Source organism: Juglans microcarpa x Juglans regia, chromosome 1D, assembly GCF_004785595.1.
Source record: "Juglans microcarpa x Juglans regia isolate MS1-56 chromosome 1D, Jm3101_v1.0, whole genome shotgun sequence".
NCBI lineage: Eukaryota > Viridiplantae > Streptophyta > Magnoliopsida > Fagales > Juglandaceae > Juglans > Juglans microcarpa x Juglans regia.
Genome location: NC_054594.1, coordinates 32,819,706 through 32,878,343, shown reverse-complemented (window position 1 = coordinate 32,878,343; position 58,638 = coordinate 32,819,706). Strand labels below are relative to the sequence as shown.

The 58,638-nt window shown below is 34.5% G+C and overlaps 3 protein-coding genes, 2 long non-coding RNA genes and 1 other non-coding gene across 13 annotated transcripts; 2 read left to right on the top strand and 4 right to left on the bottom strand.

Moving 5' to 3' along the window:
• Positions 1 to 3,801: 3,801 nt before the first annotated feature.
• On the top strand, positions 3,802 to 12,991 carry LOC121251596 (acyl-CoA-binding domain-containing protein 6). Of its 2 annotated transcripts, XM_041150885.1 has the most exons (18): positions 3,803 to 3,955; positions 4,143 to 4,195; positions 4,340 to 4,426; positions 4,840 to 4,918; positions 4,996 to 5,148; positions 5,264 to 5,341; positions 5,546 to 5,650; positions 6,421 to 6,487; positions 6,589 to 6,650; positions 7,300 to 7,439; positions 7,611 to 7,737; positions 7,857 to 7,971; positions 8,701 to 8,789; positions 9,885 to 9,968; positions 10,058 to 10,393; positions 11,363 to 11,884; positions 11,985 to 12,044; positions 12,564 to 12,991. In XM_041150885.1, exons 3-18 carry the CDS (start codon positions 4,389 to 4,391, stop codon positions 12,642 to 12,644), a joined length of 2,136 nt encoding a protein of 711 aa, XP_041006819.1. In that variant the 5' UTR covers positions 3,803 to 3,955; positions 4,143 to 4,195; positions 4,340 to 4,388; the 3' UTR covers positions 12,645 to 12,991. The 2 variants fall into 2 exon arrangements, with proteins under 2 accessions (XP_041006814.1, XP_041006819.1); XM_041150880.1 differs by having other exon boundaries at positions 3,802 to 4,195.
• Positions 12,992 to 13,700: 709 nt separating this feature from the next.
• On the bottom strand, positions 13,701 to 30,138 carry LOC121251614 (anaphase-promoting complex subunit 7). 3 transcript variants are annotated; one of them, XM_041150893.1, is made up of 18 exons: positions 29,956 to 30,138; positions 29,791 to 29,859; positions 29,640 to 29,690; positions 22,814 to 22,948; positions 22,636 to 22,698; positions 22,278 to 22,393; positions 20,977 to 21,061; positions 20,534 to 20,593; positions 18,217 to 18,262; positions 17,487 to 17,560; positions 16,328 to 16,378; positions 15,954 to 16,154; positions 15,827 to 15,871; positions 15,562 to 15,682; positions 15,306 to 15,451; positions 14,969 to 15,198; positions 14,528 to 14,588; positions 13,701 to 14,288 (listed from the first exon to the last, which is right to left on the bottom strand). In XM_041150893.1, the coding sequence occupies exons 1-18, from the start codon at positions 30,022 to 30,024 to the stop codon at positions 14,202 to 14,204; spliced, it is 1,710 nt and encodes a 569-aa protein (XP_041006827.1). In that variant the 5' UTR covers positions 30,025 to 30,138; the 3' UTR covers positions 13,701 to 14,201. The 3 variants fall into 3 exon arrangements, with proteins under 3 accessions (XP_041006827.1, XP_041006837.1, XP_041006844.1); XM_041150903.1 differs by having other exon boundaries at positions 15,589 to 15,682; XM_041150910.1 differs by lacking the exons at positions 13,701 to 14,288; positions 14,528 to 14,588 and having other exon boundaries at positions 15,035 to 15,198; positions 15,284 to 15,451.
• Positions 30,139 to 31,606: 1,468 nt separating this feature from the next.
• Positions 31,607 to 35,061, bottom strand: LOC121251309. The gene is made up of 2 exons (XR_005937981.1): positions 34,749 to 35,061; positions 31,607 to 31,816 (listed from the first exon to the last, which is right to left on the bottom strand). It is a non-coding gene; the product is annotated as an uncharacterized LOC121251309 (long non-coding RNA).
• On the bottom strand, positions 31,945 to 32,062 carry LOC121243517. The gene has a single exon (XR_005936167.1). It is a non-coding gene; the product is annotated as a small nucleolar RNA snoR104 (small nucleolar RNA).
• A 16,495-nt stretch (positions 35,062 to 51,556) lies between the features above and the next one.
• Positions 51,557 to 53,049, bottom strand: LOC121251320. Of its 2 annotated transcripts, none has more exons than XR_005937992.1 (2): positions 52,344 to 53,049; positions 51,557 to 52,205 (listed from the first exon to the last, which is right to left on the bottom strand). It is a non-coding gene; the product is annotated as an uncharacterized LOC121251320 (long non-coding RNA). The 2 variants fall into 2 exon arrangements; XR_005937997.1 differs by having other exon boundaries at positions 52,479 to 53,049.
• LOC121251264 (probable receptor-like protein kinase At5g38990) lies at positions 51,773 to 56,114 on the top strand. Of its 4 annotated transcripts, XM_041150626.1 has the most exons (9): positions 51,773 to 51,866; positions 53,315 to 53,422; positions 53,563 to 53,762; positions 53,847 to 54,073; positions 54,374 to 54,500; positions 54,578 to 54,649; positions 54,743 to 54,926; positions 55,018 to 55,150; positions 55,639 to 56,114. In XM_041150626.1, the coding sequence occupies exons 3-9, from the start codon at positions 53,609 to 53,611 to the stop codon at positions 55,888 to 55,890; spliced, it is 1,149 nt and encodes a 382-aa protein (XP_041006560.1). In that variant the 5' UTR covers positions 51,773 to 51,866; positions 53,315 to 53,422; positions 53,563 to 53,608; the 3' UTR covers positions 55,891 to 56,114. The 4 variants fall into 4 exon arrangements, with proteins under 4 accessions (XP_041006560.1, XP_041006563.1, XP_041006559.1 ...); XM_041150629.1 differs by lacking the exon at positions 53,315 to 53,422 and having other exon boundaries at positions 51,777 to 51,866; XM_041150625.1 differs by lacking the exon at positions 51,773 to 51,866 and having other exon boundaries at positions 53,099 to 53,422.
• Positions 56,115 to 58,638: the final 2,524 nt, after the last annotated feature.

Genomic DNA, 58,638 nt, shown 5'->3' with positions numbered 1-58,638 from the left:
CCATGATGATCCTTTTGTGGTTGGCTTGGCTGGATCATCCCCTCCCACGTTTGTGGTTGGCAATTCACATTTGATTTGTTGGTATTAAATTTTATTCCTAATTTGCAAGTTAGCCACAACATTTCAATAAACTCCATATAACAATAATACTTAATATTTGAATCACAAATGTACTCCATTCAACAAATAATATTCATAAAAACAATATAAATACAACTTGCTCCGATAAGCCAAGTACATCTTAATGTATCATTAAATGATTTACAGAGCATGAAGGCTCATTAAATTTCAAACTAAGAAATAACGTAATAAATACAACAAACTAAGAAATAATGTAATAAATACAATCCAAGATGCAATCGAGAAACATTTGTACTTCTTCTTCAATGATTGGAATTTCATGTCTTCAATTCTTGCACGTTTAGATACTATCATTTCATTTCTTCGATGTGCCAATTCCAAGGTTCGTTTACAACAATCCGGTAGTTCCATTTCAAGATCATCCCATTCGGAAAAGCTACACTATTTTTTATCCTTATAATTTGGACAATTGAAAAAACGCCGACCAAAACTTCTTGGGTTGCCCGACATCTTTTCGAGGGAATGCTGCAATAAAATAGCAGTCTTTGTCTCGAGATTCTTTCATCTCCTGTCTTGATAGACCGTAAGCTAGATATGGCGTCTCCTCCATTAATTTCCATATTGCTACAAATAAACAAATAATTCAATCCATTAATTTATAACCAACCAAATGGTAAAGTATATTATACTCTGCGATGTCTAGGTAATGACTTAAGTCCATTTATAATGAATGAAAATCCATAAGTCCATTTATAATGACTGAAAGATAGCTTTTGTGAAATGAGTATATGCATCTTGGCAAATTGCATATTTTCCAGCCTTTCTAGGCTATTAGTAACTTGAGTATATTTTTTTTTAGTAATCAAAAGCTTTCTCACAAACCACACTCCCATGAGTCATGACTAAAAAAACTAATTCAGTGTTTGTTCAAGTTCAAATGCTTTTTTACATGAGATCTTCTTGCCAAACCAGGAGAGGAAATTTCAATAATCCTAGAAACAAAATTCAGTATTCGAGAATAGTTCAAATGTTTTTTTACTTTCTCTTTTCCATCAACCTCAGCAAATCACATCCAAAATCTAAGTTATCAAATTCAAATACAATTACAGTCCCCAATGAGATCTTCTTGCCAAACCAGGATAAGTAAATATTCGCAACGAGTTTGTCATGCAACATTATCATAATCATGCGGCAAACTCAAATATTAATTATCAAATGATCATGGGCACCAAGTGTTTGCAAAAAGTTCCTAATTTATCATAACCAAGTGCTAATTAATAGCTGATGAACATAAATGGTCCTTGTCAAAGTCAAATTTGGTTAATTTATTGAAGTAGATCGCTCTCTCCTATATAGACCCTGTCAAAGCAATGAATATACACTGTCAAAGTTTACGAAAAATCAATGAAAAGCAGCACAAATACTCTGTATTGTCGACAATATTCCGAGTCCTCAACACTACAATACTTGAATGGATGAATGCCTCAGGAGAGGCGTATTTTGGAATGGAATAAAATAGAAGAACAAGCCCTGCGAAAATAAAGTAGAAGAACAGAGAAGGTTTTGAAGTGCGTCTCCCTTTTCAAAAAAATTTTTACCTTTCGTCTGTTGGCTTTTCGCATCGAGAGGGGTTTTCGTCTGCTTGAGAAAGGGAGAGGGAGAGAAGAGAGAGTCCGTTTGTCATCTGGGTTGGTCGGCTTGAGGAAGGGAGATGGAAAGAACAAAGAGGACGTTGGGTTTACTGATGGGAAGGTGTAGTGCAGCGAGATGGGGTCTTAAGTCGATTTGATGCAGGTGCAGTGCAGCGAGAATGGAAGAACGGAAGCTTTACATGTTTGAAAGAAATATATGAGAGGAAATTAAGTGTTTTGAGATGTAGGAAGTATTTTTTTGGATGGCATACGTGTCTAGATGTGATTGACCAATGTGAAAATATGTTTTAAACCCTTCTGACTGCAAGGTTTTCTCTTTTGTAAAATGCATAAGTCATATATATGATTGATAATATAAAGAAAAATAATTTATACAAATTTTAAATAGATAAATATCACATAATCATTTTATAAAACAATAAACCTCAGCTCAAAAAGTTATAAAAAAATCTATCTTTTATAATGGAAAACATTTAAAAAAAAACTGCGCGAATTATGATATACAATAATACAAGGCGCCTCCGACCATGCTATCCCAATTTTTTTTAAACTAGGTCCCAGTGCAACAACAGTAAAAAGGATCGCAGCTTGTATGACTTGGCGTTGACGGGTAGATTACGATTGAATACCAAACTTATCTCAACTCATTTTATCTAATCATTATAATTTTTTCAAATTTCAATATAAAATATAATAAACAATTCAATTTTTTTAAATTCTAAAATAATAATAATTTTAAAAAATAATATTCTAACAATATTTTATTCAATTTTTAATTTTTATCTCAACTCAACTCAACTCAGTTTAACATCCTAACGCAGTTAGATGTTGAGTTGAATTGAGTATTTTATTAATAGTAATGAGTTAAAATGATGGAATGAATTTTATGAGAACCACTTAAAACGAGTTTGAATAGTAATATGAATTAAGATGTATTTATAAGAAATTAAAAACGATTGTGAGTCCGTATGTAAAAAAAGAGAAAAGCTACTTTGCCTCCTTCATTTGACCGCTCAAGTTGACTGCTGGTCAATTTTTTTTTTACTTAGTGATTTTAAGTATATTGGTGTATTTTTTTATTTTTTAAAAATATTTAAATGTATTAAAAGATTGTGAAAAAAAAGGAAAAAAAAAAATTGGGCGGTACACCCAACGGTAAAAGTGGGGCAACATAGTAGCCCCACTCTTAAAAAAATATTGAGTTGAAAAAAATTATAGATAAATTTTGAATTGAGATAAATTTAATAATTTGAGAATTAAGGATTTAAAAATTATATTCAATTTAAAATTAGACAATTAATCTCAATTCAATCCATATTCAAATGGCGAGCAGATTTAAGGGGTGAGATGAGAATTTCGTATTTTATTTTAGAATTTAAAATATTGTGTTTTAATATTATTATTATTTTAGAATTTAAAAAAAGTAAATTGAGATTTGAAAAAGTTGAATTGTTTATTATATTTTGTATGAGGATTTGAAAAAAATGTAATGATGAAATGAGATGAGATGATATGAGAATTTTGTATCTCATCCCACCCCCAAACCTGCCCTCATATTGGCATTGACTTAATAAAAAATCAATACATCTTCAAAATTTGAAGAAATATAAATAAAATTATCTACATTAACTGACCTGATTTACTTTTAAGATTAAAACTCAAAATTTTAAAAATTTTAAAAATTTTTTATCTAATCATTATAATTTTTTCAAATTTTAATATAAAATAAAATAAATAATTCAATTCTTTTAAATTATAAAATAAAAATAATATTAAAAAATATATTTTAACAATATTTTATATAACTTTTAATTTTATTCTTAATTTATCTCATTTCCAAAAGCAAAGAGTCCCTATCAAAATGTGAAAAATAGGCAGGTGCACCTTCGGTTTGAACACGTGTGGGGACCCATCTAAAAGAGATTCTGAACCACAATTCCCGAGACAGACAAAAACCTCTTTGGCCCCACTCTGGCCGCGCGAAATAAATGCACAACTGCCTCCCCCTCTCCCTTTCTCTCTCCCTGCTCTCACTCTTCCTCGAGTTCCGTAAAACTCACCCAGCTCCGTCACTCAACGGTCATTCGCACTCAAAAAGTATATGCGCTCTCACTCCCCCTGCGTACTTTAGAATCTCTTCCCATCCAATCTACCTAGAAAACACCACAAACACACGCTGATGCTATCCTACGCGCCCCTTTCTCTTCTGCGTTACTAACTCAGTACTTACTGCCATTTAAAGGGCACTGTAACAGGCTAAACATCTACTTTTATCACTGCTAATTTCACCATTTCTTTGAATACGACATCGTCTAGAATCTCACGGAGATTTGTTGCTCTGTGTGGGGCTTTTCGCCGTATCGATCACTCTTTTTCTTACCGTGCCGTATTTTCTTTTGTTTTCATTAGCTTTCTTGGGAACCAAACGCAAGTTGATTGGTGCTGTCCCTTACTCTTCACGGGTAGGCTCCTAGTCAAATTTACAAAAGCTGTTCTTCTTTTTTAGATAACTTCGAAAAACTTCTCGACTTCTGTCTCTATCGCCGATTCAATATTTGGGCATTTCCATACCAATGATAATGTGGCTTCCTTCCATTGGTTTTTAGGGTTCGGTTTTGAGGGAGGCGCTTTCTATTGAAGAGTTGGTATCAGAAGATGTTCGGCTTCTCTCGTAGACGCTTGAAGCATGGAAGGTGAGCTTCTCTTTTTTTTTTTCGCTAGTTATTTTTTTGTTCGCCTTTCAATCTATTTTCCACGACTTTTTATTTTAGTAGGCTCAGATTAGATACGCCACCAAGCTCTAAAAATTTACTAGAATTTGTTGGTCATGGAGAAATTTGAGCTTGTGTTTGCAGCATATTGCTTATTTATTAAAAAGGGGAAAGAAGGAAATATAAAAAAAATTCCAACCATATATGCATTGTAAATTTCGAACCTCTTATTCAGTTACATTTAATTGGCATTTTGTATAACTGCATTCTTAATTGCAACCTCCAATCAGCGACTTTTAATTCACAGTATGTATTGACAAACCCCGGTGGTACGCAGTATAGTTATTTTGTAAGATATGCATTTTGATGCCATTTTGGTTAATGTGGTGCGGCAGATTGAAAGTCCATCTATCAGACTCTGCTCAGGGAACTCGAAGTCCCATAAGGAACCAGAAGCGGAGTAGCAGCTCTGGTGTAAGAATTTTAAGTTGTTTGCTGGTGGATTTGCATCGATGAGTCGGGGTGCGCTGAATTTTTTTGAATTTTTGCAGAGTGAATGTGCCGCACCTACAACTAGCCTTTCCGATGAACTCAATTGCCATTGTTCATCTGCTGCGCCTGAGATTAGTAATTGCTCATCGTGGAACTCTGAGAATTGGATGGTTTTGTCAATTGCTGGGGACAAACCTACGGGTCGTTTTAATGTAAAATGCTATTTATGAGTAACTCTAATCTTGCTTTATACAGCACAAGTGATTGTATTTATTTGACGTAAGTTATTTTTCCAAAGGTCACTAGTTTACTTTGTTTCATGAATAGCATGCAGCAGCTGTGATTGGGAACAAGATGATAGTGGTCGGTGGTGAATCTGGGAATGGGTTGTTGGATGATGTACAGGTAGGAAATTGTTTCTTTTTAATTTAATATATATTCCATGTGGCACGAATAGATTGAAGTTGTTTAAAAAGGAAATAAATAACATAAAGAGTAATTATGTTTAGCATCAGCGTGATTTGCTGGTTAAGTTATAGATGCAATTTGACATATGAAAACATTGAAGATCCTATGACAGAATATATATGTACTTTTTTGCATTTTCAGGTGCTTAATTTTGATAAATTTAGTTGGACAACAGCTTCATCAAAGGTTTACTTGTCACCAAGTAGTCTGCCACTAAAGATTCCTGCATGCAAGGGCCATAGTCTGGTAATATCTTGTGTCACATCTATATACCACTCACTTTATAGTTTTGCATTGTCTTGTAGCTGTAATGTGAATCATTGCTTATCTCTGTTGTTTGAATCTGTTTTGTTTTGCTTTTTTAAATATATGTGGGATATTGTTCGTCATGGACAATAAATTTTGGGTTCCTAGTCCTGAAGATATATCAACCCTACTTACCTCCAACAAAAGAAGAAAAATAAAAAAGATCTGTCAACTTTTTTTTTTATTGGCAACGGGTGTTTGAGAATAATATCTCGACTAATCCCGGGAGTGCACAGGTCCTCGGCAAGGAGTTTCCCACAAGTGCACCTCGGGTAATTTAAGGGGAAAAGGCCCTAGTCCGATGGCCTCTAGAGATTGTTTGCACCCAAGAGGATTTAAACCTTATATCTGGAGGGAGCATACCACCAAGACCAAGGCCTTTACCACTTGAGCCAACTCCTAGGGGTTATTTGTCAACTCCCTTACTCATCTAGAGAAGAGTCATTATTTTTTGGGTGTGAAGGGTGGTGAGCACCATGGATTTGCATTACTGTAGGACAAGTTTGTTAATGCCTCTGTCCTGTATTATGTCAGTCTGAGCTGTGTAAATACTATTTTTTTACTCCCTCGAAGCTATCACAAGTAAGTTATAATGTGATCTATCCCTTGGTGTTAGATTTCTGGTTATTCATATTATCCCATGTCATGTAGGCTGCAAAAGCTATAAATTGTTGTAGTGCTGAGTTCTTTCTGTTGCGATTCCTGACTAGATTTGTTGGGGAAAAAAGATACTACTGATTGGAGGAAAAACTGGTCCTAGCAGTGACAGAGTTTCAGGTTGGGGCCTTTGTGTGTTTATATTTTGATTTTGATTTTGTGTTGACATGTTACATTTACTATGTTTTTCTAAATGATGTATCTGATTTTGGCTTCTGTAGTGTGGGCATTTGACACGGAGACTGAGTGCTGGTCACTTATAGAAGCAAAGGGTGATGTGCCGGTAATCACAATTTTGGGACTCAATTTGCAAAGCTCATTATTTGACTGAAAATATTTCTCGTATATATATATATATATATACATATATATATATAACTTTTCTGATAGGTAATCAAGAAGTTTTATTCATAAGAAAAGAAGGCATAGCCCAAGTACACATGATGTATATCTGTATATTTATAATAAATCTTTTTAATGGCCAATTATTTATACTTATAAAAAAACCCTTCCCATGTATATCATGCATGCCAAATTCATGAGGACCGGATATTCTAGCCACCTGGTCCATGTAATTGCATCATCTCCAATTACAAATTTATACCTTAGCAAAAAAAAAAAAAAAAGAAAAATCAAATTAATACAAAGTTAGGATTGCTCTATGTAAGGAACATCTCTCAATCTCCGATTAACTGGACAATTTGCTATCATGAAATGCCTGGGACCTCTCAGTAACTTGTGTTAATATTCTAAAGTTATTGAGGAGAGTAAGAATGCAATAAATGTTGGCAGTCCATCTCGTGGATTTTCCGCTGTGGTATATACCTTTCCAAGGACAAGATGTGATGTTGCTGTGCTTTTCTCAGTAACATCTCTAATTTTGCTATTTTATTCTGTAATCACAAATCATTAGAAATTAATGTGTATTGCAGGTTGCTCGCAGTGGTCACACTGTGGTTAAGGCAAGCTCTGTCTTGATCTTATTTGGGGGTGAAGATACTAAAAGGAGGAAACTAAATGATCTATATATGTTTGATCTGAAGTCTTTGACATGGCTCCCTCTTCATTGCACGTAAGTGGATTTTAGTGTACCTCTGAAGTTGGGGTGGAATTGTTCTGTACTCGATCCAAAGTCTAGTGTTTGTCATCTCTGTCATGGAGGATTCTGGTTCCGTTTCTTGTAACCATCTACCTTGATTGAGGAGCAAGGGCCTTTTCTTATTCTTTTTAATTGTACGTACAGAGGAACAGGACCATCTCCAAGATCCAACCATGTAGCAGCTCTTTATGACGATAAAACACTTTTTGTGTTTGGAGGAGCATCAAAGTCCAAGACATTGAATGACTTGTACTCTCTTGACTTTGAAACAGTGCGTAAAACATCTTTGAACATTTTGGTTGTTTATGGTTCTGGATTACAAATCTTTCAGTGAAGCAGACTAAAAATATCATTACATGTGACATTTTATAATTAGATCTTTTTCCTCAGATGGTGTGGTCAAGAATAAAGATACGTGGCTTCCATCCATCACCAAGAGCTGGTTCTTGTGGGGTACTCTGTGGAACTAAGTGGTACATAGCTGGGGGTGGAAGCAGGAAAAAACGTATGCCTCATGAGCTCAGAAGCATTTGCTAGGATAAATTTAACCTGTTTATGTTATGTTGAAACATAAAAGCTTATGGACAAACTTAATGCACTCTCTTTTTGCAAGAAAGTTCTTGATCTTGTGTTGCTCAATTGTGAAGTATAATATCAGTTCTGAGGCAACAAATAGCTCTAAGATAGAGCTTGACCTATCTAATTTAGGATGTTGCCGATGCTTCAGTGGGGTCTTATTATTGTCTTGTTTTATACCCAAGAGAGTTGCAATGGTCCTAGAATACAGCCATATAATTTGTCACCCATACCATAGGAAGATTTGCAAAATTAACTTCATTTGGTTCCGAGAGAACATTTGATGACTTATGGGGAAAGAAGATAGAGAAGATAAAGGAGAAGAGTAAGAAAAGTTAAGTGTAAGGATGATTGAGAAAGGTTGGCTTTCAACTCCTATGATTCCCATAATTTGGCAAATGTTATACTTGTACAACTTGTACATCCAGACCTGTCTAGGTGCTATTGATATTTTTACAACTTCATAAAATATTGTTTCTTTTGCCATAACTAACTCCATTATCCTCTAGTTGATGTCTTCTAAATTTGAAGTTTTTATATGTGGAATTAATTGCGGGTAGCTTCCATCAATTTCTTCTCTAAACTTGATTGTCTGTTCTTTGTTTTTATTCCTTTTGCATTCAAAAATAATTTTTTCTTTCAAATCCTATTTTTCCAGGACATTCAGAGACGTTGATATTTGATGTTTTAAAAGTTGAGTGGTCTGTGGCTGTCACATCATTGCCGTCTTCTCTCACTACCAACAAGGTGAGCTATAAAGATTGTTCTTTGCATTGAAAGGTCTGTAAGTATTTTAATGTTAGCTTCATGCATTGTGATGTGCCAAACATATGTATCAGGAAATCTTTGTTATCTCCATCTAAGTAGTATTAATGATCTTTTTTACAGGCAATAAATCCATGAGCTTTCTAGTTTATCCTTCAACTTCTCTTGGTTCTTAGGTTACTAGCTCAATTTTTTAAAACGTCATTTCATTTTGGCTGGTAGTTCAATTTTCAGATTAAGGGTATGTTTGGTAAATGAGATGAGATGAGAAATTATCAAAACCTCATGATTTCCTTCCCAAACATCACCAAACACAAAACACTTTTCAATTTTAAATCTTCAACTTTTCCATTTAATCATTACCTAATCATTACAACTTTTACAAACTTTAAAACAAAACACAAAAATCAGTACAAATTTTTTAAACTTAAAAAAAAAGTAATATTAAAAAATTATATTCAATTAACTTTTTAATTTTATAATATTTTTCTTCAACTTTTTCTCTCATTTCCCAAAACTCAATTAAATATCTTAACTCAATCCATTTCACTACTATTCACAGACCATTTCCCTACTATTCACAGACCATTTCACTACTATTCATAGAATTATGAGATACTCTAGGTGTCTAAACAAGCCTTAAAAGTAAACATTCTGGCTTTTAGGATGTTTTAAGTCCACTTTGGTGACAAATCTTAATAAGATGAAGCCATGCCAGATTGTCCATATCCTTTATATTTAGTAGTCTAGAAAAATTTTCTTGTATGTCAGATTATGATCTACTGGCTCAACCCATGAGATGCATATTGTACAATGTCTTTGCATAGTGTGCTCCTTGCTGTTAATTTATCTCTTACCAGCTTAATATAAATTTGGTTTTGACTTTCTTATTTTATTTATTCTATTTTATCTATTAAAATATTTCATCTTAAGATGCTGTACCTATTGTTAGTTGCATTATTCTTTTCATGCATGGATATTGCCTATTGTTAGTTGCATTATTCTTATCATGCATGAATATATCTTCTTTCCTGTTGTTTTTAGCATAGTTGTATAAAGCTATTGTTGTATTCTCAGGGTTTCAGCCTAGTTTTTGTACAGCACAAGGAAAAGGATTTTCTTGTTGCTTTTGGGGGATCCAAAAAGGAGCCATCAAATCAGGTTGGAGATAGAGGTCATGCATTTTCACATTTTTTTCACTCTTTTTAGATCATTGATTTGCTTTATTTTATAAACATGTCTTATTGTAGGTGGAGGTACTGCTAATGGAAAAGATTGAATCATCAATGGGTCGAAGATCTGCTCCTGGTAAAGGGACTGGATCTTTACTGTTTGAAAAATGCTCATCAGGCACAGAATTGGCTACTTCTTCCCAGCGTTTGGTTGATGCTGTTGCTAGACAAAATCTAGCATCTGCCGTTGAACAGCATGGTTCAGGAAGAAAATCTTTGTCAGAGTTCTCAGTTATTGAGCCAAATCCTGTTTCTGGCAATCTTTCACTTCGAAAGCAATTCCATAATGAGGAAGAACACAAAATGGCTGTTAAGATGCCAAAGGGATCAGAAGATGACAATCCTTCCTTACAGGTAGACTGCAGAAGTTTGCAATTATTTCCCATCTCTACTACTCTTCTTTCATTAAAGTTATCTAGATATTGGTATGCAACTCTAACTTACATTTTGGATGATTTCATAATATAGATCTTGAATTTAATTTTAGTTGGATTTTTGTTGCCTTTGGACTAAAGACGCTAGACAATTACTGGTTGAATGTGAGTGCCATAGATCAAAGGTTGGTATAATCGACAAAAGAGTGGTTAAGGCTGGTTATCATAACCAATTGTCAGTATGAGACTAGAACTGTTTAAAGTTTCTTTCTTTTGTGAAAGACAGTATCGAATGATTGTAAATGGAGAAAAAAAACCATGTGTTGAAAGTTGTTGGATAAATTGGTATTTGGACTGTGTTGCAAGTTGCTGGAATGAACTTCAGCATTAAAAATAAGATTTTTTTTTCTGATTTTTATATCAAGAATACTAATCTTACAAGATGGACCTGATCGGTATTCCACAAATGTCAGTTGTGTGGAAGATGATTCCTATATGTATTCTTTGGTGCATTTGGTAGGAACAATGATTGGATGTTTGAAGACGGATCAGATGAGATTAGATTACTTTTTGTTAGAATTTTTTTTTTGGACCAACGCTGTAGATTTCAATGGCCTTGCTTTTCATGATTTTCTTGTTTCTATTTCTTCTTCCTAAATAGGTGTTACCTTTTGTATACCCCCTTGTGTACTTGGGCTATGCCTATTCGTATTAATATTAATATAATCGTTTACTTATAAAAAATAAAAATAAAAAAGATGGAGCATTTTGGATCTTGGAACTTAATGGCCCATGCAGAGATAAATTTCTACGAATCTCTGCTTATGACTGCAATTGCATGCTATTCCATTGTTTTTTCGCCCCGGGGGTGGGGGGAATTCGCTACCCTAGAATTACTGCTGATATAAATCTACAATTTGTTAATATACCACTTTTATGTTCATTTCAGGCAACAGAACCCTCAACAAATCAATCTGAAATGGGAATTCAGAGTAACATAACTGGTGGCAAACTGAATGGTGAGGAAGCCCCTTTATTTGAATCTGACAATGCAATTCTTCACAACCATGGAAATGGAAATGTTCCAGTTGACAATGATTATGTCGTATTACCTGAAAGTGATATAAAATCTGGAGTGTCATCAGCTCCTGCAAATATATACCAAGTTTATGAAACAAAAATGGCTTCCCTGATAAGGAAGAATGGAATTCTAGAAGGGCAGTTGGCAGCTGCATTGGCAAGTCGAGAAGCTGCAGAGAGGAATTTATCCTCAGTTTTCAAGAGCAGACAGGAGATGGAGAAAAAATTGGTAGACACGGTGAAGGAGATGGAGTTGCTTAAAGAGAAGCTTGCTGGTGTAGAGCTTGCACAAGAAGAGGCTAACAGCTTATCAAATATAGTCCACTCTGACAATGTACGGCTCGAGCATGATGTGGCTTTTCTGAAGGCAGTTTTGGATGATACTCAGAAGGTAATGCATGCAGTCGAGTCATGGGCAATTGCTTGTATATTGGATTATGTCTGATTGGCCAATTCTGGCATTTCTTTCTGATTAAATAAATGTTGTATAGGAGCTGCACTCAACTAGAGGAGTCCTTGCAGGGGAAAGGGCAAGGGCCTTCCAACTGCAGGTATGGCTTCAAAAATGCACTACTAGGGGGATAATTATCTGCTATTTTTGCTGTTAACATGAAATATTTACCGTAGCCTTCTTTTGCCAATGTTATCTTTGGTTATGATTTATTATTGACCTACAGATTACTATTTTATATGTTAATTTTCCAGGTCCTCAGGTTGTGGTTTTGATGTTGTAGGTGGGTCAGTAGGTTAATCTATAAGATAGAAAGACGGCAAAGGTTACCTTAGTGTATAGTAATTTTCCTCTCCCTATATAACATGTAACTTGTTGCGTTTCCATGTCTCCTTGATAAAAAATAGTGTAACTTGTTTATATATGAGTTCATTTCTGAGGTCAAACCCGTGGCTGTGAAGTTGACAATGGCATGCGAGTCTTATAAGTCCTGGAAAATCTTACATCCGCATCATCTCCTTGCATCTATTTTATGAGAGGAGCATATTTATCTTAATTAATGCAGTAGACTATTTTTCTGGCATTCTTCATGCCACCATTGCCTCCTGTTGTCATGCAGGTTGAAGTTTTTCATGTTAAACAAAGATTGCAATCTATGGAGAACCGAGCACCCACCCCTAGGAAACCTTTCAATGTGTAGTACGGAGAATGGAGAACAAATCTGAATGATCGAGCTATCCATCAATGGTTAGTGGTAGTGGCTGGCTGTCTCATGGAAAAGCCAGGAGGCAGACAATGTAAGGACCACCATGGATGGATTGGTTGGACAAAGACTAGACTAGACTACTCGGCCTCAGCCTGTGAAAACTGAAAATCACCCCAATGGTCCAACTGATGAGCGCTAAGTTCACAGTTTCAAGCTTGGAAATAAAGAATCTTAGTAATTTAATGCTGTGAATATGTGAAGCCAGTGTTTCTTTTGTATATTTGGTTGTATTCTGTTATATTTTTGTTTTACCTAAATGAAACCCATTCCACTTATCTTATCTGCTTGTCTGCCATTATTAATTCCTGGCAGTCTTCTTCTTTAGGATTAAGAGTTGGGGGGGATGGTGGCTCATAATTTCTACTGTGATTAATTTCACAGGTTTGGGTGCCTCCCCCAAGCTCCATCATGGTCAGTTTGGTAGGAGGTCGTGTCTCCTACCACAACTCGTAGTTGCTGTGTTGCTTTTAATTTGATCTAATGGTAATTTTATTTTATTGTTTAAAAAACGGGCCATGGGATGAGGTCGTGTCTCTCGGACCTCAGTAACATGAGTTCAGTGGATATGAACCAAAGCATTGAGCAGGAAGTACATCGCGGAAGTGGTCATTTGCAAAGCTGATCTTTTGTGGTCCTCGTGATGTAAGACTGAATCCTTTGCTACGGGAGGGTTTATAACTCCACATGCATTAGTTGTCATACTCGTTTTCCAATCTTGACCTGCGTACTTTAATTACCACCATTATTTGCATTTGTATACTTGTTTCATTTGCAACCGTGTCGTATAACTCCCCGGAACTTGGTTGAATGACTAACATTTAGATAGATACAATTTTCTGTATTCAGAGTTCAGACAAAACCAGTACTTCGACCTTTCTGCTTTGGACTTTTTTCGAGTCTACAAATTTTACCATAAACGCATCGTTAAAACGTAAAAGGAATCACCAATCACCACATAATTGGGATGTACAGGTTGGCCTCTTCTCCACATGAGCTAAACCGCGATAATTCCCTTCATCAAAGAGAAATATAATCAAACAAATCGTCTTGACGGTTTGGCCATTTGGCTTACATGTCAATTTCCAAAATGAAACTAACATCTAAAACTGACACAATATGTTACATCATTTATACACATCCAAATATAAGAGACCCAATTTTACAGCATCCAGAAAACGGCCCCTCGCACCAATGCCTAATCTTCTTTCCTTTTTGCTTTAAGCCATATCCTCAAAGATACATCAACCTCAACATCCATCCACACAGAATATATAAATGTCCACTTTTCATACTTGCTAAATTCCTGCTTAAGCAGCATAATTTTAATTTTCCACTTATCTTAAGTGAAATCCATAATCGCGGGTCACCAGTTTGGCTTGCCAGGACAGGGCAGCACTGTGAATCTCAAATTACTTGTTATTCACTCGTATAATCTGCGAGGGGATTTCCTCATTGTTGTAAAATATGAAAACTCACCGTCTGAACTTGTCCTTACAAAAGATCAGTCTCTTCTTGGTCTCCATCAGCATCCTCAACCTCATTTTCATCATCTTCTTCAGGTGCATCAGGATCCACCCCCTGCAAAAGAATACAAGGTTAATCCCAGGGGGAGTCATTCGGATTTCCCTTTCCTTTCCCCTTCCCATTAGTTTTACTTAAAAATGTTCAGTTGCTTTGGTTGATCATATCTGTGGTAAGCTATCAATAGAAATAGAGTTATCATCCTGAAGCAAAGGCGGAGAAGTAGATGTGAAGTAATTGGAAGGCTGCAAATTATCAAACAAATTGCTGAAAAAAGAACAGCAGCAGAAAGGAACCTTCATTTGTTTTTCCAAGCGTTCTAACCCCTTTTTCGCAGCTTCATTCTGTGAGTTTATCCTGCAACAAAATAAAAATAAGTCAAATTGAAAGCATTTTTCAGATGAGAGCATTGAAGGATTTCCCCTACCCTGTTCATAATTCACAAACATTCCTGGAAGTTGAAAAGCCTGACCGCGATTTTCATAGCATCTGATCACAGAAGTTGGTGATTTTGAATGGGTAAATTCAGAGCAGCCATTTCAAACTGGTTGTCTTATGATCCCATGCCATAGGTAGTCCTGATGGCTCTAATCAAGGATTTTTACCTTCATTTATCATGCAAAACACAATGGGCCCTTTTCATGCTCTAAAGCACCCCCTTACAAAAGAAAATCTGCAGCAATGCAGATCTTATGTCCTAAATCGGAATGAGATTCACATCTTATGTAAGGTTTTACCTCAATGCAGCCTGATAATGTGACAAAGCATCTTGAAGCATATTTGTGGCAGCAAATACTTGAGCCAGTTTAACATGAAGAGAGTCGTCAGCCCAATCTTTGAGGTATCGCTCAAGCAGAGATACAGCATCTCCATTTCGACCTTCAATAACATGGAGCTCAGCCAAAGCTAGAGCTGCACCTAGGTAACCGGGTTCCAGCCTAAGTGCTGACTCATAAAACTTTTTTGCCTGTTACAAATTAGGTTATATTCAAAACAATTTTTTTTATGGTTTTGAATTCTGGATGAAAGCAATATTTATTTCTAAGCTGATCCTGAATAGATCTCTACAGATACCTTCTCTCTGCCACTTGAGTTACTGGCATGAACATCCCCGACTAATTTTAGTGCCTTTGCAGATTGAGGCATTGCCTTCATCGCCTCCCTGGCAGCATACAAAGCCTCTTTGGTTTTAGACAGAGACAAATAGGAATGAACCAAACCTGAAATCACAAGGGAGGTCTATATCATTTCAATGCTTCTACATTTCTCTATCATTCCTTCTTTGTTTAGAAAAAAGTCACATTAAACATAAATAAGTCAATGGTAAAGCCCTGTTTTTCCCCCTTGAAAGCTGCACCTTGATATGAACGAATATCAGGTCTCAATTCTTGAGCTCCCCTGAAAGCAATTACGGCCGCTTCTGCTCGCTTTGCTGTTAACAAGAGGTTACCCTGAAAACTTGAAAGAAATCTTCGTGATATGGAATTGAAGATAAGAGGGTGAGAAGAAAAAAAAAAACTCCCGGGGTACAAGGATTCTGTAATATATCATCCACAAGATATACCATTCTATCATGAGTGGAATTGTTTTAATACCTTCATAATATAACCTGGTATATGCCTCTCGTCAATTTGGATGCCCTGATTGCAAAGAATTAGTGAATCTCATGAGATCTAGTAATAAGGAAAGACATCTATCCAAGCTTTTCTCGAATTAACTGACCTTCTCAGCATAAGACAAAGCTCCTCTCTCATCTTTCCTTTCCCACAGTACGGACAAAGTCACAAAAACTTCTGGCTTTGTGGGATCAATACTCAGCAAATCATGTGCTAACTTGTTTAGCTTTAAATAATCAGACTTCGTCTTCAGAAGCATTGCATACTCATCCATATAAGTAACAATGTATGGATCAATTGATCGAGCCTGAAAAGACCAAAAACTCTATGCTTATATGTTCTTGCAAGAATATGCCTCCATCTTTGTGTGTCTGCATGCACACTTGTGTATGCTTGAGTGTGTGTGTGTGTGTGTGTGTGAGAGAGAGAGAGAGAGAGAGCACTATAATTGTACAAACATAATAAGCTAGAGCCTATTACCTTTTCAAAATTCATGATGGCCTCGTCATTCTTTCCAATAATGGCTTCAATCTTCACATTACATACAGGTAAAAAATAAACTGAAGTTAAAATGATGTAGGCTTGCTAGAAGCAACTTACTAAATGTACCATTCAAGACCCATGTGAAATTTAATGTCAGTGATCAGGCTAGAAAGGCATCTGAAAATCAAAGAACACTTGCATACAATCATATACCGCAAAGAAACATTTGGCAATGTGTTAGCAAAATTGGTTTCTTTATCACTATGCATCCACAGGCGGACTTGAGCTTGCATGGTAATACAACGTAAGTTCCTAATATCTTTTTGCTTACATATAAAATATTTAAGCAGTTGGCTGATAATAAATACAACATAGCTAGATAACTTATCTTAAATAATGTCTTGCAACCTTTCCCAAGGTGGAGGTTTCTTTTTTTATTTTTCTTGTCAGGAGGGGCAGCGTTCGTTGCTGCAACTAACTAAAATTCAGTCAGCATAATGTTGACCAAGTATTTCCTCCAAAAAAATCGAAGGGGACCTCATATAGGAACTACATTTCACTTTCTCGTAGCAACAAATAAAAACATGGCAGTTAGACAAAAGCATCTAGCTAGTTCGGCGGATAAGATGGCTGCACTGCAGCTCAAATAGCATTATCTTCCCTTTTTGAAGCTGTGTAGCCCAAGCCATGCCCAGAACAAGGGTCCTACCCAGACCCATTACTATAAATGCGGATTTTGCATGCAGGTCTGAGGCACACTACCAGAGAAGAGTATTGTTGTTGACCAACATATGATGGAAAAAAGGTAGCCAGGAAAAACCACATCTAGTAAATCAAATTTATATCCCTGTGAATCATTTCTATAGAATTTGCTTCTGCCTACAAGATTTACTAGATAGAGAAAGAAACTGCCAAGCATTAAGGCATTAGAACTTAAAAAAAGCAAACAGTTGTCATAAAATGTGAAAGGCTGTGACAAGTAGCCCAAGGTAATTGTGGTTTTCATAAACAGAGAAAATCAAATATTTTTTTGATAAGTAACACAAACAGCTTTGATGTATATCGCATGAGCATGACTCAATCAAGCCGAACTAGTAAGCAACACAAACATTTTTGGCATATTAACATGCTGCAATTTGTTTTAAAAAAATTGTACCTTTGCAATTTCAAGTAACAAGTGTATGTTATTAGGAAAACGTTGTAACAGATCTGAAAAGAGCTCCAAACCACCTGCCAATAAAAGATGCCACAGTAAAAGATCATCGACTATTACTCAAGCAGAGACCAAGCAAAAATTTAGATTTAGTAACTTCAGCTGTGGGAGAATTACATCAGATAATGAGAAAAGTGACAACACTTTTTCTACCATAAAGGAGATCATCTACATGTATTTCACTAGTCATAAAGCCAAATAATAGACCAAGTGATCAACGGTTACAATTCTTGCCTTGGTCAGAGTTCAAGTAAGAGCAACCCCCTTCTTCAACCATGGGTGAGTTTCACACAAACAATCAAAGTTCTCCAGATAGGAAGACTCCAGGACAGTTACCAAAAATGGCACAGATCGTGTAACTTTCACCAGCCTGTGCTATCCTTTAAATGTGTATATGAGAAGATATTATGTTTTCATGCAAATACGGAATGTAATAGTCCATCATGCCAGTTAAAAAACAAGTGCAGTACCTCTAGGCTTCATTTGGAAGCATCATAGTAATTAGGTTCTTGCATCATAGTAATTAGGTTCTTGATGTCAACATATATCAGCAGTAGAAAATTTTAGAACGCAGATCATGCGTCAGGGTCTTAATATTTGATGTACAGGCAACAGTCTATATTCACACCACGAACAGATAATATTCTCAAAATCAGAAGTGATGTTAGTTTACCTTTGTAATCATTTGACGCAATGCAACATTGGGCCTCAACATAGCGCTGCACAAAAAGGGCAATTATTAATGAAGCAATATATCCTAACAGAAACACCAGTGAAAGTATCAATAACTAATTTTTTTCGTTCTTTTGAAAAGAAAACAACCACATTTTTAATGTCCATGTTTTTGTGCTGAATAGAAAAATAAAAATAAAAAATATTTCCAACATGATGGGCACCTAGCATTGCATAATATAATAATGACTTAATGGTTAAAGAAACTTTACTAATTTATAAGAAATATGAATCAACAATCTAGCCCATGAAGAACTAATATTTGACCACTTGCTTCGTGGCTAGTCTGCACTCTTTCGACTTTTTGAACTTACTAAGGAAATCAACTGAGACCCATTATTAGTGGCAAGCGAGAACAATTGGAGGTTTGACTTGAGGAATTAACAGTCCAGTGAATTGATAGATTCAGAGAGACAACTCGGTATTAAGAAACTGGCTCTATTTCTAAAGATAGAATCGATTGGGGGATGCCAGATGCAGAAACAGTTCTAGTCCCAGCAGCTGAGGTGTAGTGACAGGTGAGAACGATAACAACATAAACAGCAAAAGATCTATGGGTTGTTTGCAATGGAATACATTCAAGTGTCTAGTACAGTAGATCTAGAGCAAATAGGCATTGAGTTAGTTGCTTTTGTAGTCGATTATGAATCCCAATGTTGATTAGACACAAAAGTTTCAAGGGAGACAAACATGGCTAGACGGTAGGTGATTATGACATACCTTCTAGATTGAGGGACCCACCTGGTAAACACCATACAGGAAAAATACCAGCCTTCCAGATCGAGGGAAGAGTCCCTTCTAACTCCAGCTCAAGCATTACTTTGCAAGTTAGACACCGTTGTCTCAGGACTAACATGGGATACGCTCAAGGTCTTACTGATTTAGGTTAATTTATAATGTCACCTCTCAATAGAGAGGTCATTTGGATGAGAAGCTATGTGCTTTTCAAAAATTTCCAGAAGAACTAGTTTAAAACAATATAGGTTTTTATTAATATGCAGCACCCACGAAGTATGGAAAGTGCTAAACATTGGGAACTACCTGGGGAGGAGTTAGGAACAGGAACCAGAAAAAGTGCGAACCACTTAAATAGAGGAATCTATTGTATTTCATCCTTTGTTCCCCATAGCAACTGGGGATCAAAAAGCACCAACCAAATTTGATGACTTACTAAGGGAAAGACGAAGTTATTATATATTACCGTTCGGCTGGTTGTCTTGCAAAAATAAAAGAAAAGGGACTACGGGACTGGATTTCCACTCATAAGAAAGAAAAGATACTTTGGCGAAGTTGTATTTTTTGTTCAAATGGGATGGGGTTCAACTTTAATTCTTCCTTATGAAACATACCTACCCAAGAAAATGGGCCACCAAAGCTGCTCATATTAGGTGAGGGCCTTACCTTATTCACTAGCATGAGTTTTAGGAGCAAAGATCACAGATGCTATAATGGGCACCCGGATAAGCTTTCCACCTTCAGATATCCACAAAAATTGTGGCCCACGTTGGACTCAAGCCCATTCCTAAAAGAAAGAGAGGAATTTATCTGCATGGATGAGATCTTCATCAAGAAGATATAGGGTAGAGGCCTTCTTGTGTTGGTAATTGTAAACATCTCTCCTTTTCTCTGAGCGTACACAGTTTTCTTGTATGCTGATTTAGGCACATCTCTCTTTCTTAGTTTCACACTGGTCTAATGAATGAAAGTTAGTCTTTTAGTAAGCGTATATAAGCAGCGTTTAGTGCATAAGCAATTCTTTGGTGGCTGCACTGAAAGGCACGTATGGTGGAGGTTGGCTGAAGATGGCTTACACAACATTCAGAACCAGCCTTGGAGAGAATGATTTTTTTTTTTTTTACAACTAAAAAAATAAGTTTAAGATTCACTCTTTTACACATCACGTGGATGAGTACTTGGAGTGCATGCGTGGGCTGAAGCTCAGATAATAAGCTATTTATGAAAGAAGGGAAAGAAGTCCTACCACAAGCAACTAACAATAAAAAGCTGATAATAATGAGGATGATTATGCTAAGAGAAATGATAGTTGCAGTCGTGAATGTGCAAGCGCCACGCAAACGCTTTGAAAAAAGTGAATAAATACGGGACCCACATAAAAAGAAAATTAATATTTTAATAGCGGACCTCACTCTTTTTCAAAACGACTGCATGACACTTGCACACTCCACGACTGTATGTAGCTAAACTCTTATGCTAATAAGTGCCTCATGATACGATATATTCTCTCAATAAGTACTTACTTGCAGCCAGCGGCTTGAGTCAAAATGATCAAATGAAGCCTTACCGCTTCTCATAGGAGTCTGGAATCAAAAGTAAAGAACACCGGTGGTATCAAAAGAAAGATCATCTTATTTTTCAAACACTATGAGCTAGAAGGAAGATAATGTAATTCAATCAAGTTACAATTAGAAGCTCCAAAAATGTAGAATGTAAACATTGGGCTGGTCATTGATACACAAGGGCATCGCAGAATTTTCAAATTAGCAGATTGAACACTCATAACAGATATTCAAAATACATATGGTGATACACAAAATTCTGCTAGCCTAGATATGGTAATGTAGGAGATTTAACACTCACAACAGCATAAACTTCTAGCACATGAAGAAAAATATGACTACTTGCATGCTTACATTGATAGAGCATATATATCAAATTGGTTTAATGCTTTTCACCAACAAACCTGAGGAAACAATGAAATAATGTCCTTAAATGTAGCTCCCAGTTCTGCTAGAGCTGTAATAGCATCAAGGACATAAGGGCAATGCCTGTCAAAAAGAAGCATGAATTTGAAAAGCAGATAAAATAATATCACAAGCATCACTACTGTTTTTACAATTCAGGTGATTGAGCATTCAGAAAGCAGGCATTCACATGCTAGAAATGCACTTTTTATGCATGCCCTTTAGGCAAGGTAAGGCATGTAGTGATGAATATTGGATGCAGCAGCATTTATGGGTCTGGAAACTTCAATGACAGATAATGGCAATCCAAACATCAAAAGAACGTTCAATGCATATTCCTAGAGCTACTCACAACTTGTTTGTAATTTTTATTTGCAAGATAAAATTGGTAAATTAAATAAGAGCCACAAGGGTAAGGCTGAGATAATATGTGATAAACCATACTGAGTGAGTATAGGCTATAGGCAGTGAATGGGATCCCACATTGCTAGGGAGGAAGAAGTTTTTGCTCTTTATAATAATTCCAATATACTCCAATTGTACCATTGACTCAAGCTTTTGGAGTATGGACCCAGATATGGTATGGGCCTCCCTTGGGGCGTTGCAAATGGTATCAAATAATTCCCAACACCCAAATGGGCTGTTCCATCATAAGTGGCACGTTTCAAGTCTCACATTTCTAGATGGGATTGTAGTACCCCGTATTGAGTGAGTATAGTTGAATGTGATCCCACATTGCTAGAGAGGGAGAAGTTATTGCTCTTTACAATGATTCCAATAGGTTCCAATTGTACAATTGACTTGGGCCTAGATGTGACTTGAGCCTCCCTTGGGGCGTTACAAACTAAGAAAGAACTACAATAAAAGAGATCCATCATTTAACACAGACTCACCAAAATAAGGCATGTATTTTTGTTGTGTATGGGGAGAGAGAGAGAGAGAGAGAGAGAGAGAGAGAGATGGATAGATAAGTAGAGAGAGGGAGAGAAGTTTGTCTACAATGGATATTGAACCTTCAACCACAACCCTGCCTCACTTCAAATACTGCACCTTCACTATTGTGCTTAGTGGCACTAGCTAGGCATAGCAGTCTTTATGTTCAGGCAAGTTAAGATAGAATGTCTACACGAGACCAAGAATGGATTATTGTCCACTCTACTTTTGCCTCCTTTTCATAAGCAAAACTGTGTACTTGCACAATTCATTGTGTTCAGATTTAGCATAAGGAGATATAATAGAGAAAATAAACTAAAATATAAAATAAAGGACAGCTGGTATTAAGAAATTCAAATTGTCAAACCTTAAGCACTCTTTGTAACAAGCAATAGCAGGACGGATATGTCTAGAATTTCGATAAAGCTTTCCCATCAACAGATGCATCTGCAAATTTCTTGCTTTGCCAGGGATTCCCTCCATCTGCAAAATATAAGTGGTGATATAATGATGTTGCACATCAAAAGAACCCAAAAATAAGATAAAAGGATAGAAACAACAATTAAAAAAAACCAATAAATTGCCAGGTTATTCCTTGTCCATTATGGACTCACTTCACAAAAACAAAATTCTCAACATTCTGCATAAGTGGACAGAGGCCACCATCAAGAAAGTGTGTTTTGTGCACATGTGAAGGGGGGAGAGATAGAATCAATAGTCAAAACCTCAGCAAGGGCTGCTCTGTTCTCACTCAGTGCACAGTGACAAGATGCGATTTTGAACTTCACCTGTTCATTAGACAGATAAGGTGAATGATGCAAGAAAAAATAAACCTTAACCATAAAAGAGCCTAACATTAATTATTAAAGGGACTGAATTCATAGCAAAAAAAAATCACTCTACCTCATTTTCATTAATTGCCGAGATGTTAAAAGAATTTGGAGAAGATGACCTGTTTGATGGTAGTGAACTTCTAGAAGTTGTTTGACTCTGTTTAGGAATTATCTTGTAGTATTGCAAGGCTTGCTTGTATGTATGCTGTTAGAAAACAGATTCAATGAAACTAAAAATTTCCCAACAAACAAAAATGATGATGATGATGATTCATGATTGATGATTGATGATGATCATATGAACAATTTGAGGCAACCAATCAAAAAGTAATGCATAAAGAATAAAACTAGATTTTGGTACCATTTAAATGTGGACTAGTTGACCAATGGTCTTGTGGCTGAGTTGTACTTCTCTCATTCAGAGATTATGTTTGAGGTTTGACTTAGGGGTGGCAATATGTGACACAACCCGTGAACCCAATATGAACACTGTTAGACTATCAGAATCTTCATCAGGATCTTCAGCAGAAACTTCAGGAGCATCTGCACCAATTCTTCCCTCCTTCCATTCTGTTATTAATTCAAAATAATTCAGCTAGCGTAACTTTCTCCTACAAACGTGTATTTGATTGTTTCCTTATTTTGCTCATATTCGTTTCCTTATTATACGCTTGTAAGTTCGATTGTACAGCTATATATATAATGGAAAACTACACGGCTTATAGTGGGAAAGCCAACACAAAAGATATCTCGTGTATTCATCTTTCTGTAGAATTCTTGAGATTTTACATGGTATCAGCCAATACTATAAGCTAACGCTTCTCTAAACGATCCTTTCTCCTGCTTCCGCATAATCCAAATGGCCAACACCAATGACACCTCCATCCCTGACCCTATCCTTCCACCCTCTACCACCTCTATTTCCGTTAAGCTAGATGGTTCCCACAATTATTTGGCATGGAAAATGCAATTCCTTAATCTTCTTCGAGGACACGACTTAGTTGGCTTCATTGATGGTACTGAAGCCTGTCCTCCGAAAAATCTTGCCTCTGGTTCATTGAATCCTGCCTATGTTGTTTGGCAGAAGAAAGATGTTTGTCTCCTTGGATGGATTCTTGCATCTCTTTCGGAAAAACTTGTTTCCACTGTCTATGGATTGGAAACCTCTAAGCAAGTCTGGACTGCCCTGCAGACTCGTTTTTCTTCTCAATCTCGTTCCCGCATTTCTCATCTTAAACGTCAACTTCAAACATTGACTCAAGGTACCAAATCCTGTTCTGAGTATCTTGAAAATGCCAAAAATCTTGCAAATCAATTGGCAGCAGCTGTTAAGCCTGTGGATGATCAAGACTTGATCTCGTTTCTCCTTGGTGGCCTGCAATCCTCATACACACCATTTTTCACCTCTTTTAATTTTGCATCTCGTGACACTGACTTCACATTCGAAGACTTTTAAGCCGAATTGCTGGGCTATGAAAATCTTTTGGATGTTAATCACTCTGTTTATGGCACGGATGGTACTCACTTTGCATTTGCTGCAAACAAATCTAAGGCACCTACTTATGTGAAAAAGAAAGGACCACCAATCCCTCCCACAAAAATACAGCATGCAAGTTCTTCAACCTCTCGGCCACACCAACAGACCAGATCTACTCCTCCACAACTCCCAAACAACCGACCCGTTTGTCAAATTTGTGGTAAATCTGGCCATACTACTATTGATTGTTTTCACCGTTTTGACTGGTTCCCTCCTCAAGATCTCGCATCAATGGTGGCTGAGACTAATGCCACCTTTGGTCATCAAGTTTGGTACATGGACAGCGGCGCCAATGCTCATATTACATCAGATACAGCTAATTTCAATCATCAGCAGCCCTTTCATGAATCAGAAACTGTAACCGTCGGAAATGGTTCAGGTTTGCAAGTTCTACGTACTGGTTCTACCACTTTTAACTTCGGACACTCAAATTTTCATCTAAACAAAATTCTTCATTGCCCACAAGCAACCACCAATCTTATCTCTATCAACCAATTTTGTTTAGATAATAATTGTTACTTTATCTTAACTGCTAATGGTTTTATCGTGAAGGAGAACCTGACAGGCAGAATTCTACTTCAAGGTGTGGTTGAGAACGGCCTATATCCACTAGCTGGGTCCAAGATTTCTCATAAGAGCCTCACATGTCTTTCGGCAACAATAGGGGTTCGAGCTAATGCAGAGACTTGGCACTCAAGACTAGGACATCCCTCTAGTGTCATTTTCGATAGTTTGCTTCATTCAAATAAACTCTCTGTCAAAGGTCCTTCAAATAAAATAGAGTTTTGCTCAGCTTGTCAACTTGGCAAAGCTAAGAAACTACCTTTTCCAGAGTCTAGTCGACAGTCTTCTGTTCCTCTTGCTTTAATACACTCTGATGTATGGGTTTCCCCTGTACAATCCACTAGAGGTTGTTCCTACTATGTTTTGTTTATTGACGACTATTCGAGATATTCTTGGCTATATCCTTTGCACAGAAAATCTGATGTGTTTGCCACTTTTGTTAAATTTAAAACAATTGCAGAAATTTTTTTTTTCAACATCAATCAAGCAAATACAAACAGAAAATGGTGGAGAGTTTACTTCCAACAAGTTTAAAACTTTTTTAACTGCACAAGGAATATACCATAGGTTGACTTGCCCACACACTTCTAAACAAAATGGCATTGCCGAAAGGAAACACAGACACATCCAAGAAATGGGGCCCACACTTCTAGCTCAATCAAATTTATCCCCACAATATTGGGTTGATGCGTTCCTAACTTCAGTATTCTTAATAAACAGATTGCCTACCACAGTCCTAGATAATATGACACCTTATTTTTTACTCCATAAAACTGAGCCAACTTATATGGACTTACGTGTTTTTGGATGCGCTTGTTATCCACTCCTTAGACCATATAACGAACATAAGCTAGCATTCCAGAGTAAAAAGTGCATCTTCCTGGGCTATTCTTACTGTCAAAAAGGATATAGGTGTCTTGACTTATCCACTAAAAGGGTGTACATCTCACGACATGTCATCTTTGATGAGCTATCTTTCCTAGCTAAGGAAATAGTCGAGCACACCACATCTTGAAGGCCGAATCCTACTACAGGTAAACCACTAATAATTCCTAGTTCAGTTATATCTAGTAATTTATTATCTAATATCTCTGCAGCAGCACAACCTCAAAATGATCCTTTTATCCTTTCTGTTCAAATGCTGATTCTTGTGACATCAACACAACAATCCCCACCTCCTGCATCATCCAACGATTATTCTCCTACCACTTTCCATTTTGAAAATCCCATTGACCCAGAAAATGTCATACCACCCATATATCCTTCTCCGCTGTTGTCACAAGAACCAGATAATATCTCCAACAATCCAACTGTCCAGCCAACATTCACTCAAATTCAAACCCGTTCCAAAACAGGTCACTCTCAACCAAAATCATTTTCTGACTATAAAATGTTCTATACTACCAGACACCCTTTGCAAGCTTTTTCTGCAGTATTGGACACTCCTGAACCAACATCCTACACTCAAGCAGTTTCGGATCCACAATGGCGTGCTGCAATGGGCAGAGAATTTGATGCATTGATGGAAAATGGGACTTGGTCTCTATTTCCTCGCCCACCTGATAAACACATTGTTAGAAACAAATGGGTATACAAAATCAAGAGGAGACCAGATGGCAGTGTTGAACGTTTTAAGGCCAGACTCGTGGCCAAAGGGTATGATCAAAAGAGTGGTGTGGACTACCATGAAACTTTTTCACCCGTGATTAAGCCAACTACTATTCGACTAGTTTTGGCTATTGCAGTTCATTTTCATCGGCCCATCCGACAATTGGATGTCTCAAATGCATTTCTCCATGGATTTCTAGATGAAGAGGTGTTTATGGAACAGCCCAAAGGATTTGTTGATGAGACCAAACCAAACTATGTTTGCAAATTACACAAGTCCCTTTATGGCCTTAAACAGGCCCCAAGAGCTTGTTTCGAAGATTATCACAGCAACTCATTGAGCTTGGTTTTCAAGAATCAGTCAATGACTACTCTTTGTTTACTCTACATACTGAAAATATAAGATTTTTTGTCTTAATATATGTAGACGATATTTTGGTGACAGGATCTAATGCCTCAGAAATTACCAAAATCATTCGACATCTGCAAAAAAATTTTCATGTCAAGGATCTGGGTTCTCTTTCTTATTTTTTAGGTGTGGAGGCTGACAGGAGCTCACAAGGTCTGCATTTACGTCAAACAAAGTACATTTGTGATCTCTTAGACCAGACTAAGATGGCTGGTGCCAAGCCACTTGCATCGCCTACGGTGGCGAGTACCAAACTGTCAAGTACAGAAGGAGAACTAATATCTGATCCTTCTACTTATCGACAAATTATTGGGGCACTCCAATACTACACAATAACACGTCCAGATATTTCTTATGCTGTTAACCAGCTATGTCAGTATATGCACCAGCCAAGAACTCCACACTGGCAGGCTATGAAGCGAGTTCTTCGCTACTTAAAGGGCACTGTAAACCATGGCCTATTCTACACACCATCCCCTCTACAATTACACACCTACTGCGACTCGAATTGGGCAGGCAATCCAAACGATAGAAGGTCTACTAGCGGCTATGGAGTTTTTTCTGGGAAGGAACCTGGTTTCTTGGAGCTCCAAGAAACAAAACGTGGTCTCTTGTTCAAGTACCGAAGCCGAGTACCGTTCAATGGCACTTGCTACAGCTGAAGTATACTGGCTTTGAATGCTTTTCAAAGAATTGGCTATTGGTCTAGTCCACATACCAACTATATGGTGCGATAACATTGGGGCAATTGCACTCGCTTCAAATCCAGTGTTCCATGCAAGAACGAAGCATGTAGAGATTGACTATCATTTTATTCGGGAGAAAGTATGCAACAATGACGTTAAAGTCCAACATGTCTCAACCGTGGATCAAATAGCAGATGTCTTCACAAAAGGCCAAACTGCCCAACGTTTTTAGTATCTTAAGAGCAAATTAATGGTCTGTAACAACCCCATTAATTCGAGGGGGGGTGTTAGACTATCAGAATCTTCATTAGGATCTTCAGCAGAAACTTCAGGAGCATCTGCACCAATTCTTCCCTCCTTCCATTCTGTTATTAATTCAAAATAATTCAGCTAGCGTAACTTTCTCCTACAAACGTGTATTTGATTGTTTCCTTATTTTGCTCATATTTGTTTCCTTATTATACGCTTGTAAGTTCGATTGTACAGCTATAAATATAATGGAAAACTACACGGCTTATAGTGGGAAAGCCAACACAAAAGATATCTCGTGTATTCATCTTTCTGTAGAATTCTTGAGATTTTACACATGACACGAAATTAGTAGGTTTGAATTTGATGTTAACAGGTTCGAGGCAAAACGGGTTGACCTGTTAAGACACGATTTATAAACACCCAATAGCGGATTAACCCGCTTAAGCTAAAATCAACCCGTTTTGACTTGTTTAAGTTTTATGTCAAAATCACAATTTTATTATTGTTGAGTTGTAATATTGATATTTCTCAGTATGTTTATAGTTTTATTGTTGAGATTGTAATTCTAGACCTATACTCATATTTATTATTAAACGGGTCAAACAAGTAACATGACACGACTCATTATCTAAATGGATTGGGTTAGAGTTTAACACGTATAGCTTAACAGGTTGGGTTCGGGTTTACCCATATAGTTGAGTGTTCATGATTTAACACGACATGAACATGACCCAAAAACACGAATTGAAACCCATCACTTTGACTCACCATGGGTGCAAGATTAGGGGAAATTGAAACTCTCCTATATATTGGGAATATATCTATATATATGTATGTATGTATATGAATACAGACATACATACATAAACGTATAAATATTTCCGTGTGGTTAAACCAATCATGTAAAGAAGATAAAGCCGCACATTCTCACATTTGTCCAATGTCTCACATGGCATCAAAAGTTCCATAGACCCCAAGCTTGAAATCCTCCAACATTAATATAAAGGCAAGTCCTAGACACACTTATAGTAATCTTCCAATTTTGCACCAGGGTTTGATGATGCAGCTTCTTACCAGGTTGTGTCAATACTCCAGAGTTGCATGTGCGAATAACCTAGTCACATTCAATCCCAGCAATCAAGTTTCATGCTTCACTCAACTCTTTTGAAACCTGGGGCGAAATCTCGATGAACAAAACCTTAAGTATAGACGGTCTACCAGATTCTCAATATGGTTGTTTAGGCTATCGAGAGTCTTAGGGGATGTTTGGAAATAAATCCCATCTCATCTCATTTCATTTCATCCCATCCCATTTCATTTCCTTCCTAAACATCATTCAAATACAAATACTTTCAAACTAACTTTTTCAAACTAATCATTACAACTTTCCTAAATTTTCAAACAAAAAATTAAAAATAATTCAACTTTTTCAAATTTCAAAACAAAAATAATATTAAAAAAATTATATTCTAACAATATTTTAACTTTATAATATTTTGTATTCAACTTTTTCTCTCCTTTCCCAAAACCCAATAAATAGTTAACTCAAATTATCTGACTATTATTCACAAGTCATCTTACTACTATTCAAATTTTTTTTATCTCATCTCATTCCTCAAGCATCCCCTTGGATATCAATACAAAATGACAACATTTCTGCTTATTCAGCAATTAGTGATATAAGTTACAAAAAGCACGCAGGTCAATGTATAATGGAAACATTGGAATGCAAACTAAATGATTAAAAAATGCATTATATATAATGGAAATTCAACAGTGTCTAGGTAGATTGTGTTTAAACTGCGATATTCGCATCATATATCATGCATCATATTCTTACAATTGCTCTGCGATAGTCGCGCTCGCGGAACAATGCGTCACCGAGAAGCACCTGCAGGAAAAGGTACAGAGAAAATTAAACTGCGATGAAAAGCACGATAAAGCCCGGGAAAATTCCAAAATATGAGAGGAAAAGGAATTGAATTGCCAACCAAGCTCTCAGCCTTAATATGTGGAGTGGTTTCAGCGTTTGCAGCAGGTGAAGAAACAAGAAAACAGCCCTGTCCAAGAAAAAACGAAAATCAGACAAAACTCAACGAAAAATTGAAATCCAGAGATGAAAATAATGCGTAAAATCGTAGGTAAGTGAGGAATACGAGCATCTGAGCGGAGCTGTAGAGGCCGTGCTCGAGAAGAGTAGCGATCTGTTCCTTGGGGACGTCCATTGCTTTGCGCGAGCTCAAAACTGAGCGCTCTTGGGACTCGGAGAATCCTGAAGAATTGGCTGCCACAGACCCTGGAGTGACTCTCACTGAGAAAACCCCCCAACCCCCGCTCTATTTTTAAAAGAAAATCAGAAGCCATTTTTAAAGATAAATTATATTTACAGTAATTTTTTTAAAATATATATATATATATATATATAGAATCTATATAAAAAAATAATTTTAAATAATAGATTTTATTTTTTTTTAAATAATTATATAATATTTACATATTCTACAACTACAAATAGTATTACTCATTTTTAAAAGAGTTAATCTATATATAATCTTCATATAGAAATTGTTCATACAAATCTATACAATTATATTTAAAAAATATTTAAAATTATAATAATATCTTTTTAAAATAATATTTTTTTTCTTTCTATACCATTTATCAACAAGACTACACACAAAATTCCTACCTTAGAATTATAAATAAAATTTCTCATTTTAAAACCCCCTTTGCCAAGCTCTCCTTCCCACGAAGACTTGGATTTCGGGACGTCACTTCAAATTTTCTCGGTAAAATTCATTCGAACTCTCATTATCTATTGATAATCACCCTTCACTATTATTAATTTTGACAAACACTTCGTCTGGTTTGTTTTCGAGACTAAAACTTAAAATTTTTAAAAAAGATTTATCTCATTATTATAATTTTTTTAAATTTTTAAATAAAATAAAATAAACAATTCAATTTTTTTAAATCTCAAAACAAAAATAATATTAAAAATTATATTCTAACAATATTTTATTCAATTTTTTAACTTTAATATCAATTCATTTCATCTCTAAAAAAAAAACGAGGCCTTAATTTATTGATTAAGTTTAATATACTCCTTTTTCTCTCAAAAAGCCCAAATCTATCCTTAAAATTTTCAAAAAGACAATAAATAAAAAATAACTAAAATAGAAAATACAATTCTAATTATATATATATATATTTTTGAATTTTTGCTTATTTATTTTATTTATTTTTTGAAATGTTTTGGTTGCTTGGAGATGATAATTGAAATTAATGATTTGAAGAGTGATTACAAACTGGAATTAACTATTTAAGGAGTGAGAGTTGAAATTAAGGAGATGATAGAAGATTTTGTATTATTTTATTTTATTTTGTATTTAAAAAGAAGGGTTAATTGCTGATGATTGGTGTAGCACCTTTCTAAAAAGAATTTGCTGGGAGTACCAATAAGATCTTTACACATGTATTTGAACATATCAATTCATTACAACAATCAGTCATAAAAACTATAATTAGTCGGGACGAATGCTAATAAAAAAAACAAAAATCATAAAAACTATAATCGGTTTCAGACACACAAGTCATTCTTCTTCTGCCTCTTCCTCTTGTTGGAGAAGATTTTCTGTGTTGTCATGGGCGCAGAAACATCGTACATCCTCTATAAGCATGCTGGCTACAGTCCCACCCTGATTTGCAATTAAAGGCTTGTTTAGATTCGAAACCTACCTCAACTTATCTCATCTCATTATTACAACTTTTTTAAATTTTCACATAAAATATAATAAACAATTCAACTTTTTCAAATCTCAAAACAATAATAATATTAAAAATAATATTCTAACAATATTTTATTCAACTCATCTAAAAATATCTCAATTTATCTCTAATCCAAACAGGGCGACCAGTGTAATCATTAGCCAGTCAGCTGTCTTGATCATATCCCAAATTCCATCCTCGATATACAATTCATAGTTCCCACCATCGATCCATTTCTGGTGTACATCCCTGATTCAATTTATATGAAGGTATGGAAGGAAAAATCAAAATGATATTCACATGCCACCAGCCAAGGATACTAACTAATTAATAAAGGATTTTAATAGGTAAACCAGAATTTTAAATGGTTCCTGGATTCGTGTCTCTGGTAATTTGAGACTTGCAGAACTTGCTCTAGTACTACAAGCAGGAAACAACAGAGGTTTACTGTTGGAAGGTTGTATCAGAAAACATCTCAGCTTTTAGATGTTTCCCTTCTTTTCTTCCATACTTGGCTTTGCTTGGTTGCAAAGAAGATTGAGGAAAAAGATGGACACACATGCACACACACGAGTTTATCACAACCACCAAGAAAAGCAAACGAGATAAATTAGGGAGCCAGATTATAATCAACAACAAAAGTGAGTGTATGTCAGCTGCGGTAAGGTAACCCCATTCATGAAGATAAGACACCGAAACAAATAAGTTAACCCTTCTGGGGAGTCTTTGTCTTCTAGGGCCAGTACAAAGTCCAGAAAGCTTTCAAAATCCATCTCCCCAGCATTTCCTCCACCACTTTTCCCACGGAGAACATGTTCATCAAACACTATCCAAGGCATATCAGTTGTAAGGAATAGTGGAACTAAAATCAAAATGCAAAAAAAAAAGTGCGTACCACATAGAAAAGGTGAAGCAGAGGAAAAAGGATGACAAATTTCAATTTTAAATTTCACATCATCAAAAGTTGTGAATCCATCCGTAATACTGAATTAATAGAATACTTATTCTTTTTTTATTTTTATTCGTGCGAGTAAAAATAATAAAAAAATTATAAGCCTAAATAGTTCAAACACATCACAATTAACTTCTTTGGAAAACAAAGAAAAACTGGATGACTTCATTTTCGTTGTACATCCAGATTTTATTTTAATCATACAAGTGTGTTCAGCTTTTGGCAAAATAAACAGATGAAGAGTGTTTTTTTAGTACAAAGTGGCTTTCTTCAAGGACATAGCATAAAAAATCCAGTAAGCGCATCTTTGGCTTTGTTTTGGTACACTGTATTGGGTTTAGGATGAGAACTTTTCAACAGACTTTTCTGGTAGGAATTTGTATCAAGATTGTGAGCATTGAGCAACAGATCTGATTGCTTCTGAAATAATTAGAGGCGATATTCTCACCAGAAAACAGATTACCAATACTTAGGCAGTAAAACCTAACAACAATCAGCAGACCAGGCAGGAAGATGAGGATGATACCTTTAAAAAGTATATATATATATTTTTTTTATAAGTCCTTTAAAAAGTATATTTTGCCGCTTATAAAAAAAAATCTATATTTTGCCAGCCTCTGGACCCTGTGACTGATGGATCCTTCTTCAGGTTTCTGAACCCTGAGGAAACAACTTATATCAGCATAAGAAATAAATGAAAGAAGATGGGTGTGCGATAAAGGGGGATAAAGAAAAGAAATTATCCAAAAAACAGAGCATAAAAAGTTCCAAGCCTAAGTTCTCAGTGGCTTTTGTGTGTATGTAAAATATGCAACAGCCAGCACATACCAAATAAAGTTATTTGTAACTGCAAAAAACACAAACTTTTTCACAGCTGTTTTTTTTTTTTTTTTTTTTTTCTTTTGAGAAGCAAAATTTTTACTGCTGCTATTATTACTAAAGAAATTTGTGTCTGTCAATGAACATAGGACGGTGCTACATGCAGTGAGGATTGGTACCGAAAGGGGTACCGATCAGTGTTATTCGTTTTTTTTTTTTAAAAATCATTTGTATTTTGTTTTTAAATACTAAAAAATAAACACACACAAATGCTTTTAAGAAAAAAAACACTAATCGGTGTACTTTATCGGTACACTTTGTCGGTGTACTAAGCATTTTCCATGAACATATGCAACAAGAAATAAGACAAGAAAGTAACTCCAGTATATTGTCCCCATCCTATCTTTATACGTAGTATTTTAAAATAAAGTCCGAGCTACAAGTACAACACATGCCTTCTTGTAGAAACTCAGGATAGTATTATTAGCTTCATCACTTTTTGTTGCTTCTCTTGAAACATATCGAGCAAGTTTCTCTTTGTTTCAAGCTTTACAAAATAAATACTAAGTTAAATAGTAGGATACAAAAGGAAATACACATTTTGACATCAAGAAATGAATATCGAGTCTGCATTTTCATACTATGCACCAATGCATATGCTAGAAACTGATGAATCAGCAATAAGGGAACTATAAGGCCTTTATGTTAAAAGGGAAAAACTTACAAGGCAAAACCTCTATATATCAAGGAAGGAATTTAGAAAATCGACTACCATCCGATAATCACATATTATGGTGGGCTATTCTAGCAGAATTCTGGGAGAGACTTCACCAAGACAGAATACATGGTCATCTACACTTGACACTTCTTAATTTCATAACTTTCCCGTTTCTCAATCCAAACACTCCATAAAAAGAATAGTGCACCCATTTTTATTTTCTTCTCATAGAGCTTTTTTTTTCCAAGTTGAAAAACTCAATTTACCTAAGCCAAAAGGTTGCATTAGCCTCAATTGAGCGCAGGTGTCCATTTCCTCAAATCCCAAATGACAAATAACCATCTAAGCAAGATCTTTCCCCATCTTCTTCAGAACCAAACAGTCTAACAGAGGTTGCATTCAAATGCTAATTAAACACATCTTATTACCTTAAAATTATTTATGTCCCAGACCATTTAGGTCCCGAAAGAAAATACTCTAAATCCCCATTAAAAAAATATAGCAAACAAAGAATTCTGATAAAATACAGTACATAGCAGCCACCTGCCAGTACCATACACGCACATTCACACAAAAAGATGTTTATGCATAAAGTTCGCATACCTAAAAGAAAAATGATCTAAAAAAACTAATTTCTAAAATTTAAAAAAACAAAAAAAGGGGAAAATGTGAGATAGAGACAGAATACGGACCCATTAAGGCTTAGGATCTAAGTCCGGCACCGGAACCGATGAACCGGCAGAGGTTTCGGATCAAGGCATCGATGAATCAGGCGGGATTTTCCTCCGCACGGCCTCATGGCTCTCGCCATCACCGGACCCACTGTACATGGCCGAGAATCCCTCTGTGTCTCCGAATCGACTCGAACGAGCTCGGCGTTCACTTTAAGTAGTAAAACTGGAAAAACGCTACAGCCAGGAGGCATTATAGCGAATGAAACAAACCCATTTATGTAGTAGATGATGTAAACTGCCCCAACTGAGATTTGTAAAAGTTGAGTGGCTTGCAAATTTACGAGGCTACTTGTAAAAGTTAATTTAAGAGCACTCTTAATGGCTCCTTCATTCAATTTTTTAAAATATATTATCAAAATTTATTTTTTTTATTTTACATATTAACTTTTATAATATACCTTAAATTTATTTATTTATTTTTTTTATATTATTTAAATATTATATTTTTTATTTATTTTAAATATTTTCTCTAACTATCAATAATATCATTATATCTTTTGATATTTATAATATCTCTCTATATACAATATCATATAATTTTATTTTATTTTAAATTAATCTAAATTAAAATATAAATTGATTTTAAAAAAATGACTTTAAAATAGAAGATCCAATGGAGGGTGTTTTGAGAGCATTTCTTTATATTTTTAAAGAAAAATGTATTATACAACATCCATTGGGAGTGCTCTAAGAATCGAGGTTTTCTTATAATTTTCAGGAATTTATGAGTAGACCATATAAAGGCCTTAGGGCTGTTTTGGATTCATAGATGAGATGAGATTATTTTAGATAAAAGTTAAAAATTAAAAAAAATATTATTTTTAATATTATTATTATTTTGAAATTCGAAAAAATTGAATTGAAATTTGAAAAAGTTAAATTATTTATTATATTTTGTATGAAAATTTAAAAAAGTTGTAATAATGAGATAAGATAAGATGAAATACTTTACGGATCCAAACAAAGCATTAGACTCCATTGGGCCTCTGACCTATCCAATCTATTAATTTGACAATTTGATTTCAAGTCCTTCCATTTCAATTGTTCGCTATATTAGAGCATTTTCAATAGATTAGCTAAATTTCAAAAAAGTATTTGAAATAGCTAATAGGACATATAAATTGATGGTATTAGATTAGACAAATTCCGAAAAGACTTCATCTATAATAAATCTAAATTTTTGGTCATATTTGAATGTGCACTGTAGCACTACCAAATCAATTATTTACTATTATTTCATCTCTCTACTATGGCTTTTTCTCTATCTACTCAAATCTATAAAGGAAATTATTAATGATAAAATATTATTTAATGGTAGAATGGTAAAATACGATAAAAGTAAATAAATTAATAATTAAAAAATATTTTTTAAATTAATATTATTTTATTTCTATATAATGAATAAATAAATAATTTAATGTGGGGATTTGATGTGAATTGAATAGTCAAAGTCAAATTTATCTCATAATATTTTATTATTATATAATGAAAAAATAGCTATTACAATATAGGGATTTGATGTAAATGAAATAATCAAAACCAAATTCATCTCATATTAGCTAAAAATGGGATTTAACTTTGACTAATCTATTGAGAGTGTTCTTAATGACACCATAAGATTTGATTTGCAGTTTTATCTCTTATTACTAGAAATATAAGCTAAAAAAAACTATTTATTTTAAGCGAGAAAAGAATGCTAAAACAAGTAAATAAAGTATTGTGCCTTTTTAGATCAGTTGGTACTTAATAATAGAGAATATGTTGGCTTTGGAAGTCTGATCCAACAATGTTTGCTTTGCTTGCATAAGCTCAAAAGGCTTTACCACTATTTGGAATTGTGCTTCATACATTATTTACTGAGGTAGTTCTATTTAGAATTGTCTAGATGGGGAAAGAGAAAGTCGACGCATCTAGCATAACACCTCCTGTTGCAAATCCATCAGCCTAACTATTGTAATATTCTTTCAATAGTGTCGTATGTTTATTTTATGTGTAGTCATTGCCCACTTGAGTTGATTAACATTATTGTGCTATATGTTAGGATATATCGAGACCACTTTATCCAGACTTTTCAAACTACATGCATGGTTACTACGCTCCAGTGCCTCCTTATGTGTGGTTTCCACCTTTTGTGCCTCCTCCAAGTGCCAACCCATATCCATGGAGTAACCAGGTGATGAGTTGGATAGTAAAATAGTTCATGTGCTTTAATTTTATAAGCTTGAACATTAATTATTTTTGTTTTTATTATTTTTTATGGTGAAGTTGCAGCAACACCCATGTAAAACTCTCTTCTGCTGCCATGTCAAGTTTGGCTACTTTGAGTAGTTCTGCTGCCTTGTATAGTTCTGGTATGCCAGTGATGGGACCTCCTCCAACTACCTACTCATATCTATGAAGCAACCAGGTGATGATTTGGAATTTTCATGTACTTAGTGTCGTTCAACGTTTTTATCTTTTTTGGTAAATTGTAGCAATATTAATGGAACTCTACTTCTACTACAATGGATACTTCCACTGCCATGTCTACTTCTGCTCTCATGTCTAGTTCCAGCTCCCATGCTAGTGCCAGCTCTAATGCAGCTATTAGCTCTTGTTTCACTTTATCAGCATTTGTTTCTCTAACAAATGCCAATCCATATCCATGTGGCAGCGAGGTGATGTGTTGGGATTTTTTATTTTTTTTATTTTATTACATTTTCCACAACAAAGATTGTCATAAGTAATATTTTTCCCCTAAACTGTTAGAAAATAAAGCACAACAAAGTCACTCTGTTGAAGAAATTAGTGAGACCACACTAGACTCGATAGAAGTTAAAGCGCAATCTACTTCTTTTTCGGGTAATAATGTTGATACCAAAGAGGTTGGCAGTTCCGGGACACTTCATGTGGAGCCTACTGATGGGGGTGATACCATTGAGGAGCCAAAGACAGGGATGTGCTTTGAATCGGAGCCAAAGTTGATGTCTTAGTATAAACAGTACGAGAAATGATGTGATTTTGGGATAATGACACAGAGGAGTAGAAGGGAGAAGGATGAGACTATCAACTATGTCACTCTGGGATGTGCTCGTGGTGGCAAGGCACGGAATCGAATGTCAAATGTTTCTAAGCTTCAGCCAACAAGCAAGACAGACTATAAGGTAAGGATAAATGTGATGTTGAAGGATGAGAAGTGTGTGCCACATCGATCTTTAACACACACAATCATGTGCTAAGTCCAAGAAAATCCAGGTTCTTCAGATGCAATAGAGAAGTTAATGAGTCCGTTAGGAGGGTGCTGGATACAAATGATTAGGCTAGCATACGAATGAATAAGAGTTTCCAAGCTCTCGTGACTCATGCAGGTAGGTTTGAGAACATACTATTTGAATAAAAAAATTGTCGTAACTATATTAATAAGGCACGACACCTACGCTTTGGTAAAGGTGGTGCTTAAGCGCTACATGAGTATTTTAGAAGACTGCAAGTTAAGAATAATGACTTTTTTGCTCTCATAGATTTGGACGATGATGAAGGATGGAGAATGTGTTTTGGGACGAATGCCCGTAGTAAAGGGGCATACAACTACTTTGGAGATGTGGTAACATTCGATACCACATACTTGACTAATATATATGAAATGCCATTTGCACCTTTCGTGGGTGTAAACCACCATGGGCAGTTAGTCATTTTGGATACATGCCTTATTTCAAGTGAGGATACAGAATTGTTTGTATGGTTATTTAAAATTTGGTTTGAATGCATGGATGGAAAAACACCGAATACTATTATTACATATCAAGATTGCGCAATGAAAAATAGGATTGTCATCGTCTTCTCTAACACATGTCATAGATATTGTTTGTGACACATACTGTGAAAGGTCCCTAAGAAACTTGATGCCCCTAGTCAATACAAAAGTGACTTGAAAAGTAAGTTACCATCTCCTGTCTATGACTCCCTTACTGTCAAGGAGTTTGAGAACTCATGGAATATCCTCATTACAACATTTAACTTGCATGAAAATGCATAGTTGCAAAGCTTATATGCAAAACGAGAGTTTTGGGTACCGGTATATTTGAAGAATTCGTTTTCGGCTAGAATGAGTGCAACTCAACGCAGTGAAAGCATGAACGCTTTCTTCGACGACTATGTGTATGCTAGGACAAACCTAAAATAATTTGTTGATCAGTTCAACAATGCATTAAAAAAAGTTGAGAATGAAAACCAATTAGACTTTCATCATTTAACTTTACCATTCATTGCATATCACACTTGACACTTGAGAAGAAGTTTCAAAAAGTGTACACAAACGTAAAATTTAGGAAGGTTCAACAAAAGATAATGGGGATGATTATTGTATACTAAGAATATGGTTGGAAAGTTGTATGCGATGAATGATGTATACTATACCTCGAACATAGTTTTCAATGTTAGAGTAAATATTGTGAATGTAACCACAAAAAGAAGTTCTAAAAAAATACTAAGTCCACATGTTGTTAGAGGCAAAGGAAGACCCCCGTCTAAGAGGAGGATGTCGACGATGGAGGAACAAGTGAAGAAAATAAAAATTAAGGCTGTTAAAAAGCACAATGATAAAGGAAAAGGAAGACTGGTGAGAGTATTTGATAATATTTATATTTGAGTATATGATAATATAATATATTTCCATTTATTTGTGAACTAAATATTTTTTTGGATTGTCAGCGACATGGATTGGACACCAAACTATTGGAAAGCAGTGGAAATCAATTCAACTCATCCATAATAAGGATGCAAGAAAATGTACAAAACTTCGTGATGGGCAACCAAGAAAGTGTACAACAACCAATGATGGAGGCACAAGACACTATACAAATCTTAGTGATGGGCACACAAGAAAGTGTACAATTATCACATTTAAGTTTTATTTTATTTGTATTTTTTATTTTGCAAAACTTACTTTTTCTGTTATTATATTCACAGATGCAACTACGGATGGATGGAACACAGTTGGAGACGACAAATAGAACGCAGCCAAATATATTTTTGTAGCAAGAGTTTGAGATATTGGAGTATGTTGTGTGTTGGTGGTGGTTTTAAATGTTGTGTGTTGGTGGTGGTTTGAGATGAGTGTTAGTGGTTTGAGAAACGATTTGTTGGTCATTTGAGATGTTATGTATTGGTGGTGGTTTTAGAACTTGTGTGTCGGTGATGGTTTAAGAAGTTGTGTTGGTGATTGTTTGAGAAGTTGTGTGTTGGTGATGGTTAATAATGGTTTTAGATATTGTGTGTTGGTGGTTTTAGATGTGTGTTGATGGTGATTTGGGATATTCCTTTTTCTTTACTTCTCTAATTTACTATTTTTATTAATCTGGTAAATCATTATTATGCAAACATGTAATTGAAGTTGTTTTCTTATAAAAGGTACAACAAACTTCAATTTTGGATGTCATGGATGCATTGCATGTCTAGATAGGAAGATTTATGTAAAAATGAAGTACACGATTTTATAAAATTGAAGTATTTAAAACAAATATATGAGCATACGTTTTGTATTTTCTAAGTACTCAAATTATGTACAATTGAAACGATGTAATTAGTTTAATTTATGTCAAAGGCCCTCTCTTGCACAAAGTCTTGCCTCTGAATTATTTGTTTCATTATGTCCAAAGGAAGTACATAAATATTTAAGCATACCAATTATTTTTAACAAAAATAATAATCTGATCCATGGAACGTGAGTTATTGACATATTCATTTCACAAAAGATCGAAACTTTGTTAAGAAACAATAGCACATTAAACTAAAATAAAGTCTCAGGTACAAAACAATTCAATGCGCCAGGATTGGAACTCTACTAAAACTAAATAAAGTCTGAAGTATATAAGCCAGAAACTCTCAAGTTACAAACGTTAAGTCCTTAACACCAGTGATGGTGGCTGGTTGATAATAAACAGGGTGAACCACTTCACAATTACAAAAGTCCCCATCAATTTGATCGTATCAAATACAATGAAATAAATATAGTGATTAGCCAATACACACGAAGTAGTGTGTGTGCATGCCGCATGTCAGTTTCTTGCCTACGAAACCGAGCTTCATCATTGTGGAATCTCAACTCCCTCTTCCCAATCTCTTCTTATCTGTTTTGAAGCTCTTCATTTTTCCTTAACAATTATGCTTCTCTCTTTATAAGAGTTATCTCTCTAACATCACTAGTATCTACATACTTGAAATATTTGCAACAGTAGAATCCCTAATTATACACAAATCACAAAGTACTTTTGATGTCAGAATTTTGAATAAAACATTAATATATAAGTACTGTTAACTGCTTCTACCTCTTTATTGTACTATGGATACCTAAAGAATGGTCGCCTTAGATTTTTTGGAGTATTTGATATTTTAAGTACAACTTGTTTTCTACAGATGCAAATTAGGTTGTTCATCAATTTACGACTAACAAGCGATGATGAAGTAACCGATAATAACATTGTAAATCTGGGCAAGTTTTATTACAATTGATAAGCGTTATTTTTATGTGATTTTTTCACTCTTTTATTTATGAAAATATCATTTTTCCTTCAATACTATTAATTTTATTTTATTTCTACATATTTTTATTTATTTTCTTAGATTTGAAAGAATTAGAAGATTTAGTGCAAAATGATAGCATTTTCGTACAAAAGAAAATACTATAGATTCAGACCGATGAGAGGCAGCGAGATCTGAATAGAGCCAATGAGATTTGGGCGAGGAGCCTTGTCTCATAGGTAGCAAAGAGATCTTCTCGTCCAAAGGTGAGAAGACTTACCTCTCGGTAGGTGAGAAGACTCGCAACCAGAAGGCGAGACAAGAAGGTGCGAAAACTTGGCGAGAAAGCTCTAGGTAGTTAGATTGGGCAACTAGTGCAAACGACAAAGTTAAAAGACTAACCTAAACAACATCGTGGGCAACAACTAGAAAAGGCGAGAGGAGTCTTTCATCCCGTTCGAGAATCTTTCCACTTAGTAGGTGAGAAGAGGGTCGTGTGGTGTTTGTGACTTCCATGCCCACCAGTTATATTTAGCGCACATGGCATCTACCTAGTGGGGCCCTTCCGAATTCTGCAATCAATCTAATGACGACCAAATCCTCTCGAACTTCGCAATTTAAGCCACATATCACTGAATTTTCCATTTTAGATCCGATATTCTTAGGATAATTTCCTTTTATGTTAACATCTATCTTTAGAAACTATTTTCCAAATTTTTAGGCTAGATTGTAACCGCATTTATTTTGTTTCCAGATTTGAGTTTTGATATCTATTTAATCTCGTTCTGTGGGATGAATATGGAGTCTCTTGAGTTGGGGTTCTTAATCTTAGTTTTAGTTTGAGTCGTTGGTTTTTGAGTTTTTAGTTTTGAGTTTTAGAGAATCTGAGTTTTAGGTTTTCGGTAGTTCAAAGTTATTGTTTGAGTTTCTTTTGAGGAGGCAGATCTGGAGAGCAGAGGCGAGAACCTCATATTTCTTCAATTGACTTCAATTAAAAACACCAGTTTTATTCTTTTTCTTTCTAATTCTATTATGAACTAATTCTATTTTCTAGAGTTTTAATATAGCCTAGCATTGAACACAGTTTTTATTCCAAGTTATTTTATCTTCAATATTTCTATGATTAAGTGTTTATTCAATGTTTTTAATGCTTACAATTTCCTAACTAACTATTGTTCGATCTTTTGGATTGCAATGAGACTAAGAGGTGATTTATGATTAAAGTTTTATGATTAAACACCATTAGTTGAGTGAAAGCAGAGATGCTTTATTTCGACTAGTGTAGTTTTTAAGAAAAATCTAAAAAATTTATTGAGTCTTCAATTAGTTAAATTCACATAGAGATACAGAGTTATTAGTTGGAGATATTTTTGGTATTATTCGAGAGAAAATATTGCATAGTTAAGGAATTTTTATCATCAACTTAGAATAATTGAGATTTTATAACAAGAAAGAATAAATTGTGTGAGATTTGCTAGGTGAAGTCAAATGCTCTAGATCTATTATCATTTTTTTAAAATCTTAATTTTAATATTCTTTTCTTCAGTTTAATAAACTATTCTTCAAATTTCAGTTTTCCAAATAGTAATTAATTTAGTCAATTTCAATACTGAATAGCATAATTATTCCTTGTGGGTTCGATAATTGTTTTCTTTAAAGCACTTTACTACTTGTTACGATTTTGTGCACTTGCAGATATATTTTTATTCAAACACAGCTGCATCACAATCACAAGGAGTATCAAAATGAACCTCAAACTGCCTTGAGAACAAAATGGAAGTAATAGATAAGGTGAGTCAAGTGACAACCAAGTTTGAATCCATTCAATCAATACATTCAGTAAGCTTAAGTATCAAAATGTTCATAAGTAAAGGAGATCTAAATAAGATAGTCAATATATAGTTGAACTATTGGCAGATTATATATTATAGTTTCATTATTCTAATCCAGGCTTTAACATGTCTCTTTAAGAAAAAAAGAATAGTTTTTTTTTTTTTTTGAGTTGCAGTTGCAGGAAAACTCACTAGCTATGTCAATTATTTGTAGAATTATTTCTCATAAACTAAAAAAGTCAACACATAATTGTTTAGCACTAGCCTTGTGATTCAGCAATATATTTGTTTCACCCAATTGCCTAATGTGGTGGGATCAAGCGCCACAAGGCACTTCTACCCATCCAATTATTTAAAGTCTCTTTGCAATCCTGTGAGCACAAGCATGTTCACTTTTGACATTCTCATCTCCAAACCTCATCCTCTAGTGAGATGCCAAGCAGGATAGCAAAAGAATCACAAGTCAATTAGCATAAAGTGAGCATAAATTCTTTACTTTTGTCATCACCAGACCATCAACTTAGTCAACTTATCTGAATATGAAAGTAGTGTGATATTACTACTATTTTACTTTTGTTTAGTACTATTATTGGTATTTGCTTGTAAATGCTCAAGGCATATTTTTGGCACTGGAAATATGTTGTAATTCCTATATTACTTAAACAGATCTCCAGGTATGTATTTTGTCATTAATTTTGTAATGTATAATAACGGGTTCAGCAAGTATATATACTGCCAGCTACCTTTATGAGAATATAAATGAACTACATAACTTAAGAAGCTTCCATTTATAACTTGCATAATTGGTAGAACTTAAAACTAAGAAAACAAGGGTAGTTTTCACATGCAAGAGAACAACTTCTACAAATCAAATCAGTTAAAACTTTTGAATATCTCTAAAAGTTTAGATTTATAAGGTACTTCATCTTTAGTTTATAATTCTAAATTGATTGTCTTTTTAAGTACAATATTAATCACATGGTCAAGTTCAAGTTTTTATGCAAGTCATGTTAAGACTTTTCTATTAGTATTAGTAGCATTGCCTCATTAAGTACTAATTATACAAAGTCTCAGTTTCATTTTATTTCCTATAGCTCTATGGTGACTTATAAAGCCAAAGATAGAAGTACATAACTCGTCTTAGTTGGGTTTCCAATTAGCACCTAAGCCAAACTTAGTTTCAATGTCAAACAAAGGCTATGCTGAAAATAAAAGCCACAAAATGATAGAAATTTTAATAACTTTTTGTTCTTTTTTCTTTTGGGGCTCAATATAGAGATGATCATAATTAAGACATTTTAGCCAACATATCAAGTAATGTATGGTGTTTAATCAAAGAAAAATTAGTTAATTCATTAAGACATCACATATCAATATATCTACTAATCCAAGATGTAAATGCATGACAAGCAAGTCAAATTCTCGCCACAAGAAAAATCCATTCAAGATCCATCTATCCATTCAAGAAATCACAGATCAATACATCCATTCAAGATCAAGACAAATCCTCGCCACAAGAAAAATTAGTTGCTTCGTTAGTCCTAACCAAGATCAATACATCTCTATTAATTCATGCTAACTAATTAAAACCAATCTACATTTTACCATAGAAGTAGATGTAGGTTCAAATTGAACAAAAAGAACATGTAGGAAAGATATTTGAAAAATTGACTGAAATTGGAGTAGTGAGTTACCTAGGACTAAATTGAACCAAAAGAGAAATCCTCAAACACAGCAACCCACATTGCATTAGGGTTAGCGTTTTGATATGTAATGGGAAGGAGAAGGAGAGGTAGAAGAGGAGAAGGGGAACCGAAAGCAATATGGGAAAAGAAGAAAGAAAGTTGAAACGCACCGTTTAAATAGAAGATGAGGGGCTAATCGTATTCAGCTTGAAATATACCGTTTTATTTAATCCAAGCGGTGCGTTTCAACTCCACGTAGGAGGTCGTCCACGGGGCCCTGCGCACGATGCCTACATCTAGAGTTTTTCTTATTCAAACATAACTAAAGAAACCGCATTCGCATTATCACTTATCGAGTTAAAGTGTTTCTTCATCATCATTAATCTTTGGATACCCACAATATTTGGAAACATTTAGGTCCAGTTTGGATAAAAAAAAAAAAATTCTAATTCATCTCATCTATTTATTATAACTTTTTCAAATTCTCACACAAAATATAATAAATGATTCAACCTTTTCAAATCTTAAAATAATAATAATATTAAAAACTAATATTATAACAATATTTATTCAACTTTCATCTTAACACATCTCATTTCAACTCACTATTCAAACCTCTCCTTAAGAATTGTGATAAATTTCTTGAAATCAGGTTTTAGAAGATGAGAGAAAAAAAAATTTAAATAAGTATTGTATTGGAGTTTATGAGGTGGATAGATAAAATTAAAAAATCGTTTGAATAAGCTGTTTTAATATAATTTTTGTTGTATTGATTTTTATTTTTAAGTAATGATCAAATGATGATTAGATGAAAAATTTAAAATTTAAATATAATTTCTTTTTTGTATTTTTGAATAATGCTTATGAATGAAGTCATGAGAAATTTTGAAATTTTTGTGGTTTTCCAAACATCCTCCAAACTATCTATAAGTTTAAAGCTTTATTATATGTCTACTTGACAAATGAATGTTATAATGCTCCTTAAGTTAGGGCTGCTCCTTGCCCTAGTGGATAGGCAGCCGACCATCCCGCCCTTCGCACCCACATGGGCAATGGATGCATATGGACCCTTGCACCTAGCTTGTCTCACATGGGTAGTGACCCCGTTCGACTGCAAGACAGACGGATGGCCCCGTTGTCCCATCCAAAATCCGCCCAATGCCTAAAATCTACATATCTGTTCACCAAATATAGACCCAACCACCAATTTCACACATCAAACTTTCACGGCTAGGTGGACGGATGGGTCATGGCGTGATCGTGGGTTTGATCAGAGAACCATGGCCACAATGCGCCATGGGTCTCTGCAGAGACAGATCCATGGCCATGACTGGCAATGGATATCTCGTGAAGAACTACCTTGAGAATAAAAGGTAGAGGAGACGTGATCCAGGGCTTGGGGTCGGCAACAAGGGAGGGGATGAAGAAGATTGGGAGATTGAGTGAGAATATAGAAGGAAAGAAAGAGATAGAAAATTGGGTTTTTTTTTTTTTAATTGCCTTATATGGCTTATATACCCTTGTGTGAGGGAGAGACAAAGCCGTACCCCAATACAAAATGAAGTGATTTAATTATAATTGTATATATAAATAATTATATATATACATGTGTGTGTGATATATATTTATATAGAGAAATTATATCATAAAGCTAGAATGTAGAGCATATTTAATAAAGTACTTGCATGTTATAATTTGATTTATAAGATAAAATTTAAAATTAGAATATTACAAATAAAATCTTACTATTTAATTAATATAAACGATAAACTTTACATACCGATTTAAAAATAGAATAATTCACACGTGTGTGTATATATATATATATATATATATATATATATATATATATATTGGGTCGGATAGAAAGGTGAAACCCAGGCGGGGCCAATGCATGGCCCGGCCCCCCCCCCCGGGGACATATTCCATGGGCAGGCACGGCGTGTAGATGGGCGGGATACAGGTACCCCAAGCCTACCCTATGTTATAAGTTGAAGCTACAATATTCAGATGTAAACTAACATTTGAAAATTTGACACTTGTCTGGATTTACCTATAGAAAAAATCTATTTATAACTTTACTTATTAATATGTCAACCAACGTTAAAACTTTTTATATCTGTTAGTATAAAAACATACTTTATATTTTGGTTTTTTTTTTTTTAAATATAATTGATCTCATGATAAATTTCTGACTTGTAAATAACACAATACTTACTTTAGCTAACAATAAATTTGGTGAGTTTTGGATAGTGAGTTGATATGAGATGAGTTGAGATGAAAGTTAAAAATTAAATAAAATATTATTAGAATATTATTTTTTTAATATTATTATTATTTTGAAATTTAAAAAAATTGAAATATTTATTATATTTTGTGTGAAAATTTAAAAAAATTATAATAATTAGATAAGATAAGTTAAAACTATCTTTGCATCCAAACCTAAATTAATTTGGGATAGGCAATGTTTCTGATTTCGACCCAAAAAAAAAAAAAAAACTATAATTTCATGGTCACACTTGCTATAATAAAAAGAGTTTTTATTGGACACTCTAAAAAATAAAATCCTAATTCACATCATGATTTTAATCATAGTTTGAGATCAAAACAAAGGAAATCCACCACATAATTTCTGAGTTTAGTGCTTCTTACGTTGTAGTGAGGTCTAATCGTGTGCATACTATTTGTCCAAAACTCGCCAAAGAGGATGGCTTTCTCAAGAGGACCATGTTCTTGTTTACCGCTTGTCTTTCTTGTTTGAGGAATGTGTAGGACCCCCGGCCAAATGATGCCAGTTCAAACGATCTAAAAATAATAATAATCCTCGAAAAACAACCGCATACTAGGTAAATAAAAAAAAACAACCGCATACTAGGTAAATAAAAAAATCCGAAAATAAAAAAATCCGAAAAACAACCTAGTATACTAGGTAAATAAAAAAATCCGAAAAACAACCGCATACAAGGTAAATAAAAAAAAGTCTTCCCACTATATGATTAATTGATCTATTTTTTTCAACCTATTGTTGGTAGTCTCAGTTGGGAGCATCTCAATGATATGATAGGACGTACCAACAATAATTTTAGCAGTTAAAAGGTAACTAATAACTATGTCTAAGAAAAATCAATTTTATTAATTTAGGGTATATAAATTTCGTGTAGGTCAAAATAATTACTTTTTCGTAATAATTTTTATTTGTTTTAGAAGGTTTGCATAAGATTTGTATATATCTGTATTTATATTTTAATTATAAAAATTTAAATAAAAAATAATTAATTGATATGATAAGTTTTAAAATTAAAAAATATGTTAGACCTATCAATAATCAATAAACAAACTTAACGATTAGGTCCCGTTTGAATACAGAAGTACTTTCAACCCATCTCATTTCATCTCATTATTATAATTTTTTTAAATTTTCATATAAAATATAATAAATAATTTAACTTTTTCAAATCTCAAAATATTAATAGTATTAAAAAGTAATATTTTAATAATATTTTATTAAACTCATTTAGTACTGTCTCATATCATTTCACTATCTAAACGAGCCCAAAGACTTGTTAATAACTTTTATTTGTGACAAAAAATAAAGAATATAATTGTGTACTTTGTGTACGCCTTTATACTCATACCATCATTTATGATTTAGTTTGATCAAATTTAGGTCTCGTTTGGATAGTAAAAGTGTTTCATCTTATTTCATCTCATCATTACAACTTTATCAAATTATCATATAAAATATAATAAATAATTCAACTTTTTTAAACAACTTTTTAAAATCTTAAAATAATAATAATATTAAAAAATAATATTCTAATAATATTTTATTTAACTTTTATCTCATTTCATCTCATTTTACTATACAAACCGTACTTTATAAAGAGAAATTCTATTTATCATCTTTACATCATATATTTGTTAAGAGAAAATAAATAAAAAAAATTAAAAATAAAAATATGTGTATGATGCAGAAATAACGAGTAAAATTCAATTTACAAGATCAGGTGCCAACACTGTAGAACAGTGCTAAATCCAGTCCATGTCACTCTACGAAACAGAAGAGAAGAGAGAGGTGTGGAAAACTATGGGTTGTTGCAGGGAAAACAATATCCTGTCTGTCACTGACAAGTAAGTTTGATATTCATTCCCAAATTATTATTTAACCGTTACAACAAAAGAGTAGAATAGAGGGAAAACGTGAATTCCCAGCAATTTCTGTAGTCGGCTTTACGCCTTAACAAGCGGGATTCGTGGAATACCAAGTAGTTTTTTCAACGGTTATAGGTTTTGCAACCATTAAGCTTGACCGTAGTATTGACAAATAGGCTGACGCCAATGTTGCATCATGCGTGATGCAAGATGGAAGTATTCAATATTCCTCACAGCACATTAAAATATGAGTATATATACTTATAGTTTATAATGGTATGGTTACTATTTTATTACTATTTATTTACTATTTTTTTTATATTTGATTTTTTTTTACTTAATAATTATAGAAGTGAGTATTAGTAAAGTTATATATTTTTTTAATTTTTTCTTAATGATTAAGTATGTTAAAAAAATAATTAAAAAAATGATAAAAAAACAAAAAAACTTATAATATACTTGGGTAGTAGATGGGTAGTAATAGGGTAGTAAACCTATCACTATCCATACTTATAATTTTTACTTATAAGACTCATTTTATCAATTTTCTTTTAAAATCTAAAATTTGAATTTTAAATTTTATAATTTTTAACATATCAATAGTCGACACATGAAGAATTAAGTTTTTCGTAAGTACAATTAGCATTTTTCTTAATATAGAGTTATTATATTATCAAGTCGGTATGTAGAGCACACCATCTTGATAACTTGAATGGTAGTATTTGATTCGTAAAATTTAAATTTTAAAATTAATCTTTCAAATAAAATTATATCACGTAAGCATGAAGAACTATATGGGCTCTATAGTCCACACACTAAATTGATAATAGAGTTTTCCTAAAATATGACTAGTCCCAAATTCAATGTGCAAAAAGAATAAACTTATTATATGACAAATGATTTATATAATTAAATTAGCATACCTTAAAACATCATATAATAAATAAAACCTTTAAAAAGTATAATGTTGGTTTTCAAAATTGAGAAGTGCTACATGTACTTAAAATTTTATATATAAGATTAATTTTATCAAATTTATTTTTAAAATGAAATTTCATAATTTTCATCATATCAAGAACTAACACGTCAGCACATATCGTTATATAAATAAAAATTGTAAGTACAAATAATATTTTCTTTCAAAATTTTAGTTGAGTAATGTGTTTGGTGAGAAACTTGGCAAAGTTTATTTGAGTAAAAAATAGTTAAGGACTATATATAAAGAAATAATAGTTGCAGTCATAGAGTGTGTGAGTGTGCAAGCATCACACACTTATTTTTAAAAGAGTGAGTAAATATAGAACTCACATAAAAAAATAATTTTTTAATGATATACTCCACTCATAATTGTGCGGAGTAGAGTGTGTGATACTTACATAACTCATGATTGTATCTAGTATTAATCATATGTATATAATGTGACAAAAAAAAAAGTACATAGGTTGAGAAAATACAAAAGTATTTGTTATAAAAAACTAAAATATCACTAAATTTTAAAGAAGAATTACTTATTTAGTTTATATATCATTTTTATTTAATAATTTTACTTTTCAATAAAAAAAGGTAATAAATTGGATATATTTTTTTTTTATTAAAATGTAGTCAATAACCCCTTGCATTTTGCCCAAATCAAGATTTGCCCCACACGCTTTTTTTAGTAATAGGCATCTCCTCATGCTATAATGAATTTTGAACAAGCCTCCATTGGAATTTCCGCCTAACCTAATTAGTAGAGAACATGTGCAGTCCGTAATACTCGTTTGGAAAAAAATTGAAACAAATAAATAAATAAAAAAGTGAAAACAAAGAAAAGAAAAGGGGGAAAAATATTCACCTTCAGCCTACCACAAGACTTAGTCCTGTTTGAATACAGATACCTCATTTCATCTTATTTAATATTAATTAATAATTTCATTACTATTTACAAATAATTTTAACTCATTTCACTATCCAAATAAAGCCGGCTATCACCTATGGCTATTTACTTGGCTATTACCTCTAAAGAAATTTATAGGCCTAATTCATATCATAAAATTGGTTCTACAAGAGAGAATTGTTCATTTCTTATAAACATGCCCAAGATCTTGTCCACATACAATATAGGATTATTTTTCAACAGCCTCATCTTATCTCACTATCCAAACGAATTCAACTCATCTTATTTACTTGGCTATCACCTATGGCCCTTGCTTTGGCCTCCGCTAGAATGGTCGGCCGGCCTAATGGTGGCCGGACCCGGCCACACAATGATGGCCTGAGCTCGCTATTGTGTTCCATAAAGCAATAGCAACCTTACAATATTGGATCAGAGGATGATCTATTGTTTTCATGTTATTCCTAACACATGATATGACCTTGTAGAACACTTCACAATATATACTCCTCTCTTAATGTGAGCCCCATACCAATCTATCTTCATCATTGCTTCCCACCTAAGTTGAATACAACCGATTAAAAAAAAAACGATGAGAAGAGGTCCACTTCCCAATCATTGGAGCATTAGTAAATTAACACACCAATAGAGAAAATCATGTGAGAGTTAAACAATGATCCTGCACAAAAGTATCTTTAAACCGTGGGGTTTTGGAATAACGCAGGCAGTGAATCTTTCAATAGTAGATCTCCACACCATAAGAAAGACATCCAACAATCTTAAAGTTGAAGAACATGGTTAGTCTAATTAAACAAGGGTTAACAATAACAGAGAATCAACCCCAGTTAAGTTCTGGCCAAAAAAGACAAGACAGAAGCCCCCACAAAAATGGTCCCCTCCCCCTCCCCATACAAGCTCTTCGACCTAAGATACCACTGTCCCGATTAGGATGAATTTTGACCCAAAAGAAAAGAATTCTTTACTCTTCAAACGAGCCAGAGTCAGCACTGGAAATTAAAAGGCTACAAGGTGTAAGGTATGGGAAGCCATAAATTTCTTAACGATTGTAGTAATTGCATGGTAATTTTCTATTGTGAAAGGGGGGTGGGGGGAAGAAGAAGAAAATAAAAGAAAGCAGAGGTCATAGTCATACCCTGAAAGAGAACATGGAGTTGATCAGGAGGAGCTAATCTTTTTGTAGTTTGGCCATGCATAAACATCCCCATTTTGCTGCCACAGTCTGAGACAACAGATCCAAACATTATACTGTGGAAAAATCTAACTCTCTCTCCCAACGGAGCCTCTCGCTCTATCTCTCTCTCTCTCTCTCTCGCTCTCAGCTCTGACACGGGCCGCTTGTACCAAGCTTACAGACCTGCATAAAATGACAATTTCATTCCCACCAATCTTCCACTTTACAGCCTAACCAAAAACCATAACAAATTCAAGGAAACAAACAAAATAAATGAGAGAGAGAGAGAGAGAGAGAGAGAGAGAGTTCCAGCCCAAAAACCTTCGCTGGCCCCGTCCACAGCTCAACTTGTTACAAGAAATATAAATATATACAAAAACAGGCAAAAGGGAAGCAAAATTCGGATTCCCATTCAACGAAGAGGAGATATCTGGCCATGGAAACCGAACCGAGCACCCGTTAAGCTCGCTGTAGTATGTTGGCTTAGCTCAGCTGTCCGTGACCCCATCTGAGGAAGAGTCGAATCTCTTTATACAATAATAGGAACTCCCTCCCTTCTTTCCAGATCAGATGACAAAAAAGAGGCAAAAAGGGAAGCCAGAGTGAATTCAGGGAAGAGACTTGGAATCGATATGCTGATAACTACCTTTTCTTTTGATCCCCTTCAATAATTATGTCTTCCGGTGCCTGCTCATTTAAAGTCACTTTTATCCCTGTCCACATTCACATAGTAATTTGAAAATAAATAAGATTACAGTTGGTAATAACAGCTCACATGGTGATTCATTGATTTCATACAGGGGCTACTCAGCTTAATTATCTCTTTATATATGTCCAAACAAATCTACGAGTGTGTTTAGAGGTTATCATCTCTTTTACTTGATTGTCTGTAAATCAAATGACTCTCTGTTCTACCTAACGTATGTACCAAATCTTTTAAGAGTATCAAATGAAGCTTTCTTTCCGGGAAATTAAGCAATGTCCATTGTAAAAACCAGCATGAATTCTACCAGCAGTAACGGATATGGTAATAACTTCTCCTTGATATTTTCTACTAGTGCCCAAAACATCCCTCCCCCCACACCGGGGTAAAACCAGAACCCAGCTAAAAGAAGGGTTTGTTTTGAAAGGACAGCATGTTGTTCATTCATAGGGCTCTCTAGTGTCATTTTGATGAGGTGGTGAATGCTGGAAAAGGGAAGTGGGGTACTTTGACAAGCAAATGAGTTGTCTTCTGAACCCTACTTAACATTTTTAGCAGCATTGATCCTTAACAAATACCCATTTCCCAGGTGGATGCCTCAGATCATTAAGTTCACATTTTTGGGCACTTCTCGGCACCGGAAGTGCTCAAATGCCATTGTAAACGAGGAGGAAGGGATCTAAAATTTCAATTGCTGGTATAAAAGCTTCAGTCTTATATTCTTTCTACAAGGTTTCCGCGGAGTAAATCTATCCTGGGTCTAATTTGCTTTTGCTTTTCTTTCAACAAACATCAGGTTGTTTAAATTCTTTCTCTTGGGTTCTCTTTCCATCACAGATTCCATGTTCAAGTTTTTTTGGGGGAGACACAAAGGCTCTGTGACATGTCAAAGTCGAATGCAGCCATAGTTGGGGGTGCCGCAGGGGCGCTTGCATTCTTGGCAATACTCATTGTACTTGCGTGGTTCTGCAAATCACAATGTAAGAGCTTTTCAAACAAGAATTCAGAGACAGGTTCTTCAGATCCATCTGCAGTAGGTAAGGTTTCGTAGCCACTAACACTAACCATGTAGATTTGAGATAGCTTCTTCATGTCAATCTCTATTCATCTCCACATCACAGCGGAATGGAATAGAGGTGGATCGAGTTCGGCGGCAGCCTCGTCTGAGGCACAGGGAGCCAAACAGTTCACAATGATAGAATTAAAGCAAGCTACAAAGCATTTCAGTGAAAGCAATCTAATTGGCTATGGACGTTTTGGACCAGTTTACACGGGTTTTCTCAGCGATGGGACTGTTGTGGCTATCAAAAGGCGTCCAGCTCCTCCTCAACATGATTTTGTTGCAGAGGTATTATTACTGGGTTTCTTCCAACATATTCGATTGATGTCTATGTTCTAGCTCTTTTTTTGTCTCCCTGCACCCCCTTTGTTCCGATACCACTAATGACTGAATGCACAATATCTGTAAGTACTCATTAATGTTTTCTGAAGTTGATGAACATTTCCACACCCCTTTGCTTTAACGAAGCAGGGAGTATTATAAGCCTAATATGGCTTCTCAGTAGACGATGTTAAAAATGACCATCGTAGGCGTACTAACTGTATATTTCAATTATGTATACAAAGTAATGGTTTGTATGGCAAACAGGTTAGGTATCTATCAGAGATTCGACATCGCAATCTAGTTTCTCTTCTTGGTTACTGCCAGGAAAATGGATCTCAGATGCTAGTCTTTGAATATTTGCCCAATGGAAGCATGATCAATCACCTATACGGTATGACCCGTTTCATTGCATTGATTTCGGATGATCATGGAAGGATATATGCCATTTCTGACTCTCATCTCTGGCAGCTACTGGAATAGATTCATCAACCAAATTGGAGTTCAAGCAACGGCTAACTATAGCTATTGGGGCAGCTAAAGGTAGATCCAACAAAAATCCTAATGATGCTGTTCTGGAACTGACAAGAATCGATAGAGAGTTGAATTTAGAATTGATTGTTTTAACTAGTGCAGGTTTATGCCATCTTCATGGCCTAAGACCTCCTTTGGTGCATAAGAACTTCAAAACAGCAAATGTCTTGGTTGATGAGAACTTCATTGCAAAGGTTTCAGATGCAGGGATCTCAAGACTGCTTGAAAAGATAGAAGAAGCAGGTCCATCTCGAACATCCAGTGTCAATGTTTTCCGAGATCCAGAGTAAACTTAATTTCCTCTGATTGCATTTGCATTTTGGTGTTAAATAAAATGACTTTCACCTATGCACATTGTCATGTATGCCAATGTTTAGGGTAGGAGCATCAGGGACGATCTCTGAAATGAGCGATGTGTACAGCTTTGGGATATTTCTCTTGGAGCTTGTGACTGGACAGGAGGCTCTGCATATTGACTCCTTGGGATCTAATGAAAGTTTTTTCCGTTGGGTAGGTATAATGCTCTTTATTTTTATTAATTGTTTAAAAGAACTCTTTCCTCTTTTTTTTTTTTCTTGTGGGACACAAAAAAGAAAGTTTTTTTCTAAGTTTTTCTCAAGTATATTTAACATTTTTCTCGAACTTCTAAAATGCTGAAGTGTATATTTATTGATACGACCTTTCAAATTACGTCGAACTTAAACGATCAAATTTGTAAACATTTAACACAAAAATGGATGACGTAACTCAACAATGACAAGAAATCCGCTTCAAAAAGTATCCTAGCTCTCATTGATCTTAATGTTGTTGAGAAAGGTTATTGTTTAAGCAAGCCCAAGGCTACATTATTTTCAACCAAAAAAGTTCAGACCTAAGCTAGAATAGATTTATAGAACCCTGTTTTAGTAACCTTTGATCCTTTCAATTAGCAACTTACACAAAAGACTGGCCTCCATTGCTTTGTTTTTGAACATCTCTTATTTTTTAAACTTGTGAAGGTCGAATCAAGGTTGAGTCTAAATGATTTTGTGGACCGAAGACTGGTGGGCAGTTTCACCGCCGAGGGAATGAGGGATTTGATCAGGCTGACACTACAATGCGTGAGTTTTCCAGGAAAAAGGAGACCAAAGATGGAAATGGTTGTGGTGGAGCTTGAAAGGATACAAGAGAAAGAGATGGCAATGACCACAGTCATGGGTGAAGGTACTGCCATATTTACTTTAGGCAGTCAGCTATTTACATCATCATGAAGATGAGTTTTCGTTGGTGTTTGTTAATGCTTGGGCCAAGCTTAAGCTCAAAACACCGCATCCCAACAGCTAGCTAGCTAGCTGTTGATTTATTATTTTGGGAGACACGAAGAGAGGTCAAAATGCTGTAATTTTTTTTATTTGCTAAGCCAAACTGCTGCGGTTGAAACCCATGTAAGTATGATTGTATAAAGTCAATGAAGCAAAATATTATTGGCTTTCCATTAAGAACGTTAGCTTTCCAGCCGTGACCGTTGACCAGAGACTTCCTTGAAACGACACATACAGCTAGCACGGTTTCGTTTACTTGGTCCAGCTGCAAGTGGAAAAACGCAACGTACCAGCATTAGTAGATAAGAGTGTAGACAACAAACAACATAGCATTGTGTAGTAAATTGAGAAAGACATTAATCAACAGACGGATTAGGGTTATGAATCCTATCCTAGGTTGCTCATATTTCTAATCTTGTAAGAGAAATAGTTTAACTACAAATAAATTACACAAAAATAAATCTACAAATTGACATGACTTGATGTAAACGGATCACATAAAATCAAGCCAATTTATAGATTTACTTTTGTATAATCTCTTTGTATCTGTAGCAGTTCTTAACTTGTAAATAAATGACTATTTCTACCGGACTTTCAATGTCTCTGATGTCGCATGAATAGTAATTATTCTCCAATACGTATGCGGATATTATCAAGTGTGTTACAAATACAAGACAGGCACTCCCCACTTGCTTTGCCCACAAGATTCCCTGCCCCATTCGCGTCCAACTAAAATCCACAACGATTTCTGTCAAGGGTCCACCAAAGATTTAGGTTATCCTAAACACCCCCCCCCCCCCAAAAAAAAAAAAAGAAAAAAAAACTTGCTTTCCTTAAAATCATTTCAAGAAAAGGTAATTTATATTTCCATAATTCACAGCTCCCACAGACACTGTAATAAGCAAGGACAAAAAATGAGTGATGCAGAGAATAATGCAAAAGAAAACAAGTGGTTGTGTGGATATCTTATGATAAGGTAAATTAATATTAAACTTTAATTAAAGATTGAATCACCAGACAAATACTCAATTTTTATAACTTTATTTTATGATAATTGAGAGAAATTCTATAAAGTTGTAAAACACAAATACTCTTTATTTCAAACAAAATAATTTTATGAGAAAGAAAGGGAAAAAAAAAAAAGGGTGATGAATCAAAAGATTGTCAAGATTTGGAAGGTAAAGCGTGATACCTACATGATATGAAAAGAGTTTGAAAACCACGTGCAGGAGAAAACCAAAGCAATTATGAGGATAAAGAAGCTGGGATCATGGGGTAGTTATATGCATCGGTGAATCGAAAGATTCTGTTTGGATAGTGAGTTGAGATATGATGAAAATTAAAAATTGAATAAAATATTATTAGAATATTATTTTTTAATATTATTATTATTTTAAAATTTAAAAAAATTAATCTATTTATTATATTTTATGTGTAAATTTAAAAAAATTATAATAATAATATGAATAGTTCTTATATTCAAACCGGAACTAAGGAATCATGGTGGGGGAAGGCCAAAAGCATTTCCATACAGTGAGGACGAATGACCATTCGATCAAAGGTTTTGTCATATCCACTTTATAAAAACGATCAGCCTCCAACACCTTTCTTTATTTCTGATCTCAGGAAGTGGAAATTTCGTGAGCAGCTTCTGTAGCAATTGATCAAAATGTGGGCTTCCAAAGTCTTTTCTTTTTACTATAGCCCAGAGAAAAATTTAGACACTTTAAGGCTTGTTTGATATAGAAATAGTTTTATCTCATCTCATTTCATTTTATTTTATTATTATATTTTTTTTAAGTTTCTATATAAAATATAATAAAAAATTTATTTTTTTCAAATTTTATAATAATAATAACATTTAATTTAATTTAATATTCATATAAAATCATATCTTTTTATCTCACTATCTAAACGAGGGTTAACAAGTCTCTTCAAACCAAGAAAAAGCAAAAACATTGGAGAGTAACACTTCTTTATGGTCCATTCACATTTTTTTTTATCCATTGAACTTCAAATGAGGTTAAAAGTTTGAGAGGTGTAAAGTGTGATTTTTCAATTATTATTTTCTTTCAAGAGTTGTCACGGAAATTGAGCGTTTTCTCTATAAAAGTCGTATCCAAGGAATACTATAAATAAAATAATATAAAGTTGAGTTTCAATGAAAGATAAAGAAACAATTACGTCCTGTTTAGATAAATGAGTTGAACTCATTTCATTATTATATATATTTTTTTAAATTTTAAAATAAAAAAAATATTTTAAAAATATTTTTTTCAATTTTTAAATTTTAACTTAACTCAAATTACTGTACAGTTGCCGTAAAAAAAACACATATCGATGAGTACAATGCGTTGGTATTTTGAAAATGTCTGATAATTATTTTATGATAAAGAGAGTGTGAGAATCATCTTGAAAAAAAGAAATTGTATTCTGTGAATACCTAATAACATAGTCGAATCGTCGTCCTTCTCCAGAAGATGGAAGGAATGAATGAAGCGATCGACCAAGATGCTTTTTGTTTTGGTTTTCCTTGGATCTCTAGAAACTGCAAAAGCCAAAACCACCTAATTGCCCCCATTAGAGAGAAAAAAAAAAAAAAAAAAAAAAAAAAAAAAAAAACCAAAACCTTTTAATTCATGGAGAGACAGCGTTGCCCCCATGTTTACGATTGATGATCAAAACCCAACTCAGGCT

Excerpts from the sequence above, each read along its gene's own strand:
- LOC121251264 (XM_041150626.1), top strand. The coding sequence starts at position 53,609 with ATGTCAAAGTCGAATGCAGCCATAGTTGGGGGTGCCGCAGGGGCGCTT. Across the intron at positions 53,763-53,846 it reads TTCAGATCCATCTGCAGTAG|CGGAATGGAATAGAGGTGGA; the intron begins GTAAGGTTTCGT and ends TCCACATCACAG. Across the intron at positions 54,927-55,017 it reads AATGTTTTCCGAGATCCAGA|GGTAGGAGCATCAGGGACGA; the intron begins GTAAACTTAATT and ends GCCAATGTTTAG.
- LOC121251614 (XM_041150893.1), bottom strand. The coding sequence starts at position 30,024 with ATGGACGTCCCCAAGGAACAGATCGCTACTCTTCTCGAGCACGGCCTC. Across the intron at positions 22,699-22,813 it reads CGGCAATTAATGAAAATGAG|GTGAAGTTCAAAATCGCATC; the intron begins GTAGAGTGATTT and ends TCTAATGAACAG. Across the intron at positions 21,062-22,277 it reads TGTTACAAAGAGTGCTTAAG|GCATTGCCCTTATGTCCTTG; the intron begins GTTTGACAATTT and ends TCTTTTTGACAG.
- LOC121251596 (XM_041150880.1), top strand. The coding sequence starts at position 4,389 with ATGTTCGGCTTCTCTCGTAGACGCTTGAAGCATGGAAG. Across the intron at positions 4,427-4,839 it reads AGACGCTTGAAGCATGGAAG|ATTGAAAGTCCATCTATCAG; the intron begins GTGAGCTTCTCT and ends GTGGTGCGGCAG. Across the intron at positions 7,738-7,856 it reads ACTCTCTTGACTTTGAAACA|ATGGTGTGGTCAAGAATAAA; the intron begins GTGCGTAAAACA and ends CTTTTTCCTCAG.